At 35.3% G+C, this 72,089-nt stretch overlaps 4 protein-coding genes, 3 long non-coding RNA genes and 1 pseudogene across 9 annotated transcripts; 2 read left to right on the top strand and 6 right to left on the bottom strand.

Moving 5' to 3' along the window:
• Positions 1-20,310: 20,310 nt before the first annotated feature.
• Positions 20,311-22,783, bottom strand: LOC122003525. Its single transcript, XR_006117977.1, has 3 exons — positions 22,544-22,783; positions 20,830-22,441; positions 20,311-20,606 (listed from the first exon to the last, which is right to left on the bottom strand). It is a non-coding gene; the product is annotated as an uncharacterized LOC122003525 (long non-coding RNA).
• A 3,225-nt stretch (positions 22,784-26,008) lies between these two features.
• On the bottom strand, positions 26,009-32,643 carry LOC122005124 (AUGMIN subunit 8-like). Of its 3 annotated transcripts, none has more exons than XM_042560045.1 (8): positions 32,164-32,643; positions 31,883-31,989; positions 29,942-31,383; positions 29,335-29,454; positions 28,118-28,234; positions 27,850-27,939; positions 27,002-27,105; positions 26,009-26,371 (listed from the first exon to the last, which is right to left on the bottom strand). In XM_042560045.1, the coding sequence occupies exons 3-7, from the start codon at positions 31,322-31,324 to the stop codon at positions 27,022-27,024; spliced, it is 1,794 nt and encodes a 597-aa protein (XP_042415979.1). In that variant the 5' UTR covers positions 31,325-31,383; positions 31,883-31,989; positions 32,164-32,643; the 3' UTR covers positions 26,009-26,371; positions 27,002-27,021. The 3 variants fall into 3 exon arrangements, with proteins under 3 accessions (XP_042415979.1, XP_042415977.1, XP_042415978.1); XM_042560043.1 differs by having other exon boundaries at positions 27,002-27,109; positions 32,164-32,637; XM_042560044.1 differs by lacking the exon at positions 32,164-32,643 and having other exon boundaries at positions 27,002-27,109; positions 31,883-32,123.
• Positions 32,644-42,765: 10,122 nt separating this feature from the next.
• LOC122003524 (probable steroid-binding protein 3) lies at positions 42,766-43,356 on the bottom strand. Its single transcript, XM_042558631.1, has one exon. It carries the CDS (start codon positions 43,319-43,321, stop codon positions 43,019-43,021), a length of 303 nt encoding a protein of 100 aa, XP_042414565.1. The 5' UTR covers positions 43,322-43,356; the 3' UTR covers positions 42,766-43,018.
• A 1,301-nt stretch (positions 43,357-44,657) lies between these two features.
• LOC122003523 (WAT1-related protein At4g30420-like) lies at positions 44,658-46,492 on the bottom strand. The gene is made up of 6 exons (XM_042558630.1): positions 46,124-46,492; positions 45,907-46,020; positions 45,602-45,824; positions 45,353-45,511; positions 45,086-45,237; positions 44,658-44,978 (listed from the first exon to the last, which is right to left on the bottom strand). The coding sequence occupies exons 1-6, from the start codon at positions 46,363-46,365 to the stop codon at positions 44,807-44,809; spliced, it is 1,062 nt and encodes a 353-aa protein (XP_042414564.1). The 5' UTR covers positions 46,366-46,492; the 3' UTR covers positions 44,658-44,806.
• Positions 46,493-51,515: 5,023 nt separating this feature from the next.
• On the top strand, positions 51,516-52,968 carry LOC122007425 (annotated as a pseudogene).
• Positions 52,969-53,147: 179 nt separating this feature from the next.
• LOC122007423 (protein NETWORKED 3A-like) lies at positions 53,148-54,494 on the bottom strand. Its single transcript, XM_042563288.1, has 4 exons — positions 54,436-54,494; positions 53,999-54,318; positions 53,536-53,879; positions 53,148-53,294 (listed from the first exon to the last, which is right to left on the bottom strand). The coding sequence occupies exons 1-4, from the start codon at positions 54,492-54,494 to the stop codon at positions 53,148-53,150; spliced, it is 870 nt and encodes a 289-aa protein (XP_042419222.1).
• Positions 54,495-54,741: 247 nt separating this feature from the next.
• On the top strand, positions 54,742-57,379 carry LOC122005123. The gene is made up of 3 exons (XR_006118327.1): positions 54,742-55,623; positions 57,161-57,231; positions 57,307-57,379. It is a non-coding gene; the product is annotated as an uncharacterized LOC122005123 (long non-coding RNA).
• A 1,189-nt stretch (positions 57,380-58,568) lies between these two features.
• On the bottom strand, positions 58,569-60,436 carry LOC122005121. Its single transcript, XR_006118326.1, has 2 exons — positions 60,140-60,436; positions 58,569-59,222 (listed from the first exon to the last, which is right to left on the bottom strand). It is a non-coding gene; the product is annotated as an uncharacterized LOC122005121 (long non-coding RNA).
• Between the last annotated feature and the right edge of the window lie 11,653 nt (positions 60,437-72,089).

Raw genomic sequence — 72,089 nt, 5'->3', positions numbered from 1 at the left:
AGGACAGTGGGAAAATCTTGGTGAGTGAAACTAGGTGAAAGTCCTAGTGAGTAAAGCTAGGCAGATGAAATGTCCTAGTGAGTGAAGCTAGGCAGATGGAAAGTCTTAGTGAGTGAAGCTAGGCAGATGGAAAGACCTGGTGAGTAAAGCCAGGCACGTGGAAATCCAAGTAGGTCAAGGTTGACCGGACACCTGGTGTTGGGAAGTCCAAGGAGATCAAAGGAGTGACCGGATACTTAACAAAAGGAAATCCAGATGGGTCAAGGGTGATCGGACATCTGGTGGAAGGAAGTCCAAGTGGGTTATGGAGGACTGGACACTTGGCATGAGACGGTAAGTCCAAGTGGATCAAGGTTGACCGAATACTTGACATGAGGAGAAAAGTCCAAGTGGGTCAAAGGATTGACCGGACACTTGGTGAAGAAGTCCCAGCAGGTCAAAATTGACCAGATGCTCAGCATGAGAAGTCCCAATAGATCATGGTTGACCAGATGTTGGATTTGGGAACCTTGGACTTGAGTTAAGCAAGTCAAAGGGAGGTCAATCGATCAACCGATCGATTGAAGGTGTGCTACGAGCGAAGGCTAGCCCAATCGATCAGCCGATCGATTGGGAAGCGTCATCACGAGCATATAATGGTCCCCAATTGATCAGCTGATCGATTGGGCACCGCCAATCAATCAGTCGATTGATTGGAGGTTGGTTTTCTTGCGCGGACGTGAGAAAGCCTGAATCGATCGATCGACCAATTCAGGTCGTTTCTAGCAGAGCATGGAAGCTCTCTAAATCGATCAGCCGATCGATTCAAGCCTCCCCAATCGATTGGGATATGACCGTTACGCAGGAAGCAAGCGATGGACGGATACGATTGCATAGATGTAACATGACAATCGATTGGGAGTAAGTCCAATCGATTGGGAACCCTAGAAGCGCAGAGTATAAAGTCATGGCGAGCTTTCTTCTTTGTAGCTTTTTTGACACAGTGCTTACACGATCTTCTCCGACACTCTCCACCAATTCTTTAAAGCTCTTGGGGACAAGTGTTGCTGCACTTCCAAGGTTCAAGAGCCGTTCTTCGACAACAAGGTCAAGCAAGAAGAGGTTTTTCTTTTGTATTCTTGTATTTTCTTCTTGCGTGCATTGTATCTTATTATGTTAGTGTTGTATGAGGTTTCTTCACCTCCAGTAGTTACCGAGAATGAGTGTTTTTCATAGTAGAGATTGTGTCATGTGCGGATCCTTGGATTTGTCACATCTTCTTGAGGTGGATACTAAGTAAATCTACGTGTTAACATTGTGAGTCTTGTTTCGAGTTCTATCCGCTGCATATCATTTTCATGAAGCAAGCAAACAAAGCGCGACAAGCTATTCACCCCCCCCCTTCTAGCTATAAATCAACCCTAACACTCTCGGCTGGGTTGCCTCCACTTAGCGGTGTTCTCACGACATGCCGACTTTGTCACTCTCCTTGCTTCCTGACTATCCGCGATTATACCACTCAGACAGGACACAAAGTCCGGTTGGCGAGACCAACTACTGCTCATTTCTCTTCGATATCGGAGGGCCATTTTACCCAGCCAGGGGCAGAGCCCGGCTTACTTATCCACGTAGCTATCATCATTCGTTCGATCGTAACCGACCTGTTCGACAATACCTGGTCCACTCAACACTACACGGTCCGCTCGACGGACTAGGATACCCTGCTAAACTTTATCTCCCACGTCAGCCGATTTTCCTTACTTTGACCCACCTTTGGTGGGCCCCCTATCATCACCGGTAAAGATGTAATTCTGTGTTTCTCTCTAATACTCTTGTTTCTTATTTTGTTCATCCTCATATGTCGATACATTCACCTTAACATCCCTATTCCTATAACTCTCATCTTCTGCTCATGTGCTCGAGTCATAGCCAATATTCAGTGTCATAAAGTATAACAAGTTTAACCGCTGTTTTGTAGAGATTCCCTTTAAATTATAGAGGTATTTTATGATCACATAAAATACCTGACGCTCTTTTTCATTTCAACTATCATGTTTGTATTTTATATAAGACATCTCTCTTAATCCCTCTATGATTTTACAAAAATGATCTTAAATACTTAAAGCTATCAATTCCAGATAACTCGTCATCTCCTATCTTAATAATTATCTCATTATATCTAATATTTCTAAACTTAAATTTCATATATTCTGTCTTTTATTATTAAGCCTAAAACCTTTCACTTCTAGTGTTTTTTTACCAAGATTCTAGTTTGTATTTACTCTTTCATGTATCTCATATACTAAAATAATATCATTTGTAAACAACACACACCACAATACTGTGACTGAATATGTCTATTGAGTTTGTCCTTAATTAGTGTAAAAAGATAGAGACTTAGAGTTGATATTGTTGGGATTGTTGGACCGGCTAGAAGGGGGGGTTGAATAACCCTGCACAATATAAAAACAAGCACTCTTCTCGGACTTTTAAAAGAACACTTGCATAAATTTAAATAAATAAATAAGCTAAAAGAAGAGGCTCACAACTTTTACTTGGTTACAACCGGGGAGGTTGTTAATCCAAGGAAGTAAATGCACTAAGTATCTCCTTTAAGCGGAGAAGCCTCTTACAGTAGTGAAAGTACAAAATGAGAAGCTAAACTAACAATGAAGAGCGCATAAGTGATGTATTACAATTGCTTGTTGATTGAAAAGCTTCTGGACCAAGGCTATATTTATAGCCTTGGTCGGGGCGCCTGGAAGGATTCCAGGCGCCTGGAGGGGGATAAAGTTTTATCCCCTTCACAACGGATCACGGTCAAACGTGATCCGATCAAAGTCACATTTTGGACGCCCAAAAGGGTTCTGAGCGCCTGGAATGGATCTAGGCACCCAGACCTCAAAGTCAACCCTGTTGACCTTTTCGGTCTGGGACTTCTGCTCCGGTTCAGCTCACCTCGGTACGGGTCTTCCGCTCCAGCTCCGCTCGCTTGGGTGATTTCAGCCAACTGAAATAAGGCTCACTCGAATCTAATTTCGACCTTCTCGAGCAACCTTCTGCTCCGGCTTCTGGTCCCTCAGAAACACCGCGTGCTTCCTTCTCGTCCGCCCGCGTACTCTTTCGCAGCACCTCGTCCCTCGGACGCACCGACCCCGTCGGCTCTCTCCCATGCCGTCCTTCTCGCTAATTATGTCTTTTGCTCGACTTCTTGTGTTCCTAAGTTTCTGCACACTTAGACACAAGGTTAAAACATCACAGGACCTAACCTAACTTGGTTGATCATATCACTTAGACACAAGGTTGATCACATCAAAATAACCTTGGGGTTCCAACAATCTCCCCCTTTTTGATGTGAGCAACTCAAGTTAAGCTAGGGTAAAGAGACATAAAGTTAAAATAATAAATTCTACAATAAAGTACAAAAATAAAAAATTTGAATCTACTTCCCCCTAGACTTTGAAAATGGGGTATCAAGAAAAATCTAAGGGTAGAAAATTTTTGAAATACCTTTATCAAATTTTGAAAACTTTGAAAATTTTGATAATACTGAAAATTTTATAAAAATTTCTAAGTAAGACATTTCAAGCAGAAAAATACTTTTGACTAACTATTTAAATAAAAAAAATATTTTTTGAGAAATTTTGCTAAGTTTTTGCAAGCAAGAAAAAATTTGAGAATTTAAAAAAAAAAATTCAAGCAAAAAAAAATTCTAAGAAAAAAATCTAAGTTAGACATTTTTGTAAAATATTTTTGAGACATTTCCAAGTAAGAAAAAATTTTGAATTTTTTTTTAAAGCATTAACTAATCCCAATTTAATGCTTTATCATGTAGTCAATTAAACATTTTCTTTCAATATTTTGGCTTCCAGACTGTGGCTAGACACTAGATCTTCTTGGTTATTGGATCATCAACCACTTCTAGACAAAGCCTAATATAGAAATTAAACATTTAATTTTCTTGCTGAAAGTGCTAAATCTAAACTAAGGTTCAAGTTAAACAAGACTTCGGAACCTAATATAGGTTCCAGCCAACTGGATTAATTAGGTATTTCTTAGGGACATATTTCTAATTTATCCCTTGTGATATCTAAAATACCAATTTAGATTATTGAATTTTCTAAAACTTATATTAGATGAGCATGCATGAATTTTTAAGTTATTTATTTCTTTTTGCAAAATCTCATTTTCTACTTTTATTTTGTCAAATTCTTCTAATGGACAAGATTTTGCTAAAATTATTTTCAAATTACTAATTTCTTTTTCCAATTTGCAGTGATCTTCAGTGAATATTTTAACAAATTTAAATAATTTATCGGGAGGAAAAGATCGTACCTGACTTACCTTGTCGACCTCGTTATCCATGACTCCCCCTGAACTGCTGCTTTCTTCCGATGTAGCTCCCCCTTCATCGATACTCTCGATGCTCATTTCGGACAAGCTTAAATCGTAGTCCTCGTCTTGATGACTTGCCATTAATGCAAGTCCGGAGAAGGCCTCGACTTCCGATTCGGACGACGTATCATCCCATGTCGCTTTTAGTGTCTTTAACTTGTTTGTTTTAACATGCTCCTTTCCTTTGTCCTTGTTCCTTAGTTTGGGGCAGTTATCTTTGATGTGCCATTCTTCGTTGCAATCATAGCATATGATCGTCCTTTTCTTTCTACCCTGCGGATTGTTAGATTTTCTTGATTTAAATAAATTTTTAAAGCGTCTTACCATCATTACCATTTCCTCGTTGTCGAGAGAAGATTCTGACTCATGTTCATCTCTCAATGCCTTGAGGGCAATGTTGTGCTTTGGCTCCTTCGTACCTGTACATCTCGATTCATGCACTTCAAATGTTGAAAACAATTCTTCTAAGGTAATAGATTCTAAGTCCTTAGAGATATAGAAGACATCTACTATTGATGCCCATTTTGTATTCCTAGGGAATGCATTGAGTGCGTACCTTAGAGAATCTCAGTTACTTACCTTTTCTCCAAGATTTGAAAGTCCGGTGATGAGCTCCTTGATCCTCAAATGAAGGTGTACAATCGTTTCGTCTTCTTCAAATCGCAGGTTGGTGAGCTGGTTGCGAAGTAAGTCACGTCTCGCGAGCTTGGCTTCAGACGTCCCTTTGTGTAGCTCAAGGAACTTCTGCCAAAACTCCTTTGCTGAGTCGTAGTTGCCGATTTGGTTGACTTCTTGTGGCGGAAAGACGCTCAACAGATGGAACTCTACTTTGTCGTTTGCCACGTAGTCGACCTGCTCCTTTTTCGTCCACTGTATTTTTCTTTACCTTTCGGTGCTATAAAATTGAATTCCATTATTAAAAGTAAATGGAAATCAGTTTTTAAAAAAATACTTGCATTCACTTTTTCCAGCTAGCGAACTCCCCCTCGAACTTCGGCGGATATATGCTTGGTCCGACCATCGTCTTTACTTCGATTGGCGGTTAGTCCACCTGAAGCGTCCTAGATCTGATACCACTTGTTGGGATCGTTGGACCGGCTAGAAGGGGGAGTTGAATAGCCCTGTACAATATAAAAACAAGTACCCTTCTCGGACTTTTAAAAGAACACTTGCATAAATTGAAATAAAAAAATAAGTTAAAAGAAGAGGCTCACAACTTTTACTTGGTTACAACCGGGGAGGTTGTTAATCCAAGGAAGTAAATGCACTAAGTATCTCCTTTATGCAGAGAATCCTCTTACAATAGTGAAAGCACAAAATGAGAAGTTAAACTAACAACGAAGAGCGCACAAGTGTTGTATTACAATTGCTTGTTGATTGAAAAGCTTCTGGACCAAGGCTGTATTTATAGTCTTGGTCAGGGTGCCTGGAAGGGTTCCAGGTGCCTGGAGGGGGATAAAGTTTTATCCCCTTCGCAACGGATCGCGGTCAAACGTGATCCGGTCAAAGTCACATTTCGGGCGCTCGGAATGGATCCGGGCACCCGGACCTCAAAGTCAACCTCGTTGTCCTTTTTGGTCTGGACCTTCTTCTCCGGTTCAGCTCACCTCGGTCCGGGTCTCCCGCTCTGGCTCAGCTCACTTGGGTGATTTCGACCAACCGAAATAAGGCTCGCCCGAACCTAATTTCGGCCTTCTTGAGCAACCTTCCACTCCGACTTCTCGTTCCTCAGAAATGTCGCGCGTTTCCTTCTCGTCCGCTCGCGTACTCTTCCACAGCACCTCGTCCCTCGGACGCACCGAGCCGGTCAGCTCTCTCCCGTGCCATCCTTCTCGCTAGCTGTGTCTTTTGCTCGACTTCTTGTGTTCCTAAGCTCCTGCACACTTAGACACAAGGTTAAAACACCACAGGACCTAACCTAACTTGGTTGATCACATCAAAACAACCTTGGGGTTCCAGCAGATACTTGATGTAATCCTATCTTTATTAGAAATACTTCAATTAATTCGTCTGAAGTCTTCACTCTGATCGTTAAATTCTTATACATATCCTTAATTAGTTCAATATATATTACGCTAACATCTCTCTTTTATAGAATTCTCTATATAATTTTTCTTGAAACTTTATCATAAGCTTTTTCTATGTCAATTAATATCATATCACTACAACAAAAACCTTCATAGACATCGGTTTTCCACCGGTGTCTATTTCATTTTCGACCGATGTCTATGAAGCCGATGTTAAAAGTCTGTCATTTTAGACGTCAGGTTAAAACCGGTGTAGTATCTCTTAATGACACCGATCTTCGAATCGGTTATTAACCGGTGTAGTATCACTTAACGACACAGTTTCATCAATGGTGTAAAACCGATGTAATATTGTATGTTAATAACACCAGTTTTGGCAGCGGTAAATGACCGATGTAATATTAGTTAATAACACCGGTTTTGCAGCGGTGGAAAACCGATGTAATATGTATATTTTTAACAGCACCAATTTGATTTTCGAAACAATGAAAAACCGACAATAACAAAAAAAAATACATAAATATTCACAAATTATACAAATATTCTTCATTCAATAATATCCATAAAATACACAAATATTCACAAATTATATAAATAATCTTCTTACAACAATATCCATAAAATACCCAAACATTCTTTTTACATCAAAAGCTAGCTAATAGATATCAAAATCAAGGTAGAACATTCTTTTAACACATCAAGGTAGAACCGCACTTCAAATGTAATCTAGCATGCATTCAGCCCACTCGAACCGCACTTCATCAATTTCAACTCTGGAGTACTTGAGATTTGTAAACTGTAAAAACACATAAATAATATATTAGTAAACCAAGATCAAGAATCATAGTTGAAAAAGCAGTAAGAGCACTAGGTAACAAGATGACTAATTGGAATGCTTAAAAAGAGAAACGTTCATCAATTATCTCAACCACATCATATAGTGATAGATCTATCATTCCTGGGAACTTAATATAATCCAAATCAAAAATTATTGCAATGAAATTTTCTCATAGTTGCAATTTAATTAATCAGTACTTATCTACGACTTACAGTATATACAAGCAAAAGATACAAACAAAAACAAATTTCACCGAGTCTAAATATCTAAAACACTATAAAAAAAGGTTATTTGTTGAAATATATGCAATTTATAACCTTAGTATTAAACACCAGTTCTTCACAAGTTGAATACTGAACAACTTGGCACTAAAAGATGCAACAAAAGATGCAACAAAGTCAACCTAGATCAAAACCATACTAAACACAATAAAAGGATGAGCAGATCAATCAAAAATCACTCCAATATCTCAGAAGCCCCACTAGAAGTGATGTAAAAGATCAAATTTCCCACAAATCAGACCAGATTGGACTCAGAAGATACTTATAAAGTAACAAACCAACATAACAAAAGGATGATCACCATTCCAAAATCATCTCATTACCTCATAAGACATACTAGCAGTGATGTAAATAATCAAATGTCCCACAAAATATAGTTGATGACCAACATACAAAAGTAACTCATGTTCCAAGGCTTCCTTCTCTTTGAAACCTCTCGTTCTTGCTAGTATGTCTTGTTATTGCTTCTTGATGTTTTTTAATTTTTTTTTCTGTTGGATGATGCTAGATTGGAAATTTGCAAATAAATGAATAATCACATAACAAAGTAATTTATTAGTTATCTAATTAAATGTACCTTTTTGGTACACTAGAGGAATTTCTTCGAGGTTTCTTCAAATGCCAATTTTTTTTAACTCCTGGTAGCAAGACCTGTTTAGGCAAGTTTGTCTCTTTCTATGCTGACTAGAGGTTGCAGTTGCTTGCAAATGATTTTCCCATGGAGAGTTTCTCCTAGGTGTCACTGATTATAATTATTATAGAATGATTGAATGGTTTTTTATCTTTTGATGATTTGGATGTTTTTTTATTAAGTTTGAGTTGGACAAATATTTCTTATTGTGTAGTTCAGCTTGGCTCGAATTTTGGGTTTTTTTTATTAAATTTGATTGGATTTATATATATTGTACTAGATGGCAACAAGGAAAACAACATAATGATCCTCTATTGATGTATCATTCTAGAAGCATCAAATTTCAATCTAGAAAGAAGAGGACTATAAGAATGCCTAGAAAAAAAAGTAAAAAAAAACTGTTACGTTGAAGACCAATGAGATCAAAAGACCACATTCAGTGAAAAAAGAATTTTAAGGGGATCTTAGCCAAATTACTTACTCATTCTTTCCAGCTTCTCAATTTGCTCTCGAATAGCCTCAGGATCCTTTTTCAAGATGTCAACCTCATGAACCTTCTTCCTTTCTTTCTTGTTCTATCATAGAAAATATGTTAAGGTTAGAACAATAAATACAATCATAGGATTTAAAAGATGACTATTTATCACAGTCCACACTACTATAAAGTCAAATGAAACAAAATGACAATATCGAGAGAGGACTCAACCACAGAGAAATCACATATATAGACATGTACATATAAATCTACATGCATACTAAGTAGGAATAATCATGTAAAACAAGATATTAAACTCATTTGATAAATTTATAATATTAATTAACAGAAATTTGAGTCTTAGAACAAAACACGATGAGAAATAACTAACATGATTATTTGTGATGGTTTAATGTCAGGGTAAAAACTAGTACTTAAAACAATAAATAAAAACATATCATCAGATAATTTTTAGTTTTTCTTTCTAAAATCTTTTATGATATTTCTCTTATAATCAATATTTATCCCATGCACCTAAATGACTGAAATTTCAAACAGCAGACTGTCATCAATTTTTCCTATTTTATCTATTAGATAACATGCACAAATCATATTCGATATCACAGAGGTAAACGATATAACTAGCATGTCTCTGCAATGCAATTAATGACTGACAATGCAAGTGGTGTTCGCCATCAAGCACCGTCATCATGAATTATCTCATAACCAATCAGAACTAAGTAAGCAGCTAAGACACTCTTCTAGAATCTAGACTAAGTGAATTGCCAGTTCACCACCTATTTGCTACATGCAAATCCCGTCTTTTGGTTTGTATCTTTCATGTGAATTTTGATAACCTTGTTAATCCTCTTAAAGAATAACACAATGGTTGCAAACCAAACCTAGACTACAAAGTACAAGCAATAATAATGATCCAAAGTTTGAATGCTTATAAGTGAGAGGAAAATAACATCGATACTACCCAAGGAAAAGATGACATCAACAACCCAACAGCTTCATATGTGAAACTAAGTAATAACTCAATTTCGAAACCAGTCATAATCTGACAATAAGGAGAACAAAAAAAACTTCAAGTAGATTATTGGTTCATCCAGTTGTATGGTAATTGAACTGAGAGGAAATACCTTGCCGGCACTGAGAAGAAGAAGCCGATCACAATCGATGATGGTATTCAATTGATCAGCTACAATGAGCATCGTGCAAGATTTGAATTTATCCCTTATTGTTTTCTGGATAAGAGCATCAGTTCTAACATCCATTGCTGTTGTAGCTTCATCGAGGGCAAGAATCTTTGATATCCTTAACAATGCTCGTGAAAGACTGAGAAGTTGTCTTTATCCAATGTTGAAATTCTCCCCGGCTTCCGAGACCTAATGGGTATGACACGTGTATGTTAAATAAAAAAAATAAGCATATTCATTGTTGTAGTCGCTGACATGGTATCCAGAGAAAAGAAGTGCATCGAAAGACAATCCTAAGATGCTTCACCAATTAAAGGAGTTCAAGAACTATCGCTTATATGTACAAGCTTGAACAACCACAGCACTTGTAACAAGGATTTAGTACATGTCAATGAAAAAGTTATGCTTTACAAAAGCATCCAACAATTACAAAAGATGACAATGCACATTGTAAGAATAAGATGAACTATACCTCTGCATCGAGCCCCAATGAATTCCTTCGAATCACATCTTCTGATGAGCTCTCTCTAACGCTTCCCAAAGATCAGCATCATTGTGCTCATTGAAGGGATCCAGATTAAATTGAACAGTTCCTGAAGAGTTTTACGAACCAGACAATTACATACACAATCAAAGAAGAGCTCAGTGGCATAGAGATGATAGAAAGACAACTACAAAAAAATCATCGGTTTTGCCAACCATTGTATAAGTTCTACATGTTGTTGTAAGACAGACTTCGAGGTTTTGATGAATTGAATATGATGGATGCAAAATTGTTTCATCAATATTAAATAAAAATGACCATGATGTATGTCATATTTCTTTAACAAGAGTTAACAACGATAGAAGACATGTTTGTCTACTGTTAACATCATAATCAAGCTATTTCTGATGATAATATTTGAGATTGGCTACACAAATCTCATCCTACCAGCATAGTTTTCAACTGACTGGGGAATATAGGGATCCAAACAATCGAGTTTTGAGTTTAAAATTTGTTTTGAATAAAATCAATTAATAATGGATTAAAGTGAATGGTGAAATGCCAGTAGGTTTCAGAAGTGGTAAACTAAGACTAATGAGACAGAAAACGTTGAAACAGAATAAGAAACATAAGAATAGAACCAAGACAATGATAAAACAGAATGAAGCATGGAATTGCACGTCTCACTATCATTCATTAAGTTAATCAACTACAGAATCATCTGATATTTGCAAAAGAAAACGGAAGAATTCTAAGGAACTATTGGTCAGAAAATTCAGGACATGGAGACTGCAACAATTTAAAGTATTTATCACATTAGGGGAAAAATAAGTATAATATAATTGACTGCAACAAGTTTGATTCACTGAGTTCGCAAAAGGCAAAATTTTGGAGACAATATGAGGCATGCATGATAGCAAGGATACACTTTCCAGCATATGAAGGAAGAAGTCTCATTTCAGTGACTTTTGACAATTCCAAATCATCATTACTTTTTGAATCTGAGCTTTCAGACTCTTCATCTTCGTCGCCTATCTCGATCTGATGAAGAATCTAGCAAGCAATACATAAGCAATAAAGCGAAAAACAACACAGGAACCATCAGCCAATTTGACTATCCTCAATGGTGTAACTCAAATTTGCCCCTCAAATAATTCAAATCCTTCAGGACATTATTACTATAAAGAACCATTCTCAGCTAGTAATCACCAACTCAAATAAGCAACCTCAAGCACCAACATGTAGCTATCCAAGAAACAGCTTACCGGTAGCCCCTTAATTCATGCTATCCAGAACATTTTATACCTGTCTATCCCTTTATGAATTGAACAAATCCATTCAGGTTCTTTGTATGTCTAGTAAAGTATCTGAAACAGACAGGGAGGACAAATGAGAATTACAAAATGTTGTCATAAAGTGGAGAAGAATGTTGCTTACCAAACCAGCAGGACTACTAGAACACCAGCAGCTATAGTCAGCCCTACTATACCAATGAAGGTAGCAACAGTATTCAAGCGTACCTATAACAGAAAGCAAGAAAAAAAAGTAGGCTTGACAGCAAAATTTGCACGGGGCATAAAATAGAATTCACAATTCAGAAAAAAGATGCAGTGGAGTTTCTCCACCAGTATCCTCTGAAATACTAGCCATCAACAAACCCCATTCAGTATTTATCCCAACTACAGTTACCTGAATGAAAACAAAAATTATTAAAATATTGAAAATAAACTGAACAGAGTTTCTTGTATAGCAGATAAAGATTCGCATACTCAAATTGAAGTTCAAATTACTTTCTTACAAGAAGTTAAATTTAAGCTCTAGAAAAGATTTCTACTCATAAAAAATATATAAAAAATTATTATGAAAAAAATAGTCCAGGCAATCACATACCAACATATTACCATATCCATCAGCAACCTTGCATCCAGACATTAGAAAGGGTGATTTAGGGCAACTTCATCCAAAAACTCGAACACAGATAAATTGCAATAATAATGTTGCTCAATGGTAACATTATTAACAAACCAACTAATTAACTTAAACAGGAGGATAAGACTATGCCGATTTGGGAATCGAAACTAAACTTCGAACTATCTGGAAGATGAAGGAGAAGTAGAGAACGCACTAGGCCTTTCTTCAATAGCTGCGCCGACTCCCTCACCTGTACTTTGCTACGGCATCTCCTCCGGAGGGGCGTCGTCTTTGAGGACGGCGTAGCAAAGGCGGCGACGCTTGCAGAAGGGCTTCGAGAGGGGAGCCAAAGCTAGTAGCGAAGCGACGGTGGCCCGATTATTAGGGGAGAGATGATGCTGAGGGAAGCAAGACAACTGCGTACCTGGAAGGAGAGGTCAAAGGATAAAAACCCTAACATCTAGTGATGGGGAAACGAAGATTTGGCTGCGTACCTGGAAGGAGGCAGAGGCGGAGTCTCGTCATCGATGGGATGAAGTGAGTGTTCTTCGTGTCTGGAGCTGAGATGCCTGCAAAGAAATAGAGACTCAATCGTGGAGAAGCAAGGGCGTCGTGTTAATCGGGAGAAAGGGGCGTCGATCTAGGAAAGGGGTGGACGGCGCGATATAGGTTTAGGTTTGGAGGAAATATTGAAGTGTTGCTCGGCTAAATATTGGTGGGAAAATTAAATTATTTTATTTTATCATAGACATCGGGTTTTAAAAACCGCTGTTAAAATCGGTGTCTATTAACGAAAAAAAGGGCGCTCATAGACATCGCCTAAAAAACCGATGTCTATGAGCTAAAATCTGCGCTCATAGACACCGGTTTTTGGAAAAACCGGTGTAAAATACTCAAAGACATCGGTTTTTGCTTAAAACCGTTGTTGTTCCACTGATGTATATGAGGGATTTTGTTGTAGTGTATGTAGATCTTGTTTTTGGTCCTGATATTTTTCAATTAATTTCTTGAGAAAATGTATAACTTCTATTATCGAGACATGAATCCATATTGATTTTCGATCACTATGATCTTCTTTCTTATTTTTTTTTCTATTACTCTTTTTAAAATTTCATTGTATGACTCATCAGTTTAATACTTCTATAATTTGCACAATTTTGTACGTCTCTCTTGTTCTTATATAAGAGAACTAGAGTACTTACTACTCATCATTGATCAAGTATTTTTTTTGTTTTTAATATTATGTTAAATAATTTTGTAAGTCATTCAATACCTTATTTTCCTAGGCACTTTCATACTTTTATCGAAATATCATTTGGTCCAACAGCTTTATATTGCACATACATCCCATTTAAAGCTTGTTGTACTTCTAAAGTTTAAATTTTACGATAAACATTTAAATTTATATATTCATTGGACATACTTAAATTACTTAAGTTAAGTTGGTCATCTAAATCTTATCAAAAAGTTGATGAAAATATATTTTTCACCTCTATTTTATTTTTCCATCATTTACTAGTACCATATTTCATTTATCTTTAATATATTTTATTTGGATAAAATCTCTTATCTTCTTTTCTCTCACTTTAGCTATTCTATAAATGTCTTTTTCCCCTTCTTTTGTATCCAATTTTTGATTTAATCATTCAAAAGTTTCATTATTTGCTTCATTCACTACTTTCTTAGTTTTTTTCTTGGCTATTGTATATATTTTTTTTAGTTTTTCTCGTTCTTACAAATATATGATATTTTATAAGCTATTTGTTTTTTCTCGACTTTCTTTTGTATTTTCTTATTTCACCACCAAAATTCCTTACTTGATGGTGTATATCCCTTTGACACTGAGTAATTTTTAACTTTGATATAATTTTATCCGATGTCGTATTAGAGTCATTGTATATTTTGCCTAATATTTGTACTCGTACATTCTCCTTAAATATATTTTATTTTCCATTCTTTAACTTGTACTACTTAATTTTAGGAGTTGTACATATTTTTCTTCTATTGATACTATTCTTGAGGCGTATATCTAACACTACTAACCTATATTAGGTAGTTAAGCTTTCTCCAGAAATGACCTTATAATCTTTACAAATCATTCTATCACTCTACCTAATAATAAGAAAGTCAATTTATGATTTATTATTCTCAATATGACCAAATGCTTTTTTCTTTTCTTAAAAAATGTACTAGATAATATAAGGTCATATGCTATCACAAAATCTAGATAAAAAAAATATGAATTTCATGTTAATATACGAGATGAGATAGGACGTTCATATCTAAAGATTTCTTATCAACCAAATATGATAAAATTTAGGCACAAAATTTGAAAGTCAAAATAGTTGGCTTCATAACAAAAATAATTTCAGAAATTTCATTAGCAACAAATAAGATATATTATCTTTATTATATTAAGTAACGACCCCCTAACTCAATCGTCCTTGAATATGCACTATGTAATATGTTGCAACTACATTGGATGTTAATCACTATCACTCTAATCATCATGCATATTTGCACTGATTTTATAGGTTTATCAACTTTATACAATACAATATAATAGTTGTTCTTGTCTGTAATCGGTGAAGATGGACAGCTAATGAGGTGACTTGTTTTTTACTGCAAAAAGACCTTGGGAGGGAGTCTGAAGCAGTGAGCAAGTTTGCCACATCAAAGAGGACAAGGGAAGAGGAAAACATCAGTAACAGGCCAGGGAGGAGTCCCAGTATAGTCACTCTGACGCTTAAGTTAAATGGGGGGGAGGTTCCACAGTGATGATATAAGAACAGTGATAGAAAACAGTGGAGAGTGATGGAAGAGCTTACTTGTGTGGAAAGATGGAACCCCAAATATATATGGTATTGTGTTCCTTTATCACGAATAACAAGACAATTTACTAAAATAAGACCAACCATGTTGACGGTCTGCCAACTTTTCATAATTGTGCCAACCGATCATGCGCTTGGAGGATTGAAACCTCCACTGTACGGGTTACACAGAACCTTTCCCAGTGATTCCCTGACAAGCACATAGCATTAAAAGGATTATCAGGCTAATGAATTGTTGATTATTATTTTATAGTGATGGGTATTTTGGGGTTTAAAGGCCTTGATAAACGCTAGTGATGTCTCTACGTCGGTCTTAATGATCTCAGACTGCACCTTCTTCCCAAGTAGGTCCGATCGAATATACACAAGGGTGCTGAGTATTTGAGCGGTGAGTTAACCTTTGTTGTTTCAATCCATCTACCTGACTATAAAGTCCGGTGAGACTCTGAAGAGGGATGCCAAGTATATCGAACTCTGAGCTAACCAACGGATGGGAAACATCCTCTCAGAGTCTCTTAGGACAATCAACCCGATGGTCTCCGAGTAGCTTCTTACAAGTGCTCAGTCACTATGTAAGTAGCTTCTTACATAGTGACTGAGCGGGGGGATTGATCCAAATTAAAAGAACACAAAGTTTGAAGATGAGCTTTCAAAATATTTTCCAATACACTAAAGAAATTTTGAAAGTGATTGTGGAACAAAATCTATTGAGAAGAGCTTGCCAATTTGTTAAACTGTTTACTAAGTAAAAAAATAATTTTTCAAAATATGATAATTCAAAACAATTTTTGAAAAGCATATAACAAATTTGGAAAGTAATTTGTAAAATAGTTTTCAAAATGATTAAAAAAGTTTTAAAAATATTTAAGAATATTTTTCAAATAAAGTGTGAGAGGGTTTTCCAAAATATTTTCGTATTTATAGATTTTTCAAATATTTTTATAAAAATAATTTTTCAAAAGATTTTGCAAAGATATTTCTCAAAAACAGTCCCCCTAAAGTCAACACTGGGGTTTGGGTATGTTAATTTTTAAAGCCTTAGCATATTTGTCTACCTAAGTGTGTTAAGGAAATTGGGATTAGTAACACTCATGTTCAGTATATTATTTTCATAAGTATTTCTACATACTTATTATAATTATTCATTTAAGTTTCAAGTTAAATGCAATAATTTATTATTAACTCAATTTAATACTTATTTGATTAAAACAACTTAAATTTTGTATTAATGGATTGAGTTAACTGATGAAAGTATTAGTTATAATTTATTTTTTTTATGTACATTATCCTTAGATTAACTAAGTTTAAAGTATTAATTTCGGGTTAAATTTATTAAAGTTATTAAACTAAGTTAAGGAATTTTAAGATTCTTTAATTTAAGTCAATCTTTAATTGAGATAAATTATGATTTACGTTTTAAGTTAAGTGTTTAGGTTTAAAAATGATTTTGAACATATCTTTTAAAATAATTTTTTTAAAAAGGATTTTCAAAATAATTTTAAAAGAATTTTAAAATAACATTTAAAAGATTTAAAATAAGTTTTAAAGATTTTTTTAAAAATAAATTTTTAAAAAGATTTTTAAAATAACTTTTAAATAGATTAATTAACCTGTTAATAAGTTAGTAGATAAGTAGGTTAGGCTAAATTTTATAAGTAAGATTAATAATTAAGTAAATTAAATAAGTTGTTAATTTCAAGTTGTTAAATTATGTTAAAATTTAAGTTAAGTATCATAGATTAGATTTAATTTTAATTTTAAGTTTAGGTTTTAAGTTTAAATTTTAAGTTTAAAGTTTAATATTTAACCTAAACATAATTTAATTAGTTTACTTTGATTTAATTTAATTTAATTAGTTAAATTAAATTAAATTTTAATTTAATTTAATTTAATTTCTAATGAAGTTAATTTGATTTTAAATTTATTTTTAGTTTTCATTAAGTTAGTTTAAAATAATTTTTAATATAGATTTTTAAGTTAATTTAAATTTTAAAAATTGTAAGTAAAAATAATTTTTAATAAAAAATAATTTTTAAAATTAAATTTAATTTAATTTAAAAATAATTTTAAATTGAATTAATTTTTAAAATATTTTTTTAAGTTAAAATAATTTTTTAAAATTTTTAAGTTAGAAAAAATTTAAAATAGAATTTTCAATTTAAGTTAATTTAATTTAATTTAAATTTAATTTTAGTTTTATTTTAAATTAAATGCTAGTTTTAATTTAAATTTAATTTAATTTAATTTTAATTTTAATTCAAATTTAATTTAATTTTAAATTAAAAAATAATTTTTAAGTTAAATTAATTTTTAAAATAATTTTTAAGTTTGAATTAATTTTTTTAAAAAAAATTAAGTTAAAATATTTTTAAAAAAGTTTTAAGTTAATTTTAAAATAAATTTTCAAATAATTTTGAAATCAAACTTTAAATTTAACTTAATTTAATTTTAGTTTTAAATTATTTTTTTTAAAATAATTTGAAATTGAATTAATTTTTAAAATAATTTTTAAGATTAAATAAATTTTTAAATAATTTTTAAGTGAAAATAATTTTTAAAAGATTTTTTTTTTAAAAATTAAAATAAATTTGAAATTGAATTTTCATTTTAATTTAATTTAACTTAATTTTATTTAATTTAAGTTAATTTTATTTTATTTAAATTTAATTTTAGTTTTAATTCAAATTTCATTTAATTTCATTTAATTTAATTTAATTTTAATTTTTAATTTAAAATATATTTTTTATTTTTAAGTTAATTTTAAAATAGATTTTAAAAGTATTTTTAAAATAATTTTGAAATTAAAATTTTAATTTAATTTAATTTTAATTTTAATTTTAATTTAAGTCAAGTCAATTTAATTTAATTTTAGTTTTAATTTAAATTAAATTAAATTAAATTTATTTAATTTAAATTAGATTTAATTTAATTAAATTAAATTATATTTAAGTTAATTTTAATTAGATTAAATTTTATTTTAATTTGATTTAATTTATTTCGATTTAGTTCGGTTCGATTCGATTTGGTTCGATTTGAAGTCTTAGTCATTTCACCTGATCTATATTTTCAATCAGGGAAACTTATAATTTTTGTGAGATGAAGTTAAGTTTAATTTGATGATTTTGTTTAAATTTGTGTTAAATTCAGGCTTAGCTTTGGCTCAACACATCGACATTCTCTATATAAGCTTCTGGACTATGGTGAGTCACTTGGATATCATTAGAGTAACCATGTCTTTGAGGTTTTTCAAATAGTACTATCCATTGAACTTAGTATAAAATCTTGGTCTAACTAGTTTGGATCCGTAAGGGGTAGTTTCGGTTAGTTTCACTAAGTCAAATATATCAAGTCGAAGTCATATATTCCTAAGCATACATAGACAGAATTTCCCTAACATATTATCATCCAAAATTTCACCAGTATCGTAAGTCAAGTTAAATTGTTGTCTCTTTTTAAACTAGTCCTAATTACCCTGCCGGGTATGTTAGTTTTTGATTACTCTGTCAGGTAGGTTAGTTTTGGAGGTACCAGCTATTCTGGAACCTCCCCTGAATTATTGATTCGATTTAGATTTTAATTTTGATTTAGATTTTAATTTTGATTAAGATTTTTAATTTGTAATTTTAAATTTAAGTTTTTAATTTTGAATTAATTAAATTGATCAAATTGTTATTTAATATTTAAATTTTCTTTCAATTTTATTAAGTTAATTCAATTATCTTTTAATATATTATTGTTAATTTTTAAACTTTTATTAGTTTTTAAATTCGGATTAATTAGATTGGTTGAATTATATTTATTTAAGGTTTATCCTTTAACTTGTTATTAATTATTAATTTCAAATTTTCTTTAATATTTAATATTTAATTTTTAATTTTTAATTTGATTTTGATTTTAATTGAATGTTTTGAATTTATCCTTATATTTTATTTATCTTTTAAATTTATATTATTAGTTAAATTTATTAGATTAGTTTTGTTTTTAAAATTTTCTTACCTTTGGATAGAATTTTTTAGATTGATATTGTTTAGATTATTAAATAATTTATTAAGATATTTATTAATTTTATCTAAATCTATTTTCTCATTTTTTTTAGTTTTGAATTTGAATTTATTTTAATGTTTGAATTAATTATAATTTTTACTTAATTTTAGATTATTTGAATTATTTGAATTGATTAAGTCATTGTTCTGTTTGACCAAGTCAAAGTTGATATTGATTTAATCAAAGTCTTGATTGACTTGATCAGAAACTAGATTAATTTGTGGGTTTGAATTTGAATAATGTAAATTTGAATTATAATGTATCATACTTAGGATAATTTCATACTTATCTAATTTATCATGTAGATTATTTAAACTACTACTAGCAGAAGTATTTTGATAAATATTACTAACCTTGAGCGCAACCCCTAATTTAGTAGGCTTTTCGATTGGATTTGACTCGATTCTAGATTTGATTGACTTGATCCTCTAACTCTAACGACTCCTCGTGTAACTTGATTAACTGGGTCCAAAGCTCATGTGCATTCTTATACTTTTTTAATCTGCATAAAACATTGTTAGGTAAAATATTACAAATAAGTTTACTTACATTTTCGTTCAATTCTGAGTCCCAAGAAAGTTTTCTCAATATCAGTACATTATCGAAATTTTGGCTTCCTAAGAACCATTCCATTCCTCGCCTCCAGTAATTGAAATCTTCTTGATCGTATGGTGATGGTTCGCAGATGCTCCGTCCTTCTTGAATAGACATTGGTATATTTACAAAGAATAGACAAGAAATAATTTCCAACACTTTGTCTTGGGATAAACAATATGGGAGATAAAGAAATATGCATAAAAAAAATATTTTTTAAATAAAATATTAATAAAAAAATATTATTACAAATTTTGTTAAACGCGATATTTTGTCAACACTAATTAACGGTGAAAAAACGGAAATAAAATTTTCAGAAATACTTTAGGAGGGAAAAATGAAAGGCGTAATATTTTTTAAGAAAAAACGATATCTAATTTTTCTTTAAAAAGATCCCCTTTGTCTGATTGGTGGTTGCACCTATTCAGAGCGGTACCTGCTCTGATACCACTTGTTGGATCGTGAAAGTCGATAGAGAAGGATGAATATCAATAGAGAAATTTTATCATAACGAGTACGTAGCGGAAAAGAAATAGAGCAATACTAATAAGAACCAATTTACTTGGTTCGGAGCCTTGGTCGACTCCTACTTCAATGTCCGTACTCATCGAGTGCTTTCGTTGGGTAATCACTAATAGTTCATAAAAAGGTTTACAAATTTGAGTACAAGAATTACAAAAAGATGAATAATACCAACAACAATAAACAAAACTTGAGCCGCAGGTTGTCGGAGGAGCAGCGTCACAGGAGCACAGCACAGTAGAGCATATTTTGTTATTGTTCTTTGCTTCAGGGCTCACCCTCCTTATATAGGATGCTCCGGGCGCCTGGATCCCTTCCGAGCGACGGACCAACTCTGGGCGCCCAGATCCCTTCCGGGCGCCCGTACCACCTTTCTCCAGAATGTCCTTCTCCTGCAAGAAAGAGTTAATCTGAGGCAAAAATCATAGTTTTAACTACCCTGCAAAATAGAAGTTAGCACAATAGAAGAAAAATAGTAATTAGATTCCATCTCACTGAGACCGGAATCTAGTCAAGATCTCAACTTAGAGTTCCGAAATAGTTCTAAGTTGGATCGACGCCTAAGTTGCCTTCCAGGGAACGCGTCCTCACAGTCTCTCTTCTCCAATGACTTACCTTAACTTACATGTCAGACGTCCGATCAGCCCGTTGACCCGTCTGGACTTCATGCCAGCTATCAGATTAGCCCGTCGACCTAGCTGGACTTCGTGCTAGAGATTCGATCAACCCGTCAACCAGTCCAGACTTCTCCTGCGACTTTGAGTTAGCACAATAAATAAAATAGTACAATAAATTTAGGTTTACCTCCCTAGGGTTGCCAGCTAGCTTCACTCACTAGGACTTCCATTGCCTGTCTTCACTTACTATGACCCAACTTTACTCACCGAGACTTCCACCACCTAGCTTCACTCACTAGGGTTCGACTTCATTCACCGAGATTTCCATCACCTAGCTTCACTTACTAGGGCCCGACTTCACTCGCCGGAACTTCCACTTTGCCTAACCTTTGGTTAGAACTTACCTTTGCTAGTTATTTAATCTTGACTAGACTTCTCTTTCCCAAATATCAAATTCTGTTTGGGTCAACCCTTGATCATATTATCAAACATCGAAACCCTAGAGATCGATTGCACCAACAAAGATGTTCCATCTAAATTTTCTTGAATATTAATATAGTAAATTTTAGGCTTACAGGTAATCCCACATCATACCAATATCGTCCTAACTGTTACATTAACTAGCAATATAATTGATGCTTTTCCTTGCAACATCACACTTCAATCTCTAAAACATGATTGGTAAATAAACTGCTGAGAAATAACATTTGTAAGACAAAGATGCCTATGCATGTTCTTTTTCATGTTAAGAAATTGAATTCCAGTGACAATGACTCTTAAATTACAATTGAAACATCAATATCAAGCAAAACAGATGGTATTATTGAGTAAAAAAAAGCAAATATTCATCCAACAAAGAACACTACATTAACAATTGGCATGCAAAAACAGTGTCCTGCATTTCTTTAATTCAGACAAGATTGAATAAAAATATCTCTCTTATCTAAATTAAAAAAAAAAGAACTTCTCGACTCTAGAAATCACGAAACCTTTTAAGAAATAAATAAATAAAATGGTGGAGATCATGTATCGTTGTAAAAATACTTTATGCAATTCCCATATACTGGATTCCATGGTGTAAATGCATGCATTGTCATATCTATTAATCACTATCTACGGCTCGTTGTTAATGTCATCGATTGACATTAACATGCAAAATCATATTATAATTCACAAACACTAAATCTTCGTAGTTTTTCCCCCCAAGAGAACCGAAAAACATGAAAGTTTCATATTCAACGCTGTAATCCTTGAAGTGTAACATGCAAAATCATGTATATCATAAACCTTAATTTGCTGCAGATAAGAGATAAGAAGCAAATAAATTAAATAAATCTATAGCAAAGTTGAATAAAACATGCGATGTAAATCAAGAGGTATATTGATCTAAGATACCACATGCAAAGCTGAACACTAAGCTTTAATAGAACAGATCGAAACTTGTTAATATAGATCGAGCTGTGGTAAACTAACCTGGGAAGAAACGGGCAGATCTTTGAAATTTCTGGAGACAAAAAATTAGCCCTCTTTCACAAACAACTCAAGATCCATATACTTATTGTGAAAACCCACCCATATAAAACTGCAACAGAGAAGCAAACTAGAACGATCTGTATGAAAAGAAAGATAACATCTATTAGAATCAATGGTACTTAGTCCCTGTATAGGAGAACCCATAGCACACAACTATTAAATAGAGCTAATCCACTTACCTAACGCATGCCTTTCCCATCACTTAAACTCCTACTACGAGGAAGAGAAAGAGAGAGGGCTGACAGGAAGAGAAGTGAGCACGCAACAGAGAAGGCATCAACCGATGCAATTTCCGCTGTGTGCTCACTCTCTTCTGTCACCCAACTCACCGTCGATGCATTCAAATGCAAGAAAAAGACGCGTTCATGGCGGAGTTGTCGAGGAGAAAGACGGAGAGAGAGCACAAGAGATGAAGGAGTTGAGATGACGCTCTTCTCATCTGCTTGCCTAGTTTATATAGACCAGTTTGCATCTAGGTTTCATTGCGGATGGCACGTGTCACCTCGCCAGCATAGATTCGCTAGCTGCCCTCTACTTTCTCCTTGATTGCCGATTAATTAATGGCATTTAGACGCAAGCCAAGATAATAACGCGACATAAACGAGAGAAAAAAAAATAGAGGAAAACCCAGAAAAGAATCTACTGGATCTGTACTTGTGTCGTCCTTTCATTGGTCCTCTGCCGTCTGTTTATGTACGCACAACGCGGCAGTAAGTACATTTGTATGCATGATCGGCCGTTCGTTGCCCCGCCTCGGAAAAACCAACAGGAGGATGTCACGACGTCCCCAATGACCCGCTCCTCAAAGTCTTACCGAGGTACCGGAGATTCAGCACGCGGTTCAGCGAACGACACGTCGGCTGAGATGGATTTGGGGAGCGGGACGTCGATAACAGACGTGGTTCATTGGGAACCGACGAATGTATTTATGCGACGATGCTCGGTAGGGTCAATCGCGGCCGTTTGATTTGACCGAGATGGCATCGTGCCGTCCTATTAATGGGACCACGAGGGCGCAGGGATGAAGGTGGGGTTTGTCCTTTATTGGAATGAGAAGCTGTATGCAATTACCATTTATGGCAAATCCAATCTATATTGCGTTTTGTAAACGGAATCTAATTCAACGGCGCAATGGCAAACGGAATAAGAAGAGCAATAATAAGAACGGAAAGAGAGATGAAGCAATATAATATTTATATAGTATAACATGGGAGCGATTTATTTTATATTTTGTTTTAATTTGATCCATCGGGTCGAATTTGATATGATCGATCCGTCAAAATTGTCTAAATTTTCAACAGCACAGTGTCGGAGTACCCTACCCACTCGATATGTTTTATTCTTCTAGTGTATTAGGTTTGTCCAGTTTTGTTGATTTGACGACACATCTAATTAATATTAATTCATTTAGTCTTCAACTTATTTCACCTAATATAATTATTTGTGTTGCTGAGTGCAGCTCACCCATTCAGTTTGCTCGATTTATTTGATCCATTGTACCTAAATTAGTGTCTATCTGTCGTGCTAATTTACAATTATTTAATAATTAAAAGGAGAAGGATCAAAGTTTCATTGGGGATGTCTTTGTCCTGTGCCAAAGAATGATAGTTACATTGTAGACTCGATGGGGGCATTTATCTGTCTGTATTACTTGCACCTTCTTCGTGAACCAAAGTCAATGGAGAGCTGGTGAAAGGGGTTGATAGATAGGGATAGGTTAACTGTAATTCGAGATTGGATTATTAATTAATATCCACTCACCCATTTATATGATAACCTGACAATGCCATTGCCACCACCAAACCTAATGCTCCAATGTTGATGACTCGATGACATGATAATGTTGGTGTGGGACTGTAACAATGACATGTAAGGATTAAAATATATAATAATTATAATTAAATTATAAATTCATCGTATATATATATATATATATATATATATATATATATATATATATATATATATATATAGTGGAGAAAAATAATAGAATGAACGTGGGATTAACATCTAAAGCATGTCTGTAATGGATGATATATAGGGTTATTAGGATACTTATAGAAAAGCTTTAAGAATATTTTTTGGAAGTTGTTTGTAATTGTCCGAAGACATTATACTTAAAATATTCATTTTAGTTTGGCACGTAGCTAGGCGTGAGCCCGCATATATATCTTGTGTCCATCATGAGTTTGTCCTGTTCTCAACATGTCCCTCCTCCAGGCACAACTCTAGCTAGCACGAGTCGATTCAAATTGATTCAGGTCTGTTTTGTGCAACCACTATATATTGTACCCCGTATTGAGCTAGGCCACGTGTGACACCTCTAATTAAAGATCAGCTCGAGCTGGGCTCCTCAGATCCGGCCGAAAGATAAAGTTTGGATAAGATTTTTCATCCGATGATAATCCTCTGAGTCAAAGGTTGACGTTGACGCATCTAACGTTTTGCTACGCCTTCATTACAACCGTCCGATTGATTTGGGAGCCAGAAGGGACGTGGCGACGCTTTTTAGCGCTGTCAGCGTATCTTTCTTATATCTTATGCTTATCCATTCTGGAAGACTGGATAAACAATTAATTGTGTGCACTAAACGAACACACTACTGACCTCGTGGCCGAATGTTTTGAACACATAATAAATACTAGAGAACGGTTAATTCTAATTGTGTAATTAATGCTAGTTTTGTGGTTCTTAATCAAGGAATTAACGGGAGAATTTTGTCCGCTGGACCTTGGTTTAGTGACGACAAACGGTCAAAACTAGTCTGCCCGATTAATCCTATCATTCTCATTTCAAACGTGATGTTCTGAACATATGCATGCACGAACGGTTTTAATTATGTTGCCGACATGTCAATTCATAAGTCTTGGGTTCATCTGGGAGAGTAATCTATTCGATGCATCTTTCAACATCGGAATTGCTCGACAAAGATAAAGGCCATGTTTTCAGATTCCGTGGTGCCTATCCATTTTGTGAATGCAAGTGCATCTTTATGAAGATAACTTTGGCTTTCCGCGATCAGGTCCATATTTTTGTCGTGGACCACGTACTAATAATGCATGCACAATGACTGAGTCAATTATGTCAGCTCCATATCTGTCTTCACTAATTGTGGATAGATCGAAGAATTATTCACAGCAAATGTCTAAAGATTTTGACTTAACACACATTCTTTAGATTTGGAAGATCAATCGCTGGCTGATGATTAACACACATTCTTTAGATTTGGAAAACACTAGAAGCATGCAAGGCCATCACCCAATCGTCATCAGGACCACCCTACTTTGTTTTATTATTCGATTATTACTTTATTGTTCCAAATAAGTAACGGCAAGTATATAATTTTTAGCATTTTGCATATTTTAAAAGACGATATTGAACCCCAAAACACTTTTAGTTAAGTTGTGCCTGTATTTATTGATCAAAACCTACACGTAGCTCTCACTCTTAAGTTAGTGGACGACTTGTTTTCAATCATTTTAAGTGTGTGTCAAAATGGCTTGACCGGATCGATCATAGCCCAGGCCCAATATACCCATTTATGTGACCCTAAAATAAAATTAGATTATTAACTTATTTATACTCGACCATTATTTCCTATGTGTTGTTTACATCATTAAAAAAAATTAAATGACAAAAAGAGAGAGATCGAAGGAGCCATCAAATATACAACTTCACTCTTTTTGCATGGCCACTATTCCTAGGCTTTCTTTGCTCTCTGCTTTTGCAAGTGATTCAGAAAATACACTGGTGTATAAATACATTCCGGCCCTCCAATGAGATACAGAAGAAGAAAAAATGGGTGTGGGGGGGAGGCTAGAAAGATAACTTTTGCATGTATGCATAATTCAAAAAAAAAAAAGATCTGTTCTATCTTCCTATCTGCTGTTCTTGCCGCGATAAGTATGATCTCTGGTCATCTATTAACTCCATCGAACAGTCTGATTTAGATTGCGAGCATCATTCCTAAGCAGCATCAACTGTGCTCTAAGACTGGACTCTTCCACCTGTTTAAGAGTACAAAAATGGATAAGAATGGAATACTTGTCGTGGGCTTAAAATAGATATATCCAACTGATCAGATCCTACAAGTAAAAGCATATAAATTTCCACAGCCAATCGCATAAAGTAACTTTCTGCAGTATGCTTATTGTTGCTATATGAAATACATTATTGGAACAGTTCGAATTCCAGATAGATATACTTTGTACAGGTTAGGTTCCATGATTGCATTAACCATGATAAAGCTGATTCTGAATATACAACATGATAAAGCTGAAAAAAGGGTTTACTAGTCCAACTGGATGATACCAAATGGGCTGGCGTGGCTACTCGTCCATAGTAAATTTCCAAGACAAATTCTTTGAGAATACCAGTCTTACCTCACATTGTTACCCATTTTTCAACACTTCAATTTTACTTCTTTTACTTTTTTTTGTTTGATATCAAGTAACAGCCAACCACTTTTTTGTTTAGATGCCGGTCAACATTAGAATTTCTATATATGTTTTTCTTGTGATTCAACGTAATTGTTTCTGATTAAAATTTGCTGCTGGAGAACTATTCTTGTGAGTGTAATATACTATAAATCAAAAATCAGGTTAGAAACATGTAGAAAGGTATGATTCAACATTAACCTGTATTGCTGCAGCAGAAGTTAGTAACTCTCTGCATTCATCAAGCATGAATTTTTCTTTTGCTGTGACAGCATCAAGTTCAGAAAGTTGGGACTTTGTACATTCTATCTAGTAATCATGAAATCCAAATAAAAAGTCAGCGTCAAGCCCACAATTACTATAAAATCAACCTAAAATAAAGTATTGCTACTCTCAGACCAAATACAAACAAGTTCAAGAAGAAAAGTTGTAGTCTAGGCTGAATGTTACTTTCATCTCCAGCAATTTGAGAGCACAAGCATCATCAGAAAATACTTGACTTTGTAGATTTCAAAACTTAAGATCATCAGAAATTAAGGACATGAATTGATCATATTGGAAGAGTCCGATCTAAAAAAAATGAAGATCGAGATGTTTTTAAATAAGCTGTCAGATAAGAAAATAATGTATTTTCTAACAAATGCGATGGAATAGATGTGTATGCTGAGGGCTAACGCTGCATTTACTTCAGTCTATGATAAATAACTACCTAGTTAACCTTTTGAAGTCTTTCAAATGTCATAGTTCAGTGCATATGGGAACTTGTTTATATAAAGGATTTATTTTTATTTATCATAAAGGCTTACGTAAATTAAACTTAACGCATCCACTTCTTGCTTATTTGGCTTTGTACAAACATTGTAAAATAATACAGGAGTGTTCAGTTATTTTTTCTATGTTTACGACTAACAGAAAAGATTCATGTATATGAAAAATGCACAGATCTTCCGGGTTGGAAAGGAAGAGGTATTGCCCAGGAACTTTGAGATCCTCAGTGGTAAATATGCAAGTAAAACACATTGTTTGAGATAATTGGCGATGAATTTCACCTTAGATAATAAACGAAAAATAGAGGAGCCGATAGCATGCAACATATCAACTGCCGAACTAACAGCATTCTTCATATCAATTACATCTGCCTGTACAATAGAGGCAAATATTTGATTGACAAAGAGTTAGAGACATGCCAAAAATTCATATAAAAGAAAACAAAAGTATATACCAATTATTACCAGACCAAATCCTTGGTTGAACCAATATTGAAATCCTTGATACTACAAATTATCAAATGAAAATGCATTATCACTGTATAAATACCTTTGCTCCTTCCATCACCGGAAGGCGTAGAATGCTTGTGTTAAGAGCTTCAATCACCACAGACAAATAGCTACAGTGTTCCTTTTCTAATGCGGCCCACTGTTCAAGAGACATCATCTACAAAATTTTCCAAAAAGGAAAACTTAAGAAATTAATTAATGTAGTAAAACTATTGTATGAGAAAATTAGCATGTCTAAGATAATAAATAATGTGCCAAATATCTTAAAGCTTATACTGCAAGTGAAACAATCTTTGGAAACACGAGAAGCTACGAAAAAAGAGCTAGATCAGTTTTGTGTTTGAGGGAATTATTGAACCTCACGGAGTCACGGTTCCAGCAAGAGGTTTTCATGACCACCTCCCCCTGGCTTTTTCTAGTTCATTTTGCAGTGGTTTAAGCCACTTCCAATGTTGATGCTTTATACTTTTTTCCCCTATTCATGTCTACTTTTTTTTTTTAATTTCCTCAAGCTTACAACAGAAAATGCATGATTCGAAACTTTACAAAGCAAGCACAATTAACCGACAGTATTGTTCCAAATTAACATCCCTCAACACTTAACAGAGCACATTATCAAGTCAGCAGATTGTTTCTTTATTGCACCATCTGCTGCAGTCAATTCACCATATATCTGCAACAAAATGATCTCCTTCACATGCAAATTAAAATGATGGAATCTTCCTCAATTGAAGGGAGAAGTTCTTAGTGCGAATTAAATGCGGGTGAGATGAACATGGAGTGTTAGTTGTTTTGCTCAAGGCATAGGAAGTCTAAGAGGAACACCATGAAAATTTGAATTTTATGGATATTTGATGATGCAAAAGTTGAAAAAATAAGGCATGCTTCTGCAAACAAGAGTTTAGAGCGACTTTGAAAAGCTTATCAACCCACTAGATCATATAAACCTATTTATTAGTTACAACCAATGATGTGGAACTAATCTAGCTTCCGACACTTGTATTTTTTTTTTCTTTTCAATAATTGAAGGCATGATAAGCCTTATCACTCCATCTAGTCATTCAATTTGAGTTGTTCCATTACATAAATTTAATTGTTATGATAGATTTAGTATTCATTCTTGCAAATCCAGGTGTCAAATAACCGAAGACAATAACCATACACATTCAATTTCTAGGATAGTAGAAAGCAAAAAATCCCAAAGAAAAGTAGGATTTGAGAAAGCAAAACCAAAGAACTTAATGAGTAATATCTAACCTGCCCCATCAAAATAACACCTAATTTCATCTCCTGCTGCAACTGCTGCACATCAATCCTTTTCATGAGGACCGAATTATGCAAGATTGAGATATTATTCCAAACACTTCGAAGAACATTCTGTATGAGATGATCAAAAACAGAGTAACCATGTTACACAAGTATGCCAATCATGGTAGTTTTGGTACAAAGATATAGGGATGTAGAACAAAAAAAGTTTCAATTAAACTAGTCTCCTTTTGAACTTTTTAAATTGGGGAAATTTTTTGCATGTCATGGAAAACTAAGAGAATAGATTATTAAGGAAAGCATGATACTGCATCTTTTTTCATTTTGCATTATCTCAAAAAAAAAAATTATGGTCAGTGTATGATAATCCCCAAAAAAACAAGAAAGCGTGAAAGTTTACAATAACTATGCATAACAAATTCAAGCGAAAAAATTACACATAATCTGAAACAATCATGATGCAGTTAGTATTTTACCCTTACAATGTCATCCACACTAGAATAATGTGGCTGAAAAATAGTTGGCCGAGTTACCTATAGTGCAAAGCTATATATGAGAAATGTTTATAAGATTATATCATGTGTACCCAAATCCATACCTCTGTCCTCGTCCTTTGAATTGATAATGTCTCATTTGTTTGGGCATTAATAAAGCGCCACTGCAAACTTGTACTATACAGCAACTTTAGTTGATGAGCATCTTCTATGTCACTTGCACCCAATTTTTCTCTTTGCCCATACGATTTGCACTTAAAGATGGAGGATGTGCCACCCAGTGTGTTAGTAACATTGCTTGACAATGACACTGGAGTAGATGCTCTCGTCCTCAAAGGACTCAGCATACTCCTAGATGTAGATGTTGATAAAACTTTACTTGGTGATGAAGGGCGCAGCAAACCTGGGACGATTGATGACCGAGTACTTGACAATGAAGAGTGCCGCAAACCTGGGTTGACTGCTGACTGAGTCCTTGGTGATGAAGGGCACCACAGACTTGGGATGGATGATGACTGAGTACTAGTTGAATGTGTCATAGATGAGGATCTCATTGTACCTTGAGATGGAGAATTCACAAATGGTTTGGCATTTTGTTCCAGTCTTCCACGTTCATCATTAAATGACTGCTCAGCTGCATTAGATAGTGAGATCTCGGGATGTCTGGATGCACTACTGGATGTGAGGTCTGTCTTATTAGAGGAAATCCTTTGTGAGGCAACTCTCCTAGCAGATCTACTTACCTTATCAGAAAGATCCACACTTCCATTTGCAGATAGCCTCCCGCCCATCATGGAAGGCCACCGATGTCGATCTATAACCTTAGTGTTTGAGTTTTCTCGTGGTGTTAAATTCTCTAATTGGTTAGATGTGTTTCTTCCTCTTAGAGGAGTCCTCTTTCTCTCAGATACCACATTTGATGGTGAATTGATTGATTTCACTGATGAGGATTTTGCAACCAGCTTTTCTCTCTTGCTAACTGAAACTGCAAGAGATTCTGACTGGAAAGAAGAAGATAGGCTTCGGATTGAAGGCCACAAGCCATCAAGAGCCTTGTTGTTGGGTAATTGTCTTGCGGTATTGTGAACTTCTGTAACAACATCTCGTACTGGAGTTGCTGACCTAGAAGATGGGGATGATGGAGTAGAAGGCCTAGATAGGGAAGGCCGTGCAGAAATATTTGATGAAGGGGTTCCTGCTCTTCTCCTCTCAGCCGATTGAGATCGTTTAGGCATTGGCACCCAGGGTGCAGGGGTCGTGTGACTGTGACTGGCAATTGGAGAGGAGAATCGTCTTGGTGTACTGGAAGTTGATACAGTTGAAGAAATACCATTCATGTACCTAGAAGCAACATTCCGGGGCTTTTGCCTGCTTTGGATGGCACCATTCTTCTCTGGAGACAAAAATGCTAACCTGGGATTATCTTCAGTCCTAATGGGCTTCGTCTTTGCTGTTGCCGCAAGGGGCTCAACTTTACATGTATCCATCAAGTGCTGTCTTCAAATGAAACTACATTGATGATGGCAGCACCGCCATAACCATAAATCTGTCACAAAAAGGTTCTGCATCAGCTATTTGAAGTCATAGATAAGCAAAACAAAAAAGAACGGCAGTTCAGTACCCTTGTCTTTCTTGCCAAAATGGTGGTAATTAGGATTAAGCGATACAAGATTACAAAGGGAACACATGAACAATTATAAGAAAATCTGCAGTTGATAGAATCATTCAAGGAGATTTAAGATAAAAGGCCACACCAAATTTATTTGGAATATAGTAGATCAAACTAAAATTTTCAGTATATAAACTGAGCTGTAGAGAACGAGAGTATTGCGGCAGAAAGAGAGTAAGTGCAAGGAACATTCGAAAGAAGATTAGCAAAACACATGGAGATAAAGCTAAGAAGCCGTGCCCAACATGGAAGATCTTATGTATGCTTGCCATTGTCAACAAGACACGCTAATTCGTTAATAAAACAAAACAAAACAAAACAAAGAGAGAAGAAAAATAATGGAAACAAAGTAATATATGGGAAAACGAAGTTTCACCTGCAGACCGGTCGTGATTCGAGGAAATCCAACTACGCGGAGGAGACGGAGCTTTTTAGGGTTTTCGGAACAACCACTCGTGTCCTTGGAGGCAGAAAAATTAGAAGCTGAATATAAACAAACCCACCAAAAATCAGTTTTTTTTCTCTTACACAACAGTCTGTTCCTACTCTTATCTAGTTTTTAATTAGAAACAAACGGATTTGATCAATCCGAGAGTCGAGACAACAACAAAAATTAAAAAGGCAAAATAAACAAACAAACAAACAACGAATACGCACTCAAGAATCCTGATTCGTGCCGCACATTGGGATGAGGGAAATTGCAAGGCGTACTGGCGGAGGACACAGACTCCGACAAAATCGAGATGACTATAAAAGAAATAGGGCGAAAAATATATGAAAAATTATCGTACGAGAGAAGGGAAAGTTGGGGTTTTGGTGCGTTTTCCTGTTGGAATCCGGAGGAGGAAGAGAGAAGAGAAGAGGGTGGGAAGGCGTTTCGGTTGGGAAGGGCGTTGAAGTCGAAGGTGGGAATCTTCCCACGATTTACGTTGTCATTACACATCGCATGGAATGCGTTAGAAGAAGCAAAAAAAACTTGAGTTTCCCTTCTGGTTTTATTGTCGACGGCAGCCTTTACTATTGGATTTGCCAGAGAAAATCAAACGCTAAATTGAGCAGGATGGAGAATTAAATGGGTCGGAAAAGGTCAGAAAATAGTATTAAAAAGGAATTCGAGGAGGCCGGTTTCGGTCGCGGTCGGTGAGCGACGTCTTGTTCGTGCCTAGTGGGGCGGACTTTACGAACGAGATTGAAGTCACGCGGCTCTCTCTCATGTCCCAGTCAAGAGACCGAACGCGCAGGAAACTAATCCCCATTGGTCATTGTCGCTCGCAGGTGGGACCGAGTCGATAATGCCGTGTGGTTCAGGGGGTAGGGAAGGAGTCGAACTGCTTTTGTGTGTACGAACAATGAGGGTCCCACGATGCTTGACGAACGTTCTACTGACGCTATCTATGGTGTTTCAAGAGCTCTGCTGCTGATGTGGCAAGAGAAAGGAGCAATTCTTTTGTTTTAGTTTTTTTTAAAAAAAATAAAATAAAAAAACATTTTATATAATATATTATAAAAAAAAATCTCTAATCATAATATTAACTATCCCTATATTAAAAAAAATTAATTCCACTCTCTCTATATGTAAAGTTTTATTTATTTTAACTCCCTTAGATAAATATCATTATCTAATTTTTTTAGGTAAAAAATTCAAAAATAAGTATAATTCTCTTTAAATTTAGCACTTTAATTAGAATCGAGTATATTTTCTATCAAAATCGCTTCGCATATTTTTTAGATACAAAAAGTCTAAAATAAATATATATTTTTTTTAAATTCAACACTTTAAATTAAAATCGAGTATATTTTCTATCAAATTGAGCATAACTTTATAATTGTCTCTCTTATTTTTATAGGTAAAAAAATCAAAAATAAGTATAATTATTCTTAAATTCAGCATATAAAACTAGAATCAAGTATATTTTCTATCAAAATTACCCTTCATATTTTTTAAGTACAAAAATTTAAAAAATGAGTACAATTTCTTAAATTCAGCACTTTAAATTAGAATCGAGTATGTTTTCTATCAAATTGAGCACGACTTTCTTCATACTTAATATAATTCCTCCTAAATTCAGTACTATTTAAAAAAATCTAGTATATTTTCCATTTAATTGAGCATCATTTAAAGAAAAACAAAAATTCAACATATAAAACTAGAATCGAGTATATTTTCTATCAAAATTACCCTTAATATTTTTTAAGTACAAAAATTTTAAAAATGAGTACAATTCTTGTTAAATTCAGCACTTTAAATTAGAATCGAGTATGTTTTCTATCAAATTGAGCACGACTTTCTTCCTACTTAATATAATTCCTCCTAATTTTAGTACTATTTAAAAAAAATTAGTATATTTTCCATTTAATTGAGCATCATTTAAAGAAAATCTAGTATATTTTTCATCCAATTGAAGTGGAAAAAGAGTTATGCTCAATTTGATTGAAAATATACTAGATTTTAGTTTAATTTGCTGAATTTAAGAAGAGTTATACTTATTTTTTTATTTTTTATACTTAAAAATATCAGGAGTGATTAGGTAAATTAGTATCCATTATATTTATTAGGGAGTGAAAATAAAGATTTTTATCAATGAGAACTATATGTAAAGTTTTATTTCTGATTGAGAACTACATATAAATTTTCACATGTTATAATGCACATCGTACCATACATGAATGATAGGGTGGCCACATGGCAATAGGGGTGGGCCCCCATTGCACATCCCTCCATATATATATATATATATATATATATATATATAGTCAGGTTGTTTATTGTCCTCTCGAGACGGTCTAGTGGCTAGCGCATGAGGTGTTGTCATAATCAGGTCCGGAATTTGTATCTCGATATAATCGAGATAAATGTTTTCCTCATGCATTAGTGACTATTCCAAAAATTAGTAGTCACCCATCATTTACCTCAATCACCTTTTGCTATCATAGTAGTATTATCCGTGTCTAATGTTATTATTGTATATTTATATATTTCAAATTCAATTTATTTTACAAGGAGCGCATAGCATAGTTTATAACTCTAAAGGGGATGTTAATAGCTTAAGCTCTACAGGACATTTTAAATGGGAAAAACATTGGGATAAACTCATATTATTAGAATATTTCTGAGGTAACATTAGTAAATAAATAATTTTATCAAAAAAAAAAAACTGAGTAAAATAAAGTTAGGTTGGATCATCTCATATCAATGTAAGAGATGACTTGAAGATTAACTGAGGTATTATATTTTTTCCTACTTTTTCTTCTAAATAATGTTTCTAAGCCGAGCACAATAAAGAGGGAAAGGGAACCAATTAGTTGATCTCTTCTTAATGAACAACTTTATCTAACTTAATTTTTTAGATAAAAAAATAAAATTATTTATTAACTAAACTTAGGTCAACAAAAATACAGCACCTGTCAGTTTCGTTGAAGCCTTCCAAAATTTTCTTAGTAGGAGCTGGAAATCTAGAAAAGTAATGTTAGGCTTTTCTCAAAGGTCAACCAGTCATCTCTCCTTTGTCAATAATCTTAGGCTTCATGTTTGATTTCATGATTTGTAAACTATAATAATTAATGAAGGTGGATTGAGTCGCACTAGCACTCAAAGTTTCTACTCTTCTTTGCTCAACCACGTCACAAATATATAAAGTAATAATTAGAATTTAATGTTCCTCCGTCTTATCTAGTAGAGGTCACCTATGTGACCTCCTCATGATGATACAGTAGTTGAGGTATAGGATATTATTATATGAGATTTTGATATTAAAATTTAGAGTATCCTAGCATGTCTATACCTATATTTTAGTCATCTGTACTAATGGTTAGTAATCATTCATGATTTATCTTCTCTGTATTGATGAAGATATTAGAGATGAACAAATCATCTTTTTTACCCATGTCTAACTCAAAATCAAAATAAGAATTCTAATATACTTCTCCTTTTTGTTAAACACAACCCACAAATTATTCTATCTTGAGTATCAAACACAACCCACTAAACACCGCAATCAGATGCCCCTGATTTATGGAATTAAAGAGGTGAAGCTAACAATGGTTATCAAGATCACACATTCTTCATCTACTCACTCAGGTAATGCACAAATTATGAGAGATAAGTTCCCAAATTTAGGATCCGACCATACACATTCAATATAGGCCCCAAATTTAGGATTTAAGATGGTGGGGTGGAAAGTGGAAATTTTAGGATTAAATTAGGGGCTAATTTAAATTCGATCGCAACCAAAATTAAATTTGGTCACTAATTTAGCGGTTGAAATTTAATTTGGTCGCTGTTCTAATTCCCAAAAACGTTGACTCCTCCGCCAAAACCCTAATCACATGCTCACTCCCTCTCTCCCTCCGCCGATCCCGATCTTCCCCTCCTATCTGCTCTCCTATCCTCTCCAACGATGATGTGATCTCCTCCGGTGTGAGCTCCTCTTCGGCGACGGTAACCTTCTCTACTTTTGATCCCTTCTCTATTTTGTCGCCGATCTTGTCTCCTCTCCTTGCCACCACCTGAGGCCGCGTGGCTGGCATGCCTCGGCCCTAGCAACGAGGTTGGTCGCGAGCTTGGGCGGCCGCGGCCAAGCTCGCAGCCTCAACCCTAGCCGCACCCAAGGATGGCCTCAGTTGGGCCGACCGCTAGCCAAACTCGCGGGTCTCAATCCTGGCCGCAGCCAAAGATGGCCTCAGCTTGGGCGACCTCATTTGGGCTGGTCGTGCATGGCTTGGCCATACATGGCTTGACTGGCTATGGATTAGCTTTGTTGTGACTATTACCTTCATAATTAATGATTTTTTTGACTACATTAAACTTATCTAATCGTAGTTGTTATATGATTCAAGGAATGCTTGAGCAGAAGAAATACTTATTCTTTTTTATGATGTGCTGGGATAGATTCTTTTAATTCATTGCCTCAAGCATGGCTCGACTCCAACTTTTTGCTTGATTGCTATCGAATATCCATGGCTAATCATCAAATTCGAGTAACTATTTACCAGCCCAATCATTCTGCTAGTGGAATTGTTGAATTTGATTAGATTTTCATAAAGTTAAAAAAACAATCAAATTTGAGTGCACATTAATTAATGGTTAACTGAGTAATTAAAGTATTCCTTAGGTGATTAATTGAAAGATATTAATTTGAATAGGATAATTAAAAAATAGATTAGGAGTATCCTTTAAATTAAAAATTAAGAATAAAGAAAATAATAAATCAACTTAGTCATTGATGACAACATATATTTGTACAATACTTTAAATGTTGATTTTAATGTGTACATATATATTTAAATAGCTCAGTATATTTACATAATATTTTCAGGTATACTATATTTTTTGAGCGCTTATTTCCATCCCTATGCTATCTTCTATTTCAGTGATACTGTATTTCACATATACTGTATTTCAGTCTAAGTTTGAGTGCTAGTGATAAAATTTCAATATGTTTTAATAATGTAATTGAGTTTATGATATAACTATATGCATGTTTAGCTCATAGAAGTTTATGGTATACTTTTATAAAACGAACGTAAAAAATGTAAATCAAATGTATTTTTTATTTTCTATCTAAGAGAATGAAAATAGAAAATAACGTGGAAAATATAAATCAAATGCTTTCTTAATTTTTTTTTAAAAAAAATCCTATTTCTAATGTGATCAAAGGAGCAGAATTATAGGATGAGATGCATTATAATTTGCATATTTATATTTAATGCTTTAAAATTGCATATTCATTTATTTTAATATTTTGTTTTACCTTAACTTAATTTGGGTTGATCCACATCAAAAAGGGAGACATTGTAAATACCTCGTTGTGATTTTGATTATAATTTGCATATTTATATTTAATGTTTTAAAATTACATATTCATTTATTTTAATATTTTATTTTACCCTAACTTAACTTGAATTGATTCACATCAAAAAAGGAGAGATTGTAAATACCTCGTTGTGATTTTGATATGATCAACCAAGTCAAATTGGCGAGCCTTATTTTGGATGACTGAAATCACCCAAGCGAATGGAGCCGGAACGGAGGAGAAATGGACAGTGAACAAGCTGCTGACTGTCTAGGCGCTTGTACTGTCCGGACGCTCGGATCGCCCTGGGCAGCTGAGGGTGTTGTTGGATCGAAAAGAATTTAGATATCTCCACAATGACATAATATTGTCCACTTTGGGCCTAAGCCCTCATGGTTTTGCTCTTGGACTTTATCCAAAAGGTCTCATACCAATGGAGATATCTTTCTCTTATAAACTCATGATCTTTTTCCATGTGTTTTCAATGTGGGACTATGTTTGCAACCTTGCAACCCCAACAATTCCCCCCTCAGACAAAGGACCACAGGCTTCCTACGTTCGATCCTTGACCCACCAAGTCTTCCTACCCCTCGATCCACCCGACCTACTAGGACTTCCTTGCCTAGCCACAACTAGGACTTCCTGCCTGGTGTCTGGTCCTCTTGATCCGAACATAGGAGCCCTCACTTTCTTTGTTCGAGGTCAATATTGTATCCACATGGCTCAATCAAATCATAGCTCTTGTGCACAGTCGGCGGTTAAACCTTCTGGCAGTCCAGACTCTGACACCAATTGTTGGATCGAAAAGAATTTAGATATCTCCACAATGACATGATATTGTCCACTTTGGGCCTAAGCCCTCATGGTTTTGCTCTTGGGCTTTATCCAAAATGCTTCATACCAATGGAGATATCTTTCTTTTATAAACACATGCTCTTTTTCCATGTGTTTTCAATGTGGGACTATGTTTGCAACCATGCAACCCCAACAAGAGCTTGTATGAGCGCAGGTGTTCAGGCGCCCGGAACTAATCCAGGCGCCCGGACCAGATAAATTTTATCTTTGCTGAGCCGTTACAACGTGGATAAAGTTTTATCCACACTTAGGCGTCTGGGCCTCTTCCAAGCGACCTGAGCTGCCACATCAGCAAACGATCAAATTCGACCAGCAAATTATAAATAGAGCTCTAGTGTCAGTAGTTTAGAACAACACTTGTAAATAAATTTTGTGCTTCAATTTATAGTTCTGTTCTTTACCTTTTTTACGCTTTTAACATTGTAAAAGACTACTCCGTCCTTTGAAGAAAGATATTTTAGTAATCCACATTTACCTTGGACTAGCAATCCTCTGATTGTAGACCAAGTAGATCTTGCCTCCATCTTTATTTTATGCATTTACTTTCAGTTTGTAAACAAGTGTTTGCCTAACTTAGTTCAAAGATCGAGAAAGGGTTTGCTTGTAATTTCAAGTAATTCACCCCTCTCTTGCCGGTCAACCAGCGACCTACAAAAAGAACACCCTATAAAGCCTTGGCTCTCATGCATGGGTTGTATATGATCGTGAGATGACTCCTAGGGTCAGAGGTCGACCTAGGTCTTCATCCACTGGTATACAAGAATTATGCCTAGAAAATCAAGCATTGAAGGATCGGGTCGCAGTAGTAGAGGTGTCGATAAATGATTGGCTCAGATATGCAACAGAGCAGCCTAAGCGATCGATGGCTGATCAGGTCAGGTTGGCAATAGAGCAGTTTGGGCGATAAATGAATGATCGGGTAAGGATGATAGTTAAGCAACAAATACGAGAATTCTTTGATCGCTATTCAGTAATAAGTCCTACTTTTTTAATACCACATCATTTCAACTCACAAGAGACTCAAGATGCAAATCCTCCTAATAAATAGAAATTCTAAGGTGTGTTGACCTTCATCTTCATTTTTGTATTTAACTATTTAACTGAGTAATTAAACATTAAAATTTGTTTTGGAAGAATCATTTCGGATTTAGTTTTGATTTATATTGAGCATTTTATAACTACTTGTCTGAAATAAAATGTGTTGATCTTCAACTTCATTTAAATATTCTGTATTTATCAATTCTAAGGTTAGTTTTCGTGTTTTAAAATAAAATTTGTTCGATTATTTTTCATAGTATATACAATTCTGATACTATTGGTTCTATATCCTGTGTGATGCAGGATTGACTTATGCACTTTAGTGTGATATTATATGATTGTGACATGATTTGATACTATATTTTAAAGTTAAGATATGTATTTTGATACACTTTATTGTTTGTGCATCATTCTGATATTATGTTCATATTCTACTTGATGAAGGATTTGACGATAAATGTTGATATTATATTTTTTAGCATGTTGGCATGTTTGTCATAAACATTTGAATATGGTTGTATCGTGAATTAAAGGTTTGATGTCGACATCTGTATTATGGATACGATTTGTATAGTATACTTTATGATTTGATATTTGTATTGTGTAGATATTGTTTGTGATATGATTTAGGTTTGATGTTGAAGTTTATAATATTGTTTGTACCGTGTTTGTTGGTTGTGAAGTTTGGATATTTGTTTGTTAGTTGTAAAGTTTGGATATTGAATGTGATGTATATTTGTTTATTGGTCGTGAAGTTTGGATACTAGTTGTGAAGTTTATGAGATGCTATTTGTTGGTTTTTAAGTTTGGATATTTTTAATGCAAACAAGATAAAAATAAGGAAAAGAAATGAAGTTTAATTCAGTCGCTAAAATTAGACTCTGAAGTTTAATTTCGGTCGCTAAATTTAGCAATTAAAATTAAATTTTAGTCACTAAACGATGAAACAAAAATTTTTCCATTTACCGAGTTGCCACTGAAATATCATTTCGGTGGCTAAAATATGAGTGACCAATACTTATTCGGTCGCTAATATTTAGCGATCGAAGCTTAATTCAATCGATAAACGTTCTCTGATAGAAAAATCATTGACATTTTGTTTCAATTGCTAATTGGCCGCTAAATCTATTTAGTGATCGATTGCTGACCGATTTTTCGATCGCTAAAGCTACATATTTTTTATAGTGAAGAAAAAGTATATAAGAAAAATGTCACACATGAGATAACATGCAACATATATATATGAAATTAATAGTCTGCACGTCATTACCCTGCACACTCATAGACGATTGATTGTAAATCCGGACACCTAGAAGCCCATCCAGGTGTCCGGATTTACACTCAGTCACCCATAAATGTACAGCGTAAGGATGTACAAGGTAAATTTCCTATATATATATATAGAGATGATTGATTATAAATCTGACCACCTGGAAGCCCATCCAGGTTCCCAGATTTACATTTAGTCGTCCATGAATGTACAATGTGTGTGTACAACCCACACATGACCGTCCAAGCTTAGGACGTCTGGATTGAATTCAGGCGTCTAAACCTCAGTCTAGGCATCTAAATTTGATCCAGACGTCTGGATTGATATGCTTGTTTGTTAACTCTTTACCCTTGGGGTTAGCTTCCCAACTAGGTTATAATGTTCAGGGTTCAATCTTTCCAATTAGGTTATAATATTCAAGCTAATTTTTTTTTTTTTTTAAGATTTTGCCTCTAAGATAAGTGTTTACGGGGTATAGTAATGTATTTGAGATTTATATTTAAGGAAATATGAATTAAAAAAATAGAAAAAATATATAAAAAAAATGTAAACAAGGCACCTGGATTGAATCCAGGTGCCTCGTCTATAGAGTGTCCAGGTGCCTGGATTCAATCCAGGCGCCTAAGTTTTAACTCTACAAGACATTTTAAATGATAAAAAATTGGGATATATTATTAGAATATTTCTGTGGTACATTAATTAATAAATAATTTTATTAAAAAAAAACTAGGTTAGATAAAGTTAGGTTGGATCATCTCATATCAATGTAAGAGATGACTTGAAGATTAACTCAGGTATTATATATGTTTTCCCTATTTTTTCTTCTAAATAATGTTTATGGGCCGAGCACAACAGAGAGGGAAAGGGGACCAACTTGATATCTTCTTGATGAACAAATTCAACTTTATCTAACTTAATTTTTTAAGATAAAAAATAAAATTATTTATTAACTAATATTAGGCCAACAAAAATATAGCACCTGTCAGTTTCGTTGAAACCTTTCAAATTTTTCTGAATAGAAGCTGGAAATCTAGAAAAGTAATGTTACGCTTTTCTCAAAGGTCAACCAGTCATCTCTCCTTTGTCAATAATCTTAGGCTGCATGTTTGATTTGTAAACTATAATAATTAATGAAAGTGGATTGAGTCGCACTAGCACTCAAGTTTCTACTCATTCTTTGCTCAATCACGTCACAATTATATAAAGTAATAATTAGAACTCAATGTTCCTCCATACTATATAGTAGAGCATATGATGTAGCTCCATACTATATAGTAGAGGTCAAATGATGTAGCGACCGAGCATCCTCCGCCTAAGTACTCGGAATTCAATTCCTAATTATTACACACTACAAGAGAAATGATGAACTTAAGGAGTTAAACTGTTGGGGCATTTGTTATGAGCATTTTAGATTTATCCTGATAACTGGTAAAAAATTTTCATGGGCTGAAATAGTCCTCTCCAAAATTAGTCCCTTATGCCCGCTAATAAAAAATAATAATAATAAAAATAGTAGAGGGCACCTATCAAACAGTTGGACTGGTGGAATTAAGTTTCTCTTTAGAGTAACTAACACCTGAAATTAACCTAACATCATGTCTAACTCAAAATCAAGATAAGAATTCTAACGTAGAATATTTCTTTCCCCCTTTTCCTTTTTCCTTTCTTGTTAAACACAACCCACAAGTTATTCTGTCTTGAGAATCAAACACAACCCACTAAACACCGCACTCAAATGTCTCTGATTTATGGAATTAAAGAGGTGAAGCTAACAATGGTTATCAAGATCACACATTCTTCATCTACTCACTCAGGTAATGCACAAATTATGAGAGATTTGTAAAAGTTTAATAGACAGGTCCGCATTTTCAATCTAAAATTTCTTTAGTAAATCAGCATAACACTATTTAAATTAATCTAAAAATCGAAGACTTGCAGATCTACATATAGCATTTGCTTAATTAATAGCAAATTCAGGAAAATCTACTTGCAGAAATGGCTTAGAGCAACAACCAGATTCTGGTTCCATCATAGAGCATCAAAAAAGAGTTATAGAATCTAGCTAAATTAGACATGAAAAATCAAGTTCCAACTTATTTCCGGAGCACACAAAATCACAAATACAAACAAGGGCTGAAGCAACAAAGCAGCACACAGAGAATTAAGCAAACAAGCTTTACTAATTTAAATTCACAGAGCAAGCAAATTGATCAACCCACAATTATCATAAGGATCTACTCTCTTGATACTCAAATAGACTCAGTAAACGGCCTAACTTCTAGCAGGAATCAAAATGCCTAACTATATTAGCAATTTCCCCAATTCATATTCGAATAAAATTCTCCAACAATCATGCAAAAGCATAGAGATGGTTTATTTAGTTTTTACACGGAATAGAGAGTAGAAAAGGGCAATCCAAACTTCCGACAACATCATAGAGGATACCGTTAATTAGATCATGGAAATCACACAGATAGAACTAGTAAAGAACATAAAAGCCCAAGATTTAACGATGAGACCGAGGGATTAAACCGGGGAAGAAGGGTATGGTCGGATCCTAGGACGCGAGGCGACCGACGACCGGATACTTAGCTTGGAACTTTTTCTCCCAGTCAGCGAGGACGCCGAGCTCCTTTTCGGAGAGGCCTTCCAGGTTCCCACAGATGTCGCCCTCCTCCTTGCTCATCTTGGCGAGGGCACGGGAGGTCTCGCGGCCAGCGAAGACGGCGTAGGAACAGCCGGGGCCGTAGAATCCCTTGCCGGAGGAGACGTCGTAGATCGTACCCCGAATCGCCACGTAGACGGGCTTGCTGTCGTCGGAGCCGTCGAAACCCCTAAGTTGCTGCAGCGTGAGCTCCATTGCGGCGTCCCAGATGAGAAATGAGGGCCGATCGAATGAGTAAAGAAAGAAGATATTATTTATTTATTTATTTATTATTATTATTATTATTACCCATAAATGACTTCACGCCTTGATTTTTTTTAAAGTTATTAAATATATTTAGATAAAGATTTAATAAAAGTTTAATTGAGTATTTGCACGTAAATAAATAAATTGGTTGAGCTAAATGTTAAATTTTTTATTATAAAGATTCAAATAAATAAATTGTTGACTTCACGCCTTTTTGTTTTATAATTTTTAAAAAAATTATAATTATTTTATAATTTGTTAATAATATTTTTTAAAAAAATAAAATCAATAAAATATAAAAATTAATCATTGTTCAACATAATAACATAAAATACATATTAAATCTAAATAATAATATATGAAATATATATTTATAAAAAAAATATATAATGTAAAATATAAATAAAAAAAAAGAGACTTATAAAGTTGTTGGGAAGTTTTGTTAGATAGGAAAGAGATGAGTAAAGTTTTTTTTATTTTGATCCGGTATTTATTGTATACTAATTCAGATGCTATAAAAATTAATGTCATATTGCTTTTACATGTTTAATTAATACACATATATAAGCATTTTAAATTTAATCTCGATACTAAATATATTGATTATTCAAATATATATTTATTTATATGCCTTAGTTTAATATAAAATATATTATATTATTTTATGAGATTATATATTGATTTTGTTAGATATATGTGAATGAAGAAGAGGTGAAGGGGGTAAAAAATTTCATTATGAATAAGATTTTAATCTCACATTAGGAGTTTCAAGGTATATTGGTTAATTTATATTGATTTAGTTGCATTGATGATATGAACAAATGTACGGGGAGAGACTCTCTCTTACGTGTGAATGTGTAAGGGGTACAAATCTAAGATCTGGATTGTACTAAACTAAATTGACTCATATGAAAACAAGATCTATATATATCAGACCGATCAGAATAAAATTTACCTAAGTGGAACAACATATTTTCTATTTTTCATATCAAATAATACAGATAAGTATTACTAACATAATATTCTTTTATGCGAAATCACGTGAAGTCCCTTTACAGAATTACAGTTGCACAAACCGATATTAATTAATCCCAATATTAATCTAATCATGACTATGGCAAGCACGATTCATCATTCGTATAAGAGAATCTTAATCTTTATATATTATCTCTTTAATCATTTGTTTGAAGCTATATTTAAATTCCTTATTTTTTTAAATATAATCTAGTTATATAGACTTCGCCCGACTAATCTTTTAGAGGCATTCCTACTAAGTATGCTTAAATTAATCTAAAGTTCTTTCCATATCATAACACCCAAAACAAACACCCAAAACACTCGATTGATGAGAAAACTCACAACCACCACAATGCAAGTAAACAACTAACTTGATTCTTGCTAATTTTTATTCTACTTCTCCAAAGCTTCTTCCAGTCATCCCTCTATCAATGGTTTCCTCAAATCATCCTCCACCTTTGCTTCCACCGCAACTGTTATTTTGTCATAAGCAGCAATTTGAGGTATCCTGCTCTTGATTTCATAGTCCTCGGCTTTGCTCCATAACACTAGGTAAAGCCCACTCACAACTGTAACTGCACCGATCAAGCTACAGCAAGGAAAATAGAATCTGATTAACTTCATCTTTTGAGGAGAAAGAAAAGTCTGATAACAAGTAGAGAAAAGATTGTGACAAACATTTTGTACTTTACATACCTTCCAAGATGGAGTTGTTCATGAAGGAAGATGCAAGCTACGATTGTGGTGATGACAGTGCAAAGAGGATTGAAGAGTGCAGAAAAGAGTGGGCCTTTCACAGATATGCACCATGACTGCAGATAATAAGTGACAGCAGAACCAAAAATTCCCTGGACATGAATTACTCGTAGTCAGGTGATTTCATGTTTAGAATTTTAAGATTATAAAATTAGCAATGACTAAAAGGAACTGATGCAGAAGAGAAGAAATAGTTATAGCTCTCACGGCAAATAAGCAACTAAAGAGCTCAATCAGTGAAGTCATCTTCCATGCACTCAAGCTTGGTTGTAAGAGAAATGTGAAGATAGCAGACTGGATGGTCGATATGCAGCACATCCAAGTCGACAAAGACAATGGATCTAAATAGTTCTCGCATATTGATCCCTGCATTTCTTTTGTCACTTCAGAATTCGAACTATGATCATTTAGTTAGCAGGATTATATATATCTATAGATTGAGGAAAACTTAAGCACCTGCATGATCAGCCAACCAGACCAGCAAATGCTGCTTCCAATGAGGAAGAGTGACCCAATGATCCAGTTGTTACTCGCTGACTGAAGCATCATGTGGCAAAGCTCCATTGCCAGAAGCCTTGGACCTTTGAAGAAAGCCATGGTGATTGCTCCTGCAACACAGATGAGTGTCCCAAGAACTTTTGCCATGCTTCTCATGCTCCTCAATTCTACCTTCTCCAATCTGCAGGCAGAGAACATATAATAAGAACAAAAGGGAAATTGTGGAGAAAATCATAAATCATCATCAGGTAGTTAAACATTACCCAAGAGAGGCAGCCATCACAAAGGTGATTGATGGGGTGAGATTGTTCATTGCTGTGGCCATTGAAGAAGAAGCAAATTCCAACCCTTGGTAGTACAATAATTGGCTGAGAGCACTGGTTCATTTACACACACACATAAAAGGGAAAAAAAATCAACATTCTAATTGATTTAACTAGATTTCTCCAATCTGTGAATATTGATTGTAAATATGAGTACCTCACAAGTGAAACAAGGAAGACGAATCCAAAGGCTCTCACTCCCATTCCGAACTGACCTCTACTCCTCGTTGCAACAAAGCTTATGGGAGCGAGGACGAGGCTGGCAATAGCTTGCCTGTAGACCACGAACACCATGGGGCTCATGCCCTTAGTGAAGGCTGCCTTCGCTAAGAGAGCCATGGCGGCATAGTTGAACTGCACAGCCACCATGGCCAACGCAGGCTTGTACTCCTCACTCATCTTAACTAACTGGGAGAAGAGAATTGAGTATAGACGGATTTGATGTGCATATATAGATCTAGAGTTACAAAAGTGACTTGATGATTGAAGGCTCTTTTCTCATAGGTGTGCTTCTTCTCTCTCTGAAAGTGGTAGGAGACATGAGAGTATCTTTTCAGCCAGCACCTGCTACAAAGCAACAAATATATAAAATTGATTCTCTTCCGAGTTAAGCACTTTGTCGAATGCAAAGGTTGCACTTTTTTTTTTAAAAAAAAAAAATCTGGAATCGAACGGTATTGCTGCTGATTAGATGGGCATAATCGATAATAATATTAACTACGAAAAAAAGAAGATAGTGCGCTTTGCTCACTTAGGCTGGCGCTATGAAGAATAATGAATATCAAGAATCCACACTGCTCACTCTTATTAATTAATTGGCAAGATGAATAGCATCATTCTTGTTTTTTTTCTCTCATTCTTGTCGAAAGGTGGATACCGTCGAACTGATTTTAAAAGGATCGTATTTATATATAATCTTGAGGGCACATGTAGTCTTTGTAAAAATTAAAAGAAAAAAAAAATTAAATATATCATTAGATATTAAATTGATACAGATTATAAAATTTTGTATAGTTAAGTTAAGAAATTTTAAATTTTATAAGAAAGAAAAAAGTTTAAATTATCTTAAAAGTTATAAACAAATAAATATATAATTTAATATTCCCCTCAAACTCACGATGTTACAGTTAAAAGTATTGAGAGTTTGTCAGATAAAAAATGAAAACGTGAAACGGAATGTGTCTTGGTAAACATATCAGCAATCTGTAGCTTTGAAAGAACAAAAGGCAATGTGATGGTACCAATCTGAAGATGGTGACGAATAATGTGACAATCAATTTCAATATGTTTCGTCCGCTCATGAAAAACTGAATTGCGTGTAATTTGAATAACACTCTAATTATCACAATATAACGGAGTAGGTTGATAAAGAGAGACACTCATATCCGGAAGCAACCAACGCAACCAAACTATCTCACAAGTAGTTAAGGTCATGACACGATACTCAACTTCTGTGGAAGATCTAGAAATAACATCTTATTTTTTACTCTTCAATAAATGAAGGAATCACAAAGAAAAATACAGAAACCAGTGGTAGATTTGTGATATGTAGGATCACCAGCCCAATCCGCATCAAAGTATGCACGCAGCTCAAGAGATGAAGTAGAAGGAAATAAAAGACTTTGAAATTGAGTGCCCCGAAGATACCTGAGAATACGAAGAATAACATCCCAATGAACTGTTGTTGGTGCAACGATAAATTGACTAACCACATGAACAACATACACAATATTTAGACGAGTCACGATAAAATAAACCAAGCTTCTAACAATAATTCTGTACAAACTAGGATCCGACAAAGGTGAGCTATCAGATGGAGAATATCGAGCATTAGTCTCAATAGGAGTATTAATAACTCTATTATCAGTTAGATAAGCACGCTCAAATAGATTAGATATATACTTTGACTGAGATAAAAGATAACTTTTCAGGGAATAAGCAACCTCAATGCCCAGAAAGTAGCGTAGTATATCCAAATCTTTCATAGCAAAACAATGAGTCAATTCAGACTTCAAGGAAGCAATTCCATCAGAATCATCACCAGTAATAATCATGCCATCAACATATAATGATAAAAGAATACGACCTGCACTCGTACATCTGACAAACAATGCTGAATCATGATTACTATGATGAAAACTAAACGAAGTAATCACTGTAGAGAATTTCTCAAACCAAGCACGAGGTGCTTGTTAAGACTATAAAGTGCTTTACGAAGCTTGCAAACTTCACCAGGTTTGTGTGAAATACCAGGAGGAGGTATCATATAAACTTCTTCATGAAGATCACCATTTAAAAATGTATTCTTGACATCCATTTGGGATATTCTCCATCGACAAACAGAAGCAACAACAATCAAAGTACGAATAGTTGTTATTTTTACAACAGGAGCAAATGTTTCTTCATAATCCATCTCATACTCTTGAGAATAATCTTTTGCAACAAGACGAGCTTTATATCGTTTGATAGATCCATCAGATTTAGTTTTGATCTTATATATCCAATGAGAACCAATAGTATGTTTTCCTGGTGACAATGGAACCAAATCTCATGTATGACTCAGATGCAAAGTAGTTAGTTCATCAGCCATAGCACTCTACTAAAGTGGGTTACAAACAGCTTCTCTATAGGATTCAGGCTCAGAAAGATAATGAATAGATGCAACAAATGAAGCAAAAGAATGAGAATAACAAGAGTAAGTAAAATCTGATAGTTTAGTAGACTTACGAACACAAGTGGCGACGGTGGAGAGAAGGATCATCCGCAACCTTAGGAGATAATTGGGTAGTGACAGAAGGAGGAACATGTGGAGATTCAGTTGAACTACTAGTAGGATTTGTGGGTGAATCTTCCTCAGTATCGGTATTGAAAGGATCAATGCAAAGCATATCTGACTTTGTCATATTATGAAAACTAGCCGAAATAGAAAAGAATGAAATATTTTCAAGAAACACAACATGATGAGAGACATACAATTTTTGACTAATGAGAGCAAAGCAACGATATACTTTTTGACTAACACCATAACCCAGAAAGACACAAAGAATAGACCAAGAGGCTAACTTATTACGCTTTGCATGTGGACGAAGGACAAATACATCAAAGAATACGCAAAGAGAATAGACAATAGCATACTCATACAATTTTTCAAAAGGTGACAAACCTGAATTGTGTGAGGTTGGAATTCTATTAATGACATGAGCAGCAGTAAGGATTGTTTCCCCCCAAAAGACACTAGGAACACTAACAGACAATAAAGATGAACGGGTTGTTTCAACAAGATGTCTATGTTTCCGTTCAGCCACGTCATTTTGTTCAGGAGTATTTGTACACGAGGTTTGATGAATAGTATCATCATAAGTAAGTAAATGTGAAAATTGATTCGAAGTGTATTCACTCCCCAAATCACAACGAAAATACTTTATGACACTAGAATGTTAAGTTTTCACAAGAGCTCTAAAGTTATTAAAAATTGTAAGAGAATCAGACATATGTTTCATAAGATAGACCCAAGAGTAACGAGTGCAATCATCAATAAATGAAACATAATATCTTGACCCCCCCCCCTTTTGTAGGAATAGGAGAGGGTCCCCACACATCAGAATGGATAGATCAAATGAAGCAGAAGAAAAAGAAAGACTTTTAGAAAATGGTAAGACAAAAAATTTGGCCAGTTTACAACCACTACAATAAGAAATATCGGAACTTTTTAAAGGTCCTAATGCTCCTGTAGAGGCTAAAAACTATAAACGAGATGCTGAAACATGACCTAAGCGAGAGTGCCACAAATAAAAATTAGAAGATGAACGACTCAGATGAAAAGACAATAAATCCACACTCGAAGCTACAACTTCCGGTAATTTGAGTTGATCTAAAACATAGAGTCCTTCTTGCTTATGGCCTGTCCCAATCAGCCTTTGAGATTGCGGGTCCTGAACATAACAATTAGATGAAGAAAAAGAGACTAGATATCCAGACTCACATAATTGACTAACAGAAACAACATTTAAAGTAAGATTCGAAATATAATAAACATTAGTAAAAGATAAAGAAGATGTAACAGTTGAATCAACACCTACTAATGACATGAGAGTACCATTAGCAGTCACAATAAATATAGATGAACTGGGAGAAAAAGAAATAAAAGATAACAAATTGGATGACATATGATGGAAGACACCAGAGTCCAAAATCCACAAGGATGAAGATATATTTGAAATACCAGACGACGACAAACCTATATGAGAGGAAGCTAACATGGCAGAGAGCTGTGAAGCAAGGAACTGTTGTAACTGCTCAAATATATATGAATTAGATTTCCATGAAGCATCTACATGATCAGGCATGATGACAGAACGACTAATTCTCAGAATAACCAAACTGTAAGGATACACATTTGTATGATCGACAAAAATTGATGTTAGGATGACCCGTGGTCACACAAAGAATTTGAGGAAGAAAAGGATGTCAAATGTAGAAATCAGTAGCACAGGGTGTCGGTGTCAAAATCAGTAGAAAAGAATGTCAGTGTCGAAATCGGCAACATAGGGCTTCGGCACTGAAATCGATAGAAAGAGTGTTGGCGCCGAAATCAACAACAGTAGGATAGAAAATAGATGTCGGCGTCGAAATCAATAGCAGCAGTAGGAGATGACAACGACAACAGAAAGCAATAACATGGGGCGATAGAAAAAATTAGGTCAAAGAAGGAGAACCACTCTGATACCATGTAGAAATTAAGAGAAAGAAAAAAACTAACCATATTATTAGATCTTAAAATTGATACAGAATATAAGGTCTTATATAGTTAAGTTAAGAAATCCTAAACTCTATAAAAAAAAGGAAAAAGTCCAAATTATCCTAAAAGGTATAAACAAATAAATATATAATCTAACAATCATAAACCTTTTAATGATCGTATTCATACGAGCATGCATCCGTAGTCGTACATCTCTTACAAAGATTTATATTGTATTACATCATTGGCATATCAAAGTTCAAAAAGATAAAAACCTTACTCATTTTAAAAACTTTTTTCCACTATCATACAACTTTACTCTTTTAAAAAACCCTAAGTCTTTTAAAATGATCTCTCCATTATTTTTTATGAACATGGTCCAGAGATTTTAGGATAGGTTTATAAAAAGATTATAAACTCCCTCCTATATGGTGAGTGGTTTCAGATAAGATCAGTGAGAGAGGTTTAAAAGAATGAAGATTAGGATATTTTAATTATTAAAATATATTAATTAATTAATTTTCTTTTATTACTTTAATATTTTATCAATATGTAATATATCATTATCTATTATACATCTCAGGAATAAATCAATTAAAAAAAATATTTTATTATTTCTCTTTTCTCTCGTTTAATTATCTTAACATAATACCAAAGTCATAACTCTTCTTCCTTCGCCGCATACAATTTAATATCCTCTTCTTCCCTCTCTTTTGGCGACGAGGGTTCTCAAGAGATATTACTGTTAACTTTTAGGGATGACAATTTTTCCTATAAATTCGGGATCCCACAGAGAAAATTCGAAATGAAAATGGAGATTCTCGTTTTTTTCGTGAATAGAGCGGGTTCGGGACGGGTATAAAAATACTATCCTCATTCCCGAATCCGTCTCAAATATTATTATTATTAATATTAATAAATAATAATAAGATTTTTTTTTAAAATATTAATAATAGTGTTAATATTAATATTGAAAATTTTGAAAATATTAATAATAATATTATTATTAATATTGATATTGATATTAATATTAATATTATCATTAGTAATAATGATAAAATAATAATAATAATAATAATAATAATAATAATTAAATTTGAAGATGGAATAAGGATGGGAATGATAAATCCATCCCCGTCCCACCCCATTACTATCCCTACATCTTGCCACTGAAATCTCAACTCTGCACGACGCGCGTTGTGCAATCTAGTCGCACCCTCACCACGCCACCCTCCAGTGGCGTGTCTTTCCGAGGGACCGGATCTTCTGGACCAAGAACTCCTGGTCCCTCCCTGGACCACATACCCCACATACCCCATATAAAATGTTCCCTCACGTGCGAAGCACGTGCACACGCCAACGCACGAAAACAAAGCCCTAGCCTCTTCCAACTCTAGCGTCGCCTCCCTCCCTCCAACGTCGTCTCCGACGCCGACCTCCCTCGTCGGCTGCGGCCTCCCTCAAGCGCCATCTCCAACGCCCTCTCCAATCGCCTCCCTCCCTCTAACGCCGGCCTTCAGCGCCATCTCCAGCAGCGCCGCCTCCCTCTAGCGCTCCCTCCAGCACCATCTCCAGTCGCCTCCCTCCCTCCTCCCAGACATCTAGCTAGCACGAGTTCGGCAAGTATGTTGCCGCCGAGCTCGGCCCCGGGGCCACCTTCGTCCCCTGCGACGTCAACCAGGAGCCCCAAGTCGCTGCCGTCGTCGACCTCGCGGTTGCCAAGCACGGCCGCCTGGACATCATGTACAACAACGCCGACATTTGCGGACCCATGACCTTCGCCGTCACTTACGTCGACCTCACCGAGTTCGACCGCGTCATGGCCGTCAACGTCTGGTCCGTGGTGTTGGGGATCAAGCACGCGGTGCGGGTGATGGTACCGCGCCGCGCCGGGAGCATCCTCTACACGACGAGCATCACCGGGTTGGTCAGCAGGCTGGCGCCGCTCACCTATTCACCGTCGAAGGCGGCGGTGGCGGCTGCAGTGCGGTTATCTGCAGCGGAACTGAGCAACCACGGGATAAGGGTGAATTGCATCTCGCCGGTCGGGCTGTCGACGCTTCGGGATCAAAGCGATCAGAGAAATCTTCCCGGACATGGAAGAGCAGCGGGCGGTGGAGATGATCGAGCTGTCCTCGGCGGAGTTGGCAGGGAAGAAGTGCGAGGTGGAAGACGTGGCGAAGGTGGCGACGTTCTTGGCTTCGGATGAAGCTAAGTACATCAGCGGCCATAATCTCATGGTGGATGGAGGATTCACTACATAAACGCTTAAAACTTTCATCATAGTGATAAATCCTCAGGCTGTGAACTGGTTTTCATTATGTGAACTGGTTTTCATTAATAAAAAGAGATCATTTCATTTTGTCTCACAGTTTATTATTATCTTGTTTTTTTTTTAAGGAAAGCATATCTCTAAATTAGTTTAATGAAAGATTCAATTGATTTAGTTCACCAAACTTACAATTGTAGTTTGATTCTTTGATTTCCAACGAAACAGCTTTCCAGAGAACATATCCTTGGTCAGCTTGTTAAGCTCAAAGAAGTCACTCTTTCTCTCTAGGTCCTTGAGGCATTTCCTCAAGGTAACGTTCTCCTCCGCCCCCACGGGCGGGATCAACCGGTTATGACATGGTATTCTTGTAACATGGGTCGGGAGGTCGAAGGTCTGCGGCAGCAATTGCGATAACATCAATATCTGTCCGTGCTAAACACCTTCGACCGCCATGTCATCGCCGGGCCCGTATTCACCGTGATTTACTCCCTCTCATACTCGTGGGGCAGGGGTGAGGGGGCCGCTGGGCGGCGGGACCCGCCTTTTGCAACAAGGTAACGTTCTCCTCCAGCATATCCAAAGACAAAGCAAGCTGTCTGATGACCTCCCTCTTCTCTTCATTTTTCCCTACTATTTCAACCTTACGTTTAGCATTCTCCTCTTTGAATCTTTCCGGTTCTTGTTTCAGTTTGACCAAATGACCGTTACTCCCTTCATCTGGCGTCGTTCTTAACTTCGTCTCTGCTACAATTTCTTCTTCGCGATCATCAATTTCTGAGTCCTCTGAATCGATCATGTTCACGAGCTGAGGCCTCTTCTTGTAGTACATCTCGGCACGTTTAGCAAACGAATCAGCATCCTCCTCTATAAGGTTTAGCATCTGTCTGGTTTTCTCTTCCAATTCTGCTTAAGAAAGAAGCATATTGAAATGTGTTTGGTCATTTGTCATTACAATTTGGCTCAATTTAGTGTTCCTGGGTGATGTCGCAGGGGACGAAGGTGGCCCCGGGGCAAGCATCTGCCGTGCTTGACGACCGCAAGGTCAACGACGGCAGCAACTTGGGGCTCTTGGGTGACGTCACAGGGGGCGAAGGTGGCCCCGGGGCCGAGCTCGACGGCAACATACTTGCCGAACTCGTGCTGGATGTCTGCGAGGAGGGAGGGAGGCGACTGGAGATGGCGCTGGAGGCCGGCGCTGGAGGGAGCGCTAGAGGGAGGCGGCGCTGCTGGAGATGGCGCTGGAGGCCGACACTGGAGGGAGGGAGGTGACTGGAGAGGACGATGGAGGGCGGTGCTGGAGGGAGGCCGCAGGCGACGAGTGAGGCCGGTGCTGGAGACTGAGCTGGAGGGAGGGAGACGACGCTAGAGTTGGAAGAGGCTAGGTCTTTGTTTTCGTGCGTTGGCGTGTGCACGTGCTTCGCACGTGAGGGAAGATTTTATATAGAATATGTGATCCAACGAGGGACCAGGAGTTCTTGGTCCAGGAGATCCGGCCCCTCTGGCCACATCCCAGTCCATTGATCTAGACCTTTGATTTGGATGGACCTCATCTTTAAATAGGTGGGATTTATTCAAATCAAAGGTCCATATATAATAGATCATTCTATGATCCACAATTTATGGACCAGAGGATCTATTCTCTGTCCCACGTTGCACATCTCTCCAATAAATAATTTTTTCCTTGACTCTAACTCTATCCAAATATTTCCTCTGTTTTTGATTTTCCTCTATCAAAATTATTTCCTTGCCACGCCGCCGTTTTCTTTAAACTTGCTCTTAGGTATCAATTAGGAAAATAAATTCAATCGATTAGGATTTTTTTTTTAAGTAAACCTTCTCTCTGCTTTGTTTCTCCTTTTCTCCTCCGTGGTTTTTCTCCCGCCGCCGCAAACCACGCTCCTCCTCCCGCTGACCTTCTTTATTTCTCCTCCGCCTCCCACGCACCGAGTTTCTCTCCCTCATGTTCTCACCAACTTCCTTATTCTTTTCTCTCTCCGGACTCTTTTCTTGTTTTTCTGCACTGAAAAAAAAAACATTTTTTTTATTTTAACGCTTCCCCCTTTCTTCTGCCGCCGCCATCCAAGCCGGAACCATTGCCGCCGTTGCTTCCCCCGTTCGAAGAGACCCTTCCGTCACGCCGGCGACACTAAGAAAAGGAGACAAAGCCTTTTTTTCATCGCAGCCTTCAACCCTCGGCGGCGCCGCCAGTCGACGTCAGCCGCCGCCAGCTCTGCTCCTCGATTGCCACCCAACGGAAGTGTGCACCTCCATTCAAAGCCAGCGCGGATCCTCTGGTCCCTCCCTGGACCACAAAACACTTATAAAAAGTTGAATCACGTGGTTTTCACGTGCACAGAGCAGGGCAGAAAACGCAGCAACGACGCCCTAACCTCACGTCTCGCGCCCCGACACCTTCTCCGGCATCCCTGAGAGCGGAGACCCTCCTGTGACCTCCCTGAGCAGAACCAGCGATCCGCCGGCGACGACCCTCTTCTCCTACTCCTCCGAGCCCTCGCCCTCTCTCAAAATCCTCGACCTCTGCCGCCGTTAGACCTCCCTGAGCAGAACCCAGCGATCAGCCGGCGACGACCCTCTTCTCCTACTCCTCCGAGCCCTCGACCTCTGCCGACCTTAGGGCTTATTTGCGGTACGATTTTACCCTAATCTCAGATAACAAGTTTTGGTATTTCTGTCTCGTTAGCATAAAATGATTCTGTTGAACTGTATGGGTTGATGAATCTTTGGTTTTGGTATTAAGCTGAAAATACCTACTCATGCAAGCTTGTGGTCATCGTTACAGTTAAAAAAGAGTTTTATTATACCTTTAATGAGGCATTAACACCAAATTATATAGCATCCAAATTCTGCTAGTTAATAGAAATTAACAAGCTGGGCTAATTATACACTTTTGTAAATGTTACAAGCATACATAAAAACTCACTAACCTTCTCAGGTTGTAATGATCTTAGATAATCCAATAAATCATTCTTTTCCTCTCCAACAAACTGTTGCATCTGCAAGGCAGAATTTCTCCTCTTGATATCGTGCAGCTCCTGTAAAAGTACAAAAGCACACAGAAAACCATAATCATGGAGATTAATGGATCATCGGTTCACGAAATTAGCAAAATATGGTTTACAGATATACTTGGCTTAGTGTCTTGTGAAATTAGCAAAATATGATTTACAGATATTTAATTGGCAATCTTGTTTGGTTTCAATTTTGCTGACTCCCGATCTTATGAAGGAGCTCCAAGTGAAGGTGATTTTATGACAGTGATTGTGATATTGGTGTTGGTTTATTGTATGTGAGCTAAAGGAAATGGTTTGGTAACTAAAATTCAATAGTTCTTCTCTCATGCCCCAAGCACACACATAACTTGGCCATTTATATAATATCTAATATCATAGCAAATTGTAGATTCATTTGTGTGTGCTGTCTCTAACAGTCTACATCTGAAAAAGTTAATCACAATATGCCATGGTCCAAAGTTAATAAAGAATTACACAGCTACATGTCATAATGTAGATTTGATGCTAATGCTAAGACACCGAATAGGATCCTTCCACGGCAACTAAGGTAAAGTATAAAGAAAATAGATACAAGGTACAATTACACAATTTGAACTTTTCCATTTCTATAATATAAATTTGGATTGGATAACTATAAGTACAACAAACACACTCCACATGCTCATTGTAGCAAATAAAGTAAATATATCTAGTTATTTTGTTAAATGTTGTCTGCTAACACTATGATGACAAACTACCTTGTAGGTGTATATTTTCTTCTGACACCGGGCAGGATAGACCACAACCTTATACGTATCTTATCGTACATGTTTGCTGATCTTGTTTGGTTTCAATTTTACTTGATATAGGATTATATATTTGTACATGTTTGTTGATTCTATTCTTTTATTAGATTCTTCTATTGCTTGAGGAACTTGCAGCATCAAGCTTTATTTAAAGTTGATTGATTGTAGTATCTTGGAACTTTTATACTATTGTGGTACTACCTATCAAGTTTATGCTTAGAGTGTTGGGCAACTTAATAGTATTGATATGATATTTATAATAGTATTATAGTCTTGCATATTCAACATAAAGTTTTATGGAAGGATAAGATACGTATTGACCCCTATAGTTGGAATTTTAATAATTAACAATTGTTTATTGTTATAGGTGCAATTCCCATTTGTGCAGTTTGCTGGACCACCTCCTGCGGCATCCTCCCCTTAGACATCAACGATCTCGTATGTGTCTATGTCTATTTATATGTGCACTTAAAATGCTAGTTAATCTATTAATATGATTTCCTTTCTTGACAGGTTCCAAATGCTTTGGGAGTCATTTTGGCTTTTGTCCAACTGGTTCTCATGCTTGTTACTATAGATCCACACCGAAAAAAGAAGACAACGCTGAGATTGAACTACCTGTTAAACATTTTAAGCTTTCATAAATTTTCTGAAAACTCTTACATAACTTTCTAAATTGTTGCATCCCCTCTTGGCAATGGAGATGTGTTTACATTTTGTTTGAAAAATATTGTCATTTTCTAAAGATTGAAAACTTTTTATTTGATGAATGTTTCGAAGTGCAAGATACAAGTGAGAAAGTTTCTCTTAATTGTGGCAAAACACTTAGTAGTTGCTTGCAAGTCTTAAAAGCCGTTGTTGACAGCTGTTTGAGGAAAAAAATACTTGAATTTTGTCGAGAAGAAATCACTGAGAATAAAATTTAACTTTATCGCTACTGATTTGTATATTACAGGGTGGGTAGGTTATTTCTTTTATCTTAGAAGTATAAGCTGCTTAAGTTCAAGGTAAGGAAGTAATGAAGTGATTCACAAAGACTAACACAGACTAGCTGTTGACATTCAATTCTTGTCATGTATGCGAAAACTTCTGTATTTCGAGCATGACCTCGGCTTAAGTTATGATAGATTGATAGAACTGGCAATGTGAGCTTAAGCAATTTTGATTCTCCTGACTAAATGAATGACATGTAGATGTGTCATGCCCAATCATATCGATGAAGTTATCGAATACAGATGAGCTTACTACGCATGACACCATTATAACAACAACCTAGAAGAATATCTAGACGAAGAAATGAATCTTTCTGAAAGTGAGAACTGTTCAAGCATCGAGCAATCTTTTGGAACAACAGAACCATAAATTGCTGGAAATCTGCAGGCTGCCAAGAACAAAACTTCTTTTGCACTGTTTATAAGAGGCCAATATTTCAGTAAGCCCCTAACAACAGTATCAGCAAGTTTGCAATCCCTCTCGACAAGTTGTGTTATGCAATACGATAACTGCTGATGGTACATTGCAACACACCTTGGCTTGTGAAGTGGAATCAGTGCCCTTACAAGGAACAATTTGTGCTCTTCCTTTAATGGTAAGGCAACCTCCTAACAACTGAGAGGCATGATAATTTAGCTACTAACTGAGCAAGTCTCATTAGTAAGGTTACATCAAAATGCATAACAAACTATTATAAAAATCATAACAGAACTTGATAATTTAGCTACTAACTGAGCAAGTCTCATTAGTAAGGTTACATCAAAATGCATAACAAACCACTATAAAAATCATAACAGAACTAGTTCACTTTGTATAACAAAACAAGTTACATCACTTAGAGTTACATCCAAATGTCAAGTTACATCACAAAATAAGTTACATCAACCACATCCACATCATCACAATCTAGGTACATATAACTACAACGATAGCAACTGCAAATTTCCTATTCAATGAATATATTTCGTCATTGAACTACATAATTACATGATTGTTATTCCCATCATCAAGAACATCATTGTATTCAACAGCACCCTTGTAGCTAATACTTTTCTCCAATTTACTAATCTGTAACTTTAATTTTTATTATTCCTCTTCAACTCATTAATAATTGTCTTACTTCTCTCTAACAGTTCTGGGTCATGCCATAAGAAAAAGCCACATTCCCTTTCTTGAATTTCAAATAAACTTAATCAAAACTCAATAATTAATAAACTCACAACACCATATTGGTATAATGAAAACTTACTCTAAAATTTGGACATGAAAAAAATCGCCGTCCTGGGTTGGATTCCGTCCATGATGTCTGGAGAATAGCTCGTAACCCACGATAACATAATATGTGGGGAGCTTCACATTGCTCGTCGTTCATGTGTCGTCGAGTGAAAGATGATGCTGATGATGAGCCGGCTGTCATGATTTTTCTTTCATTTTATCTAAACAACACCAATTTATGAAAAAGACATAAATTTGATTAAAGCGTATAAATTTCTACGAGAAAGCTAACAACATCCCCCAACATGCATAAATGCCTCTATCCTTTGTTGAAATTATTTAAACTATATCTAAACTTTGCAAACACATTAATAACATTATTTATTGTACAGCATCTATAAGATGACATCAAAGAAGCTTAGATGAGAGTAAACGTGATGCAAAAATAAGCATCACACTACTACAAAAACCAAATTAAGCATCCAAAAGACATAATAATGAAAACGCAAAGGCAGATTATTATTTTCTCTTCAAATAATTTGATACCAAAAGCTTTTTGAAGTGTGAAATAAAGAAATTGATCCGGCGCACTTCTTTTATCTATCCTACAAAACACCAAAGATTGGAAGAATCCCAAAAATTGATAACGCAATTGCATGTGACTTGAGTTTACAAACAAGCATAAATGGACAACATTCATCAAGCAATTCATGTACCCACACAGAAACTTGTTGATTCATCCAGCGGAGCTGCGTGATATCAAGAGGAGAAATTCTGCCTTGCAGATGCAACAATTTGTTGGAGAGGAAAAGAATGATTTGTTGGATTATCTAAGATCATTACAACCTGAGAAGGTTAGTGAGTTTTTATGTATGCTTGTAACATTTACCAAAGTATATAATTAGCCCAGCTTGTTAATTTCTATTAACTAGCAGAATTTGGATGCTATATAATTTGGTGCTAATGCCTCCTAATAAAACCATTTTTTAACTGTAACGGGACAGAAATACCAAAGAGGTATTTTCAGCTCAATACCAAAACCAAAGATTCATCAACCCATACAGTTCAACAGAATCATTTTATGCTAACGGGACAGAAATACCAAAACTTGTTATCTGAGATTAGGGTAAAATCGTACTGCAAATAAGCCCTAAGGTCGGCAGAGGTCGAGGGCTCGGAGGAGTAGGAGAAGAGGGTCGTCGTCGGCGGATCGCTGGGTTCTGCTCAGGGAGGTCTAACGGCGGCAGAGGTCGAGGATTTTGAGAGAGGGCGAGGGCTCGGAGGAGTAGGAGAAGAGGGTCGTCGCCGGCGGATCGCTGGTTCTGCTCAGGGAGGTCACAGGAGGGTCTCCGCTCTCAGGGATGCCGGAGAAGGTGTCGGGGCGCGAGACGTGAGGTTAGGGCGCCGTTGCTGCGTTTTCTGCCCTGCTCTGTGCACGTGCAAACCACGTGATTCAACTTTTTATAAGTGTTTTGTGGTCCAGGGAGGGATCAGGGCAGGGAGGGACCAGAGGATCCGCGCTGATTCAAAGCGCCCGAGTTTTGATGGAGTTGACGCTGCTCTGGTCCCATCACCTACTGACTCTTCCTTTCGACGTTGTTATTTTATTTACGATGTTAGAATAATGTCAAATCTATCGTATCATTTGATGTATTAAAAATCTATATTATTTTAAAATTATAAATTTTGATATTCAATGTGGTAAATGATTTATTGATGATTAATTTTAAAAGAACTAATTGTTTTATAAGTCCAATTTACCAAAGGACGCATTTGAAAATCTGAATTTATCAAAAGACGTACATTACGTTGGTATTTACCAAAGAACGCACTTTTTAAAAACCATTTCCTATTTTACCCTCCTGATAATTTGACTTTTTCTATTGTTTTTCTTTTCTTTATTATATTTCTCTCAAATCTCTCTTTCCTCCGTCGGCAGAATATAGAAATAACATTAGTCAATCTTTAATCACATTTTAATACATTTGAAGAAGCCAAAATAAATAATGGACACCATATTTAGATTCCTTGCAATTTTAGAAATCCACAGGAACTGAAATGGGTGCAATCGGAGCTCGGATGGACCTAGAGAGATCCGATTGCACTCATTTCAGTTTCTATGGATTTCTAAAATTACAAGGAGTTCAAATATGGTGTACATTATTTATTTTGGCTTTTTATAGATGTTAACAAGCAAAATCAAAGAATCGGCATAAAAGCCTACGTTGGGCCGATATAGAATCATATCAGGCCCACGTTGGGCCGGATTTGAGTTCATATCAGGCCCAATGTGGGCTTTTTTGCCGATTCTTTGATTTTTGTTTGTTAACATATATAAAAAGTTAAAATAAATAATGGACACCATATTTGAACTCCTTACAATTTTAGAAATCTATAGAAATTGAAATGGGTGCAATCGGAGCTCTCTAGGTCCATCAGTGGGTTTTGACCGAAACCCACTGATCGATCTAGAAAGCTCCGATTGCACCTATTTCAGTTTCTATGAATTTCTAAAATTACAAGGAGTGGAAATATGGTGTCCATTATTATTTTTGGCACTCCTAGTGGTAGATCAGAGGTTTTGAAAAATCCTAAATCTCTCTTTATTTCTTTTTATTTTTTTATTTTTTTATTTTTTTATTTTTTGTTGTTACTAGGCTTGATATCTCTCATATCAGGCCCAACGTGGGCATGATATCTCTTCATATCAAGCCTAAACAAAAAAAAAAGAAAAAAGGAAAACAGAAAGAAAGAGAGATTTAGGGTTTTTCAAAACTCTGGTCTACCACTAGGAGTGCCAAAAATAATAATGGACATCATATTTTCACTCCTTGTAATTTTAGAAATTCATAGAAACTGAAATGGGTGCAATCGGAGCTTTCTAGATCGATCAGTGGGTTTCGGTCAAAACCCACTGATGGACCTAGAGAGCTCCGATTGCACCCATTTCAGTTTCTATGGATTTCTAAAATTGCAAGGAGTTCAAATATGGTGTCCATTATTTATTTTGGCTTTTTATATATGTTAACAAGCAAAAATCAAAGAATCGGCAAAAAAGTCCACATTGGGCCTGATATAGACTCAAATCAGGCCCAATGTGGGCCTGATATGGAATGATATCAGGCCCACGTTGGGCCTGATATGATTCCATATCAGGCCCAACGTGGGCTTTTATGTCGATTCTTTGATTTTGCTTGTTAACATCTATAAAAAGCCAAAATAAATAATGGACACCATATTTGAACTCCTTGCAATTTTAGAAATCCATAGAAACTGAAATGAGTACAATCGGAGCTCTCTAGGTCCATCAGTGGGTTTTGACCGAAACCCACTGATCGACCTAGAAAGCTCCGATTGTACCCATTTCAGTTTCTATGAATTTCTAAAATTACAAGGAGTGAAAATATGGTGTCCATTATTATTTTTGGCACTCCTAGTGGTGGACCAGAGGTTTTGAAAACCCTAAATCTCTCTTTATTTCTTTTTTTTTATTTTTTTATTTTTTGTTGTTACTAGGCCTGATATCTCCCATATCAGGCCCACATTGGGCCTGATATGGGGAGATATCAGGCCCACATTGGGCCTGATATGAAGAGATATCAGGCCCAACGTGGGCATGATATCTCTTCATATCAGGCCTAAACAAAAAAAAAGGAAAAAAAAAGGAGAGATTTAGGGTTTTTTAAAACCTCTGGTTCACCACTAGGAGTGTCAAAAATAATAATAGACACCATATTTTCACTCCTTGTAATTTTAGAAATTCATAGAAACTGAAATAGGTGCAATCGGAGCTTTCTAGATCGATTAGTGGGTTTCGGTCAAAACCCACTAATGGACCTAGAGAGCTCCGATTACACCCATTTCAGTTTCTATGAATTTCTAAAATTGCAAGGAGTTCAAATATGGTGTACATTATTTATTTTGGCTTTTTATAGATGTTAACAAGCAAAATCAAAGAATCGGCAAAAAATCCCACATTGGGCCTGATATGGACTCAAATCAGGCCCAACGTGGGCCTGATATGGAATGATATCAGGCCCAACGTGGGCCTGATATAGAATGATATCAGGCCCAACGTGGGCCTGATATAGAATGATATCAGGCCCAACGTGGGCTTTTATGTCGATTCTTTGATTTTGCTTGTTAACATCTATAAAAAGACAAAATAAATAATGTACATCATATTTGAACTCCATGCAATGAAATGAGTGCAATCGGAGCTCTCTAGGTCCATCAGTGGGTTTTGACCGAAACCCACTGATCGACCTAGAAAGCTCCGATTGCACCCATTTCAGATCCTATGGATTTCTAAAATTACAAGGAGTCCAAATATGGTGTCCATTATTTATTTTGGCTTCTTCAAATGTATTAAAATGTGATTAAAGATTGACTAATGTTATTCCTATATTCTGCCGACAGAGGAGAGAGAGAAGTGAGAGAAATATAATGAAGAAAAGAAAAATAATAGAAAAAGTCAAATTATCAGGAGGGTAAAATAGGAAATGCTTTTAAAAAAGTGCGCTATTTGGTAAATACCAAAGTAGTGTATGTCTTTTGGTAAATTCAGATTTTCAAATGCGCCCTTTGGTAAATTGCCGGTCTACGAGTCTATCCCAAAAATTTTTCATATGTGTCTACTCATGGTAAATTATCAAAATTTTTATCTACTGAATGATATATTGATACTAGAACAACTCATTATGTCATATCAGATTATAATATTCTTATAGTATAATTATATAATTATTGTATCTTTTTTCACTGTAGCAGTGTTATTATTGGAGAATGTGATTGCTCGAAGATTAATCTAATTTCCAGAACACTGTAGTATTTACTGTAGCATATAGAAATTAATTACTCGGGAGATAAATATGATTTCCAGAACAATCTAGCAGAGTTAGCATTATAGTTTCTGTAGTAATGAGGTTACTGTAGCATACGAGAATGTAATTGCTCGAGAAACTATCCATATTCCTCGTGGAACTTAGTTATATTACTCGGCAAAATTTAACCATATTGTTTGATAGGTCTTAGCCATATCGCTCGGTATAGCTTGTCCCAATACTTGAATGGAAATAATCCCAAAGCTCAAGAAAAGATAACCCTATTACTTGAGAATAAATCTGATTACGGTTAGATATCCCTCCTTCAAGTTGGACTAAGGAGCGCAATCGAATGAAGTTTAATAAAGAAGTGTTTCAAAATACTTAACTCAGGGATAAATCTGGATACCATCAAATATCTCTCCTTTAAGTCGGACTGAAGAACGAAATCGAATGAAATTTGATCAAAAGTATTGGGTCAAAGAGGATAATCAGAAAAACTAAGAACACCAAAATCTCATAATCCCAACCGGGAAGAAGAGCTCAATACCACATTGCAGAACATAAGAATACAAAGGAAAAATCTGAAGTCTGATCAATCCCAACCAAGGAGTAGGACTCAATCTCTCGAGTGTGGAGACATAAGAATATGGAGAAGATCATAAGTCCAACCAATGTTGATCGATCGAGAATAATGAGTAGAAACCTAATCTGAGATAATAAGAATTCACAAAAATCAGAAGACCAATCCCACCTAAGGATAATAACGAGAATAAATAAAGAGGATCAGAAGACCAATTTGTTCTGATCGAGGAGAGAAGTTTGATCCCTTGATCATGGGGATAACTAGGAATCTAAGAATAACAAAAGTTCAATAACCTCTCAACATAGCTAATTAGTAAAAACACTGAAAAAGCAGATGACCAATCACCAATGATATAGAAAAATAATCTCATTGTGATATCACAATGCAATCCGACAAAATAAGAAATCCAAACCACACAAGAAGATATTACTGAGCATTATGCTTCAATAATTTCAAATGCCATCACATGTAGGAATAACTCCGAATACCATTAATAACCTTCTTATGAGAAACAAGAACAAAGCCTCCTGTTCATGCATCCAAAATGAGAGTGATTCATCATACAAGTGTATCCTTGAGCACAATATAATTGCTTGATTCAGACCTGAAAAGCTAAGCTAGAGCATTAATTAACTTATCAAGCAGGCATGTCATGAACACCAAAAGTCCCATCTTGTCTCGGAATACTATTAAAGAGATGTAAGAACACCATAATACCAATACTTGTTAGGAAATAATGCCAATCTAGATAAAAACTGACATCCCCCCTTGGGAGGTCATTAGCCATATCAGTAAATCGACGCCTCAAAACTGATTCCTACTAGGGGGATGACAAGATATATATAGAATAGCTCAAGATTATGCAAAACTATCAACTTCAATAGACCATCGGATATAGAGATAGTTAAGGTTTGCTCGGAGGCTGTTAGACATATACCTGGCCTATTGACCGTCACTATGACCCAGAGGCACTAGCTGTCTGACCTTTAAGTCATTATACTAATGTCTGGAGGCTGTTAGAGTAGTAATTCTTGGCATATTGGTCATTATTATTGGCTCGAAAGTACTAGCTATCTAGCCTTTAAGTCATTACATTGATACCCTGAGGCAGTTAGAATAATATGTATGATGCATTGACCGTTATTAGTGACTCGAAAGTATTAGCTTTCATGACACTTATACCATTATATTGATGCTTAGGAGCAATGATTCTTGTTGGATCGTGAATTTCGCTAGAGGGGGTGGAATAACGATTAAAAATTTAGAAAGAGTACGCAGCGGAAAGAATAAACGGAAAGAAAAAAACAACGCTAGCAAAAGTCATTTTTTACTTGGTTCAGAGCCTATGTCGACTCCTACTCCAAGGCCTGCACACAAGGGTTCTTTCGATGGGCAATCCACTAGCAATTCGAAATAATTGTTTACAATTAAAGTACAAGAATACTAATAAAAAAAATACTGACAAAAAGGGAAGAATTAAAAGAGCAACGCGTTGTCAGAGTATTTTCGCAGTGTTGCAGGAGCACAAGAGAGTGAATCGTGAGTTGTTGTAATGACTCCAGCCTTTACCCTCCTTATATAGGAGGTTCGGGGCGCCTGGAACCTCTAGGGCGCCCTGAATATGATGTAGCCGAGCCAACCAGGGCGCTTTACATGGCGAAATGATGTTGCGGATAAAATTTCACCTCCGGGCGCCTGGATCCCTTCCGGGCGCTCGGACCACTCTTCTCCAGAAAATTCTTCTCCTGCAAGAAAGAGTTAGTTTGAGGCAAAATGCAAATAGTATTATTCTACAAAACAAAGTAGCATAGTTTAAAGTTAACAAGTAGAGTATTAGCTAGTTTCCGTCTCCTCGAGATCGGAATCTAGTCACGATCTCGACTTAGATATCCGAAATGGGTCTAAGTCGAATCGACGCCAAATGTTCCCTTCCCGGGAACGCGTGCTCACAATCACTCTCCTCCAGTGACTTACCTTCACTTACCTGCCAGACATCCGGTCAGTCCTTCGACCCGTCTGGACTTCGTGCCAGCTATTCGGTCAGCCTGTCGACCTAGCTGGACTTCGTGCCAAACGTCCGGTCAGCCCGTCAACCCGTTTGGACTTCGTGCCAGACATCAGGTCAGCCCGTAGACCTATCTCGGCTTCTCCTGCATACTCGGTCAGAGTGTTAGATAACAACAAAACTAACTTAACTTATTTTGTCATTCATCAAAACTTGAGTTAGACCATTAGTGCTAACCGCACCAACAATCTCCCCCTTTTTGATGCAATAACAACCTGGTTAAGTTAGTAAAAAAATATGCAAGTAAAAACAAGCATAAGGTTGTTAAGTTAGCTTTTAAATTTTGTTTTTGTTTTTGTTGAACTAACTTAAACCACCTAACCCTCCCCCTTTGACATTCATCAAAAAATTATCATAGAACAACTTGTAATTAAAAAATACAAGGTAAAAAAAATCTAGAAATATAAGTCAGATTATCTTGGGGGAGTTTAAGCTAAAAACATAGAAAGATAACTTAAGCTTTTTAGCTTTAAAAACTTAGTTAACTTTAGAAAGATAACTGTAATTTTAACTTAGTCATTCAAAAAGAGTTTTGCAATTTGGAAACATAATTTGCAAAGATAGCATTTTTCTTTTAAAAATAATTATTAGGGTTAAGTTAATTTTTCAAGTCAAGTTTTAAAAACTAAGTAAAATCAAGTTTTAGTTTGCAAAACTTAACTAAGTAAAATTTGTTTTTAAATCTGAGTTTGTAACCTTTTAAATAAATTTTCAAAAATATGTTTTGAAACCCAAGTAGAATATAATTTTCAAAATGAAAAGTCCAATTTTCAAAATCAACTTTTTAAAACTAAGTTTGGAAGGTCTAAATTTCAAAATTAAGTTTAGAAGGTATCATTTTCAAAATTAAATTTAAAAAGTTTAAAATTTGAAGATAAAGCTAATTGTCAAAAATAATTTTAACTTTCAAAACTAATTTTGAAAAATCCAAAGAAATTTTAAAAGGAGATATTTTTCAAAAATTAGTTTTAAAATAAGTATAAAAATAATTAAACCTCCCCCCTGACTCTGACATTACAAAATCTGTCTAACCAATTAGCTGCTTATTGACTATTAGAGGATAACAACTTTCACTTAGTTAGTCAAGTTAAGTTAATTGTAATCAGTTAGTGTTTGACTAAACTGAATGACTTAACCTGATTAATGTCTGTTTGGTATTCAACGCCCAGATTTATATCGATGCACTGAAATAAGCATCTTAAGTCCAGGCAATTTGCCTATGCATTTCACCCCTTTCTATGCTTGGCAATCACAAACAAGGGAATCTTAGGGTGTTGGTGAGATGCTCAAGTACTAGCCCTAGAGGAACATGCTTTCTAAGGATTATTCTAAGCTAAGGCTAAAACTGATTTAAAAATTCTAGAAATAGAAGATTTAAAAAAGAATATAAAGATTTTATCCTACAATTTGAAAATATTATTTTTGAAAACAGGTTTGGTAATTTTTGTATCATAGTCTATTAAACACATCCCTAATTTTCTACGTTTGCTAAACTCACTTTCAGGGAAGGGTTTGGTAAATATGTCAGCTAAATTAGATTTGGACTCAATATACTTGAGTTCAATGTCTCCTTTAGTGACATGATCCCTGATAAAGTGGTGCCTAATTTCAATGTGTTTGGTTCTGGAGTGATGCATAGATTTTTTTGTTAAATTAATTGAGCTAATATTGTCAATTAATACTTTTACATTTGTAAGGTTTAAGTTAAAGTCTTTTAAAGTGTGCATCATCCATAATAGTTGGGCAACACATTCTCCTATGGCTATATATTCTGACTCAGTTGTAGACAAGGCAACACAGTGTTGCTTTCTACTAAACCAGCTAACAAGTGATGAGCCTAGTAGTTGACATCCACCACTTGTGTTCTTGCGGTCTAATTTGCATCCAACATAGTCTGAGTCAGAATATCCTATTAATTCAAAGTTATTAGTTCTAGGATATCAAATTCCTACATTTGTTGTTCCCTTAAGGTATCTAAAGATTCTCTTGACTTGAGTCAAATAAGATTCTTTAGCACAGGTTTGGTATTTAGCACACATACTCACTGCAAATAAAATGTCGGGTCAACTTGCACTTAAGTACAGTAGGCTATCTATGACACTCCTATAGTATTTTAAGTCGATTGGTTTTCCATTTGGGTCGTCGTCTAGAATAGTATTAGCTGCCATAGGTGTTTTTATCTCTTTAGTATTTTTCATTCCGAATTTTTTGAGTAATTCTTTAGTATATTTTTGTTGATAAATATAATTTTCTTCATTTGTTTGTTTGATTTGCAATCCTAAAAAGTAAGTTAATTTTCCTACTAAACTCATTTCAAATTCTTGTTCCATTAAACTTGTGAATTCTTCTAAAAATTTCGAATTAGTTGAGCCAAAAATTATATTATCTACATAGATTTGGACTATAAATATATCCTCTTTTATTAATTTAACGAATATGGTTGGGTCAATTTGACCCTGGTTAAACCCTTTAGATATTAGGTAAGAGGTTAACCTTTCATACCAGGCCCTAGGTGTTTGCTTAAGTCCGTATAAGACTTTCTTTAATTTAAAGACATAGTCAGGGTGCTCTAGACATTCAAACCCAGGTGGTTGGCCTACATAGACTTCCTCTTTGATCAGCCCATTTAGAAAGGCAGATTTAACGTCCATTTGATACAGTCTGAACCCTTTATAGACTGCATAACCGAGTAACATTCTAATGGACTCTAGTCTAGATACTGGGGCATAAGTCTCATCATAGTCAAGTTCTTCAACTTGACTAAATCCCTTAGCGACTAGCCTAGCTTTATTTCTGGAATTTTCCCCCAGTTTCACTTAATTTATTTCTAAATACCGATTTGGTTTCTATGATTTTCTTATTTTTGGGTGATGGTATTAAGTCCCACACTTTATTACGTTCAAATTGAGTTAGTTCTTCTTGCATAGCTATGACCCAGTCTGGGTCAAGCAATGATTCAGCTACAGTTTTAGGTTCAATATTTGAAATCAGAGAAATTTGACTTAGGTTCCTGAAAGATGACCTAGTCTGAACTCTTAAGTTTGGATTACCAATTATTTGGTCAATTGGATGATTTGGGTTGACTCTTATAGTTCTAGGCGGTTGATTTTCTAAAGGTTCTTCTTCTTCTTCGTGATCATTGGTTTCTTCTTGATTACTATTTTCTTGAATAAATTCAATTGGTTGAGGTTGGGTTTGTTGTTTGGATTCCTCAAATTTTACATTAGTAGTTTCTTCAATTCTTAATGTAACCTTATTATATATTCTATACCCCCTACTATTTAGGGAGTATCCTACAAAAATTTCATCTTCTATTTTAGAGGTGAATTTTCCTAAGTGCTCTCTTGTGTTTAAGATGAAGGCTGGACAGCCAAATACTTTAAAATATTTTATATTTGGTTGTTTATTATAATAAATTTCGAAAAAAAATTTATTGTGTGTTTTGTTTAGTGTTGTTCTATTTTGCACATAGCAGGCTGTACTGACAGCTTCTGCCCAAAAGTACTTGGGTAAATTATATTCATTTAACATTGTTCTAGAAGCTTCCAGTAAGGTTCTGTTTTTTATTTCTACTATTCCATTTTGTTGGGGAGTTTTAGGACATGAGAATTCGTGATGATATCTGTTTTCAAGACAAAATTTATTAAAGTTATGATTTTTAAATTCTCCCTCATTGTCACTCCTAATTCTTTTAATTTTGAAGTCTTTTTCATTTTCAACTTGTTTGTAAAAGTTTGTAAAGATTTCAAAAGTTTCTGTTGTGGTTACAAGGTTGCAAACATAGTCCCACATTGAAAACACATAGAAAAGATCATGGGTTTATAAGAGAAAAGATATCTCCATTGGCATGAGGCCTTTTGGGAAGAGCCCAAGAGCAAAACCATGAGGGCTTAGGCCCAAAGTGGACAATATCATACCATTGTGGAGATATCTAAATTCTTTTCGATCCAACAATTGGTATCAGAGCCTGGACTGCCAGAAGGTTTAACCGCCGACTGTGCACAAGAGTTATGATCTGATTGAGCCATGTGGGTACAATATTGACCTTGAACAAAGAAAGGGGGGCTCCTATGTTCGGATCAAGAGGACCAGACACTAGGCAGGGAGTCCTAGTAGGTCAGGTGGACCGAGGGGCAGGAAGTCCTGGTGGGTCGAGGATCGGACGTGGGAAGCCTGTGGTCCTTTGTTTGAGGGGGGATTGTTGGGGTTGCAAGGTTGCAAACATAGTCCCACATTGAAAACACATGGAAAAGATCATGGGTTTATAAGAGAAAAGATATCTCCATTGACATGAGGCCTTTTGGGAAGAGCCCAAGAGCAAAACCATGAGGGCTTAGGCCCAAAGTGGACAATATCATACCATTGTGGAGATATCTAAATTCTTTTCAATCCAACAATTTCATCCTTATTTTTTAAGAATTTTATCCAAGTGAACCTAGAATAGTCGTATATTATTACTATGCAATATAGACTACTATTTATTGATTTGACTCCATGAGAGTCAAATAAGTCTAGGTGTAGAAGTTCTAGAATTGAATTGGTTTGAGTTTGATTAGTTGGTTTGTGAGTAGACTTTGTTTGTTTACCTTGTTGACAAGCATTACATATTGTTGAGTCTAAGTTGGGTAATTTTGGTAAACCTCTAACTAATCCATTTAATTTACTTATATTTCTGAAATTAGTGTGTGACATTCTTCTATGCCATAATCAAGTTTCTTCTTTTTATGTTAAATAACACTTAATTGAAGAAGTGGTTAAGTTAATAGCATAGATGTTATCTTTTCTAAACCCTTTTAGACTTATCGTAGGATTATCTAGGTGTTTGATTAAGCATTCTGAAGATAGGAACCTAACCTTATACCTAATGTCACACAATTAACTGATACTTAGAAGATTATACTTGAAGTTTTCGACAAGTAAAATATTTGTAATAATGAAGTCAATTTTAAGCTCAATATTACCTATACCAATTACCTTGAGTTTGTCATTGTTTTCAAAAACAACTGTTCCTAAACTTTTGTAGGTAAGTTGAGTGAATTTGGTGTGATCTCCAGTCATATGTTTGGAGCAACCACTGTCCAAGATCCGCTTGATTTCCTACAATAGGTAAGAATTGAGGGTTAGCCTATGTTTTGATTCTAATTTTGTTTAGGTAAGAATAATAGTGAAATAATCATTATTATTATTATTATATATGATTAATCAAGTAAAGAATTTTTTTTAAAGAATTTTTAAAGTGTTTAAAATAATTTTTAAAATAACTTTTAAAGTTTTCAAAAGTATTTTTTTTAAATAATTTTTTAAAGAATTTTTAAAACATTTTAAAAGTTTTTTAAAAGAATTTTTTAAAGTGTTTTCAAAAGAATTTTTAAAATAATTTTTTTAGTTTTTAAAAGAATTTTTAAAACATTTTAAAAGTTTTTTTATTTTTTTAAACAATAATTTTTAATTTAATTTTAATTTATTTTAATTTTAATTTAATTTAATTTAATTTTAATTTTAATTTATTTTAATTTAATTTTAATTTTAATTTTAATTGATTTAATTTTATTTAGTCCTTAGTCATCTCATCCGATCTACGTTTTCAATCAGAGAATCCTATAATTTTGTGAGA

This window comes from Zingiber officinale, chromosome 7B, assembly GCF_018446385.1.
Source record: "Zingiber officinale cultivar Zhangliang chromosome 7B, Zo_v1.1, whole genome shotgun sequence".
Taxonomy (NCBI): Eukaryota; Viridiplantae; Streptophyta; class Magnoliopsida; order Zingiberales; family Zingiberaceae; genus Zingiber; species Zingiber officinale.
The sequence above is the reverse complement of the archived record's forward strand: the minus strand, read 5'-3'. Positions and strand labels throughout refer to the sequence as shown.

What these genes read in the sequence shown, in the direction of transcription:
- LOC122005124 (XM_042560043.1), bottom strand. Translation starts at nt 31,324, where the DNA reads ATGGATACATGTAAAGTTGAGCCCCTTGCGGCAACAGCAAAGACGAAG. An exon ending in GTGTTATTTTGATGGGGCAG is followed by an intron (nt 28,235 to 29,334) that starts GTTAGATATTAC and finishes AAAATTTTGTAG; the next exon opens with ATGATGTCTCTTGAACAGTG. An exon ending in CTTCTGCTGCAGCAATACAG is followed by an intron (nt 26,372 to 27,001) that starts GTTAATGTTGAA and finishes ACTCTTAAACAG; the next exon opens with GTGGAAGAGTCCAGTCTTAG.
- LOC122003524 (XM_042558631.1), bottom strand. Translation starts at nt 43,321, where the DNA reads ATGGAGCTCACGCTGCAGCAACTTAGGGGTTTCGACGGCTCCGACGAC.
- LOC122003523 (XM_042558630.1), bottom strand. Translation starts at nt 46,365, where the DNA reads ATGAGTGAGGAGTACAAGCCTGCGTTGGCCATGGTGGCTGTGCAGTTC. An exon ending in CTGGTTGGCTGATCATGCAG is followed by an intron (nt 45,512 to 45,601) that starts GTGCTTAAGTTT and finishes AAAGAAATGCAG; the next exon opens with GGATCAATATGCGAGAACTA. An exon ending in GAACAACTCCATCTTGGAAG is followed by an intron (nt 44,979 to 45,085) that starts GTATGTAAAGTA and finishes TCCTTGCTGTAG; the next exon opens with CTTGATCGGTGCAGTTACAG.
- LOC122007423 (XM_042563288.1), bottom strand. Translation starts at nt 54,494, where the DNA reads ATGGACTGGGATGTGGCCAGAGGGGCCGGATCTCCTGGACCAAGAACT. An exon ending in CCAAGAACTCCTGGTCCCTC is followed by an intron (nt 54,319 to 54,435) that starts GTTGGATCACAT and finishes CCCTCCCTCCAG; the next exon opens with CTCAGTCTCCAGCACCGGCC. An exon ending in TGGATATGCTGGAGGAGAAC is followed by an intron (nt 53,295 to 53,535) that starts GTTACCTTGTTG and finishes GGGGCGGAGGAG; the next exon opens with AACGTTACCTTGAGGAAATG.